At 38.6% G+C, this 72,089-nt stretch overlaps 2 protein-coding genes across 4 annotated transcripts; one reads left to right on the forward strand and one right to left on the reverse strand.

The window, feature by feature from the left end:
- Positions 1-3,395: 3,395 nt before the first annotated feature.
- Positions 3,396-20,623, reverse strand: LOC117398187 (uncharacterized). Its single transcript, XM_059016930.1, has 3 exons — positions 20,521-20,623; positions 19,875-19,935; positions 3,396-6,823 (listed from the first exon to the last, which is right to left on the reverse strand). Exon 3 carries the CDS (start codon positions 6,804-6,806, stop codon positions 4,746-4,748), a length of 2,061 nt encoding a protein of 686 aa, XP_058872913.1. The 5' UTR covers positions 6,807-6,823; positions 19,875-19,935; positions 20,521-20,623; the 3' UTR covers positions 3,396-4,745.
- Positions 20,624-41,130: 20,507 nt separating this feature from the next.
- LOC117398189 (uncharacterized) lies at positions 41,131-45,844 on the forward strand. Of its 3 annotated transcripts, XM_059016938.1 has the most exons (5): positions 41,131-41,263; positions 42,742-42,917; positions 43,290-43,379; positions 44,070-44,548; positions 44,758-45,844. In XM_059016938.1, the coding sequence occupies exons 2-5, from the start codon at positions 42,763-42,765 to the stop codon at positions 45,264-45,266; spliced, it is 1,233 nt and encodes a 410-aa protein (XP_058872921.1). In that variant the 5' UTR covers positions 41,131-41,263; positions 42,742-42,762; the 3' UTR covers positions 45,267-45,844. The 3 variants fall into 3 exon arrangements, with proteins under 3 accessions (XP_058872921.1, XP_058872919.1, XP_058872920.1); XM_059016936.1 differs by having other exon boundaries at positions 42,742-43,379; XM_059016937.1 differs by having other exon boundaries at positions 41,135-41,263; positions 42,727-43,379.
- The last annotated feature ends 26,245 nt before the right edge of the window (positions 45,845-72,089 follow it).

Genomic DNA, 72,089 nt, shown 5'->3' on the forward strand with positions numbered 1-72,089 from the left:
TTGTTATTAAATACAAAGGCTACGTTCAATATCGTTTCTCTTATTTAAAGAAGAACTGCATACACTAGAGGGATCCTATGTATTCGGCCGTATCCGAACCCTGCTCAAAGGTGCATCCCTTAAATGTATGCCACATTAAGGACAACTTATACACCATGCAAAGATACTAAATATATAAATATCAATATATTGGACATGCAATATTAGAAGGGGTTAATACCAAACAACTCCTCCCTGTAGCATGCAGGGGGCAATTGGAAACCATACAAATACACAAGGAAGCGCTGCATTGTACCTGGGCTCAAGGAATAACTCTTGTCTGTGGATCACACAGTCATAAGGAGGCACTCCAGGGAACCCTACCTACACTACAAGTTACACCTGCATGCTCGTTACATTATATTTATATACAATCTGATCAAAGCCTCTGCGTCAGCTTACACGCTTTCCCAAACTACTAGAGCTGCACTATCTGGACAGAATCACGTATAAAATTAGCACTTCAACATGTAAATAAAATTTTTAAAAAATTAAAATTAACTACGACTCACAAAACACGGGAGACAAAACAAAATGAAAGAAAACTAAAAAAAATATTAAACAAGAGACTTACTCGTTCGTTCTGCTCCGCTGTCTGACTCCCTGCTGCCAGTAACAGCACAACATCTTTCAAAGTAGATTCATTCCATCCTATATGTTTTTGAAAGGTAAAGCAGAACGTCACCACCGCCAAACCTTACCTGTTTACCGACAACCTGATCTCTCATTCATGATGCTATTTGGGACAGAGAATATTCAATGTTGACAGCTTTATTATGCCACTCTTAAAAATGGAAGTGGGCATATTATTAAAAATATTTCTTTATATATATACAGTGCCTTGCGAAAGTATTCGGCCCCCTTGAACTTTGCGACCTTTTGCCACATTTCAGGCTTCAAACATAAAGATATGAAACTGTAATTTTTTGTGAAGAATCAACAACAAGTGGGACACAATCATGAAGTGGAACGAAATTTATTGGATATTTCAAACTTTTTTAACAAATAAAAAACTGAAAAATTGGGCGTGCAAAATTATTCAGCCCCTTTACTTTCAGTGCAGCAAACTCTCTCCAGAAGTTCAGTGAGGATCTCTGAATGATCCAATGTTGACCTAAATGACTAATGATGATAAATAGAATCCACCTGTGTGTAATCAAGTCTCCGTATAAATGCACCTGCACTGTGAAAGTCTCAGAGGTCCGTTTAAAGCGCAGAGAGCATCATGAAGAACAAGGAACACACCAGGCAGGTCCGAGATACTGTTGTGGAGAAGTTTAAAGCCGGATTTGGATACAAAAAGATTTCCCAAGATTTAAACATCCCAAGGAGCACTGTGCAAGCGATAACATTGAAATGGAAGGAGTATCAGACCACTGCAAATCTACCAAGACCTGGCCGTCCCTCTAAACTTTCAGCTCATACAAGGAGAAGACTGATCAGAGATGCAGCCAAGAGGCCCATGATCACTATGGATGAACTGCAGAGATCTACAGCTGAGGTGGGAGACTCTGTCCATAGGACAACAATCAGTCGTATACTGCACAAATCTGGCCTTTATGGAAGAGTGGCAAGAAGAAAGCCATTTCTTAAAGATATCCATAAAAAGTGTTGTTTACAGTTTGCCACAAGCCACCTGGGAGACACACCAAACATGTGGAAGAAGGTGCTCTGGTCAGATGAAACCAAAATCGCACTTTTTGGCAACAATGCAAAACGTTATGTTTGGCGTAAAAGCAACACAGCTCATCACCCTGAACACACCATCCCCACTGTCAAACATGGTGGTGGCAGCATCATGGTTTGGGCCTGCTTTTCTTCAGCAGGGACAGGGAAGATGGTTAAAATTGATGGGAAGATGGATGGAGCCAAATACAGGACCACTCTGGAAGAAAACCTGATGGAGTCTGCAAAAGACCTGAGACTGGGACGGAGATTTGTCTTCCAACAAGACAATGATCCAAAACAAAGCAAAATCTACAATGGAATGGTTCACAAATAAACATATCCAGGTGTTAGAATGGCCAAGTCAAAGTCCAGACCTGAATCCAATCAAGAATCTGTGGAAAGAACTGAAAACTGCTGTTCACAAATGCTCTCCATCCAACCTCACTGAGCTCGAGCTGTTTTGCAAGGAGGAATGGGCAAAAATTTCAGTCTCTCGATGTGCAAAACTGATAGAGACATACCCCAAGCGACTTACAGCTGTAATCGCAGCAAAAGGTGGCGCTACAAAGTATTAACTTAAGGGGGCTGAATAATTTTGCACGCCCAATTTTTCAGTTTTTTATTTGTTAAAAAAGTTTGAAATATCCAATAAATTTCGTTCCACTTCATGATTGTGTCCCACTTGTTGTTGATTCTTCACAAAAAATTACAGTTTCATATCTTTATGTTTGAAGCCTGAAATGTGACAAAAGGTCGCAAAGTTCAAGGGGGCCGAATACTTTCGCAAGGCACTGTATATATATATATATTATAAAATTCAGGCACAATTCTGTCCCTGCCTGATAGAATTACAGAGCTACATAGCAGGTGGTATTATACTTGTTTTTCACACTTGGGGTTCAAGGGAGAATCTGCTTCAGGGCTTTTTAAAAATATTTCGAGCATATTTTAAAAGGGCAGGACTTCCGTTCAGGTTAGGTCTGATATAAACCACATATGTGGGGTAGACCCAAAAGTTTACAGAGAATTACATGACATTGAAACAGCAGCAGCGTATCAAAACAAAAAATGGTAATGTTGTATTTTAAATGTCATAAGTATTTAATTCATATGCAATTAATCTTGTGCTTACGTTTAATTATGCATCAATAAACAGTCAATAGATATGTTATGCATGCATGTGTCTATCATTAAACTGCAGTTTGAGCTCATTCAATTGAGGGGCAGTTCAAGTAAGAGCAGATAATGGCAGTAGTTACATCAGGGTCAGATATGACTGCTGAGTGTCGTAGACTAAAAACAGGCGCAATTAATAAATACTAGATAGAGTTAACAGTTAAGGCAAATTAAAGTGCAGGAGGATTTAAATACAGATATAATAAAGAACATTATTATTAGGTCACACAACACTGATTTACAATGCATATCCTAGAAACAGAAGAACAGGAGGCACCCAGTTTTCCTAGTGTAGAGTGTAGAGTTGCAGGTTTGTGTGAGGTGGTTTCAATGGATTGCTTTTTGTTGTGAGTTTCAAAGATAGGGGAGAGGTTTCTGTATTTTATTATTTCAATTAAGACACACAAATGATTACACACACACACACACACACACACACACAAACACAAACAGACCAATCAAAATCAAGATCCTGAGAAGAACAGGTGAGCAGTAATCACGCAACACTGAAGTATCTTTTAGGGATTTTTTAATCAGTTTTTAGAACACTACACAGATATAAAAGAATGAAATATCAAAACTGCACAGATCAGTACATCAATCTGTAAAACACTCAACCTTTAGTGTCAATCCCAACAGCATATAAACACCAGCTTTCATCAGTCATCTTATAATATTGCAGTTTGAGTAAATATGAGTCAATAAACATCAGAATATAATTCAGTGAATTCCAGTCAGCAGGATAACATATTACAGAATCATACTTGACTCTCAATGGGTTGTAAAAATGATACCTACTTAATTGGAACCACGGCAAATCAATTTAATACCCCCAACCTTTATTTATTCTTGAAGAAAACACCACAGCTTATTATATCCTCTATCAGGTCTTTGTATTACTTATACATTTTATCAAGCCTTACCCCTTTTGATCATAAAAAACAGCTAATGGCGACACCCTTTTACTTTGATCTTTAACGTGCATTTACTGTGTTTTCCACCCGGGTACAGTTGATAATCTTTTGATCTCTTTAGTTAAATTTCAGAAATACTATTTCAGTTGTAGAGTGGATATGATGGCAAACAAAGGTTCGCTACAAAGTCCAGGCTCTATTCTGTAGGCAGACGTCCTCTTAATGCAGAGCGGTCACTTTTCTTGATGTGGTTGGACAGCCTAGTCTCCTTTCCAGTGGTGCTCCTAGTTGCAGACATTCCTCTTTTCTTTATTTTTCGGAATCGCAAAATTATTTTTTTATTGGAGCGTTTTGCTGGATGCAGTTGCAGAGATGGGAGGTTAAATAGAGGTTGATAGGGAGACCCTAAAACTACTACTGACAAAGTTTTGAGATCAATCAGCAACTGGGAACTTGACAAGCTTAGGAGAGCCAGATGGTCTCATATATAAAACATAACATTTATATTCCAAAATTATTATTATTATTAATTTCTTAGCAGACGCTCTTATCCAGGGCGACTTACAATTGTTACAAGATATCACATTATTTTTCCATACAATTACCCATTTATACAGTTGTTTTTTTACTGGAGCAATCTAGGTAAAGTACCTTGCTCAAAGGTACAGCAACACTGTCCCCCACTGGGGATTGAACCCACGACCCTCCGTTCAAGAGTCCAGAGCCCTAACCACTACTCCACACTGCTGCCCAAAATATAACATTTAGTGAATATATGATTTGCTGTTGTGAAGAAGACCTGAATGCATGGCATAAAATAAAAAGTACAATTATAACTAAGCTATATAACTAATGTGTCAAGTATAACTAAGATGTATAATGGAAACTAATTCATGTGAATTAGAATGCCAAGCTTGTCTATATTTTGCACAGTTGAAAATACCCTCTTTATCCAAACTGATCCTCCTCTGCAGCAGTGATCTCCTTCATCCCTGTTTGGACGTTGTCTTTGATTTTCTTAATCTCTTCATCCGAAGCTGGGGGCAACACTGCCAGTAGCTCCTGATCAATCATATCAACTCTCTTCTTTGAGTCCCTTTCAAACTCCTCTTTCTTCTTCAACACAAGTTTATAGATTTCATTCTGTGCAGAGTCACAGTCATTTGCCAGTTTTGCACGCTCGCTTTCAAAGGTGGGGTTTTTGGGGTCTAAGGCCATGAGCTTCCCAAGGCTGCTGACTTGGTCCATGAGATACTTGCTGGAGACCTCTGTGTAGGTTCCTGAGATCATGTAGACCAGGTTGGCAATGTTAGAAGCATTGAAAGCCTGGGTGTAAATCATGTCTTTTATAAAGGCGTTGGAGGAATAGCCTTGTATACCTTGAATGTTATCAGCAGTAGAGATAAACCTCTTCAGAGACGTGTTGAGGCAGGTGTTGATTAAATTGGAGATCATCTGGAAGAACCGGACCATTTTTTCCCATTGCTCCTTCACCCGTCCCATTGCATCAAGGAACTTCACCAGCATCTTCACAGCTGTATTGAAGTCAATTTCCTTAATCTCGCAGCGTCTCATTGTGACCAGAATCTCTGACAGTTCCTTGTTGTTCTTCTCAAGGTTTTCCATACTTTTCTGGTACATCTCTTGGACTTTCTCCAGCTGGGCTCGGCTTTGCTCTATACGGAAACGGGCGTTGTCTGTTGCCATTTGGGCAGCACTTTTTTTGCCACCACTTTGTGTGTTTTGGGCCATTTGTGGTGGAGTGGCAGAAAAGCTTGAAGAATTTGTGAAAGCCTTGCTCTCGGAGTCAAGCTGCTCAGTCTGTGCTTTCAGGTTCTGGATCTTGGTAATGAGATCCTTCTCCTGTTCTGGTTTACAGTTGTTTTTGGGTGCGAATTCTGTCATGAGGTCACAGATAGACATGGCATCCTTACAAACCACTACTGACTTCTCTTTAGCCTGACAGTTTTCTTCACTTTTAAGTGAACTTTCAATGTTTTGGAGCTGCTTCTTCAACCAGGAGGATTTTGCAGAGCTTGTCTTTTGGTCATACACTTCACTCCATTTGATCTTGTCTTTGTCCACAAAGCTGTTGATCTGCTCTGCCAGTTTCAGGAGTTGCCCTGATTTGGAATAAACATTGTTAGCTGCAAAGGGGTTAGATTCTGCTGACTTCTGTCCAATAGAATCTTTTACTAAAGACACCATTTTGGAAGGTCCTGAAGATACTGCCAAAAAACCAGACACAGCTTCATTAACCGTATTTGTCAATCCTTCCACAAAGGTCATGCCTATCATTTCCCAACCATTGGGCATGGACTCCATCGCTGATGTGAACTGTTTATGGACTTCATCCAGTTGCTTGTCCATCTTACCAAAAATTTTTTCTGCCATTGCTTTGGCTTTCTCTGCCGACTCTTTCTTCAACTTTGCTTCCTCCAATTTCAACTGGACCTCCTTGACGTCTTCTTCGTAACACTGCTTTGAGTTCAAGCAGGCCTCTAATATTTCCTGGATGAGGAGAATAACATCAGTGAATTTCTTCTCTGTTGACTCTGCAAGCCTTGTGCACTCATCGGCGATTGTTCTTATGTTTTCAAGTTGACCTGGGAGTAACGCCTGGACGATTTGAATATTGTCTTGAAGAAGTGTCTTCACTGTCATTTTCATGTAGCTTGGTACATTTTTGGAGTAGAGTCGGATTTGGTCCATGTTCTTGTGGGCCTCGTTGAAGGTGATCCACCCTGAATTGCTGACCTGCATGAGACAGGCTCGGAACGAATCAGGGTATTTGATGTACTTGAACCCACCCTTTGGCGGATTTTTATTTATAGAGAAATCTGTATTGGAAGAAATAAAGATAAGCTCTCCTAAAATAGCTACAGAGAGTGGACCGGGCATCAGGTATTCTTCCCAGTTAGCGTAAGGTTTCATCAGCAGTTCAGTTTCTTTACTCACGGCTTCAGCCTTGGAAATCTTCAGAACGGCATTTTTCACTGTAATATCCATTTTTGAAGTTTTTATTTCTGTAATAGAGAACAGATCAATTTAGTATAAACCCCAAAAGCTCTGCAATAAAAATCCATCTCAAATAGTAATTTCCAGTTGTGCAAGTCTAAAAAAAAACATTAACATTTTTTGATCAAATTAGTTATAATTTTCATTTAGAATAATTATTTTTACCCTGTATATCTGTTGAAAAATACCAAATTCCAAATATTTGACAAAGAATAAAAAAGAGCATTTGTTATAAATCTCAAAGGTGTAGGTAAAGATAACTTTGAAAATATAAATCAATACATTCTAAATTATAATTATGAATAATCATGATTAGCGCTAACATTTTCTTACTGTAGAACAGTTTCGGACAATGTATTTCAGAGCATTACATTTAACACAGCGCTGCGGATGGGATAGAGTTGAATCTGCATTGGATTTTTAAGCTGTTCTGTAATCCTTTTTTTGGAATTGCCAATTATTTTATCCCCATTTTCTTCCCAGTTTGGAATATCTAAATGTTTTTAAGACCTTGTTTCCCCCGGCAACCCCCGCAGTGATTCGGGAGAGGCAAGGACAAGCGCACTCAAGCGTCCTCCGAAACGTGTGCTGTCAAGCCGCCTGTTTTCTTTCACACAGCAAGTCGACAGTGAAGCCAACCAGACCCATCGCGTCTGAGGACTGCACTAGATCCAGTGACAGCACATCTGGCTCACAGGAGCTCGGCCACCCACAGGCGTCGCTGGTGCATGGTGAGACAGGAATTACCCAGCCGACTTGAGCCCTCACCGCCCAGGTGGTGCTTGGTCAATTGTGCACCTGGAGTGGAGATGGCATAGCCCGGATTCGAACCAGCGACCTCCGGGCTATAGGGCACATCCTGAGTAAGTACTTAAGTTAAAATCAATCAAAATAACCCCCCTTTGCACAGCACTGAAGCCTCTTGCTCTTGACTTCCCTCAATCTCCCCACTGCTGACTCCCTTGAAATCAATCAACCTTAGAGAGTGGGGACATGCATGGAAGTACAAAATATATCTAGGTGTGGTTTGGGAGTGCACTCTAAAAAGTGCAGGTTCTTTGAGGGTTCCTTGAGGAAGCCATAGGGTTCTATTGCCGATTCTTTTTTTTCTCAGTAAGGGTTTGTTTGGGAACCTCTCATTCCTCAGTCTAATAACATACTGCAAAGGGCTCATTTTAGAATCCTTCAGATTAGGGATGCACCGAATCCAAGTTTTTGGGATTCAGCCGAATACCGAACCGAACACCAAATCTACAGAATCTGTCAAGAAAACTGAAGGAAACTGTTGACTGAAAAACAGACTGGCAGCTACTAACAAGGGACACACACATCTATAGTTTTGAGCCTTTTAGTTAATAGTATTTTTATTCGCGAATGGAAATATATCCCTGAATAAGATTTCAGTTAGAAACGTACACAATTTACCACTAGCCCCCTCCCCCACAACAGAAACATCAAAAGACAGAACAGTTTACCTTTACAAGAAAGGAGAGCTGCATCTTTGCCATAACCCAGTATTTTCTTTAATGACATTTCAACCTGTGTCGCCTGATCTGAGGGTAGGGTTGCCAACGGGCTCCAGAATCTCGGGACACTTTAAGGAAGTCAGGTTTTGTAAATCACCTCTAAACTGCAACGTATTCAGTAAAGTGAGTGTGAATTGTGCAAACTGTCGCTAAATTAATTGAATTGTTTTACTTAATTGTTACCAAAAGCACACACCTGCCTGTGAGGATCGTTTCCATCAATTATTCCTATACAGCAGCTGATTGGCTTTCTGAGTCTCTGACTGGGCAGGACCGTGTGAAGCAAGACATATTAAACAAATAAAAACTTTACCTGCTGTCACAAGGTTAAATGAAAGAGTGCAAAGTTATCTATAATAATGGTGTTGCACTATTTTGATAGAAATTGTTTACTGTATAAAAAAATAAACAAAGCAATTTGATTAATTGTTACAAGGCTCTCGGGATAGAATCGCCACCAAATTGAACAATTAAATAACTTAACTGCTCACACGTCGAATACACTGCAGTTTAGAGAGGTGAGTTAAAAAACCTAGTGTCCCGAGGTTCTGGAGCCTGTTGACAACACTATCTGAGAGCTGTGAGGAAGAAATTACTATAATGAGTGTCCTGAATCCCAGTGAAATAAAACCCACGTTGATTTAAATGCACCGTGTGTGTGACACATATCAAATAGGCTACGAAATAGTTTTAAAAATATTTGACCAGACTGCACCCAGCTACCTCCAGACCCTCATCTCTCCCTACACCCCCACTCGACCTCTCCGCTCCGCCTGCACTAGAAGACTAGCTCTACCTCCGCTACGCTCCCCTGCCTCCAGAGCCCGCTCCTTCTCCACCCTTGCTCCGCAGTGGTGGAATGACCTTCCTACAGATGTCAGGACTGCCCAGTCCCTGACCACATTCCGGCGCCTCCTTAAGACTCACCTCTTCAAACAGCACCTGTAGAACTCCTCTGTTTGTATCCTGGGACACTATCACCCTTCATTTAAATGTGCTTTATTTTGCTCTTATCTGCCCCCTATTTTACTGCATTTAATCCTGTACTTCAGAATACTGTAATCTGCCAAGTGTTTAACCTGTAGTATTTTGTATTTAATCATATCCTGATGTAACTATCACTATTTAATCATATCCTGATGTAACTATCACTATTATCTGCTGTATTATTGAATTGTGGTTTGTCACACTTGTACTTTGCTTGAACAAAAGTTATTGTATTTCTTGCTCTTATTGTATTACTTGTATTGTAACACTTGAAATGTATTTGCTTACGATTGTAAGTCGCCCTGGATAAGGGCGTCTGCTAAGAAATAAATAATAATAATAAATAATAATTTTAATAAAACACAGCAGTTCCCAAATAAATCAACTTGTATTGGCACATTACAATAACGTAATTTAATTTACTAAAGCATATTGTTCAACAACGTATTGCACATTTGACAGTTGTAAAGTTACAAAAATATATATACATTTCTGTGCACCGATTATTATAATTATTATTATTATTATTATTATTATTATTATTATTATTATTATTATTATTATTATTATTATTATTATTATTATTATTATTATTATTATTATTATCTCAGTATGATCTCTAGAACACGTTTGATAGACAAAGCACAAAAGTCTACAACAGTTTAACGTTACTATATATTACAGGTGTACTGCATAATTTTACTCAATGAAAAGTGTGATGTGACTGTGCTGTTGCATGCGAGGGAATGTTTGTATTCAGCAGCTGCATGACGTGTTTAGTGAGTGCGCCTCCAGTAATATGGAGTTGGTAGCTGCGACAGAGTTCATCAAACATCATGTTCTTGTTAAAAACAACAGTGACGTTCAATATCAGATTTGTGTCTTTTATTTAAATAAGAACTGCACACACTAAAATGGATGTGCGTCTGGGCAGATATACGATAACCCTGCTCAAAAAGTTGGTATTCGGGCCGAATCCAAAACCAAATCCTGGATTCGTTGCATCCCTACTTCAGATCAAGTAAATTGTGGTTTACAACATTGTTTATAAACTGCAATTTTCAATACATGTTTCATAGCTTACATGACAAATAAAAAGTCTGCAATAGAATAGGTAGGACCCCTGTAAAAAGGTTATTGGAAGCACCTTAAAGGATTCCTCCACAGTGGCAGCCCCAGGAACCCTGAAAGGTTCTTACTGGAGCCTTTACTTCTTACAGTGTGGAGAAGAACTGTCTGTTGTGCACATTTTTTCTCTAAATCACTTCTTTATACAAACAATAGTAAAATTATTTACTATTGTACAGTAGATTTTTTTTTTACAAAATAATGTATTATTATTATTATTATTATTATTATTATTATTATTATTAGGGTTAAATCACTGATTTAAATCACTTGATTCTTTTAAATCATTGATTTATCTTGTTTTTCTTTTACTACCTATTTTATATAGTTTTTCAAATATAAAAGCAGATCTATTATGTGTTTTAAAGGGGGGAAATATTAGGAGACCCTTAAACTTCTCTCAGCCCCAACCACACCTTATAAAAAAATAAATAAAGCAATTTGATTAATTGTTACGAGGCTCTCGGGATAGAATCGCCACCAAATTAAACAATTAAATAACTTAACTGCTCACACGTCGAATACACTGCAGTTTAGAGAGGTGAGTTAAAAAACCTAGTGTCCCAAGGTTCTGGAGCCTGTTGACAACACTATCTGAGAGCTATGAGGAAGAAATTACTATGATGAGTGACCTGAATCCCAGTGAAATAAAACCCACGTTGATTTAAATGCACCGTGTGCGTGACACATATCAAATAGGCTACGAAACAGTTTTAAAAATATTTGACCAGACTGCACCCAGCTACCTCCAGACCCTCATCTCTCCCTACACCCCCACTCGACCTCTCCGCTCCGCCTGCACTAGAAGACTAGCTCTACCTCTGCTACGCTCCCCTGCCTCCAGAGCCCACTCCTTCTCCACCCTTGCTCCGCAGTGGTGGAATGACCTTCCTACAGATGTCAGGACTGCCCAGTCCCTGACCATATTCCGGCGCCTCCTTAAGACTCTCCTCTTCAAACAGCACCTGTAGAACTCCTCTGTTTGTATCCTGGGACACTATCACCCTTCATTTAAATGTGCTTTATTTTGCTCTTATCTGCCCCCTATTTTACTGCATTTAATCCTGTACTTCAGAACACTGTAATCTGCCAAGTGTTTAACCTGTAGTATTTTGTATTTAATCATATCCTGATGTAACTATCACTATTTAATCATATCCTGATGTAACTATCACTATTATCTGCTGTATTATTGAATTGTGGTTTGTCACACTTGTACTTTGCTTGAACAAAAGTTATTGTATTTCTTGCTCTTATTGTATTACTTGTATTGTAACACTTGAAATGTATTTGCTTACGATTGTAAGTCGCCCTGGATAAGGGCGTCTGCTAAGAAATAAATAATAATAATAAATAATAATTTTAATAAAACACAGCAGTTCCCAAATAAATCAACTTGTATTGGCACATTACAATAACGTAATTTAATTTACTAAAGCATATTGTTCAACAACGTATTGCACATTTGACAGTTGTAAAGTTACAAAAATATATATACATTTCTGTGCACCGATTATTATTATTATTATTATTATTATTATTATTATTATTATTATTATTATTATTATTATTATTATCTCAGTATGATCTCTAGAACACGTTTGATAGACAAAGCACAAAAGTCTACAACAGTTTAACGTTACTATATATTACAGGTGTACTGCATAATTTTACTCCATGAAAAGTGTGATGTGACTGTGCTGTTGCATGCGAGGGAATGTTTGTATTCAGCAGCTGCATGACGTGTTTAGTGAGTGCGCCTCCAGTAATATGGAGTTGGTAGCTGCGACAGAGTTCATCAAACATCATGTTCTTGTTAAAAACAACAGTGACGTTCAATATCAGATTCGTGTCTTTTATTTAAATAAGAACTGCACACACTAAAATGGATGTGCGTCTGGGCAGATATACGATAACCCTGCTCAAAAAGTTGGTATTCGGGCCAAATCCAAAACCAAATCCTGGATTCGTTGCATCCCTACTTCAGGTCAAGTAAATTGTGGTTTATAACATTGTTTATAAACTGCAATTTTCAATACATGTTTCATAGCTTACATGACAAATAAAAAGTCTGCAATAGAATAGGTAGGACCCCTGTAAAAAGATTATTGGAAGCACCTTAAAGGATTCCTCCACAGTGGCAGCCCCAGGAACCCTGAAAGGTTCTTACTGGAGCCTTTACTTCTTACAGTGTGGAGAAGAACTGCCTGTTGTGCACATTTTTTCTCTAAATCACTTCTTTATACAAACAATAGTAAAATTATTTACTATTGTACAGTAGATTTTTTTTTACAAAATAATGTATTATTATTATTATTATTATTATTATTATTATTATTATTATTATTATTAGGGTTAAATCACTGATTTAAATCACTTGATTCTTTTAAATCATTGATTTATCTTGTTTTTCTTTTACTACCTATTTTATATAGTTTTTCAAATATAAAAGCAGATCTATAATGTGTTTTAAAGGGGGGAAATATTAGGAGACCCTTAAACTTCTCTCAGCCCCAACCACACCTTATAAAAAAATAAATAAAGCAATTTGATTAATTGTTACGAGGCTCTCGGGATAGAATCGCCACCAAATTAAACAATTAAATAACTTAACTGCTCACACGTCGAATACACTGCAGTTTAGAGAGGTGAGTTAAAAAACCTAGTGTCCCAAGGTTCTGGAGCCTGTTGACAACACTATCTGAGAGCTATGAGGAAGAAATTACTATGATGAGTGACCTGAATCCCAGTGAAATAAAACCCACGTTGATTTAAATGCACCGTGTGCGTGACACATATCAAATAGGCTACGAAACAGTTTTAAAAATATTTGACCAGACTGCACCCAGCTACCTCCAGACCCTCATCTCTCCCTACACCCCCACTCGACCTCTCCGCTCCGCCTGCACTAGAAGACTAGCTCTACCTCTGCTACGCTCCCCTGCCTCCAGAGCCCACTCCTTCTCCACCCTTGCTCCGCAGTGGTGGAATGACCTTCCTACAGATGTCAGGACTGCCCAGTCCCTGACCATATTCCGGCGCCTCCTTAAGACTCTCCTCTTCAAACAGCACCTGTAGAACTCCTCTGTTTGTATCCTGGGACACTATCACCCTTCATTTAAATGTGCTTTATTTTGCTCTTATCTGCCCCCTATTTTACTGCATTTAATCCTGTACTTCAGAATACTGTAATCTGCCAAGTGTTTAACCTGTAGTATTTTGTATTTAATCATATCCTGATGTAACTATCACTATTTAATCATATCCTGATGTAACTATCACTATTATCTGCTGTATTATTGAATTGTGGTTTGTCACACTTGTACTTTGCTTGAACAAAAGTTATTGTATTTCTTGCTCTTATTGTATTACTTGTATTGTAACACTTGAAATGTATTTGCTTACGATTGTAAGTCGCCCTGGATAAGGGCGTCTGCTAAGAAATAAATAATAATAATAAATAATAATTTTAATAAAACACAGCAGTTCCCAAATAAATCAACTTGTATTGGCACATTACAATAACGTAATTTAATTTACTAAAGCATATTGTTCAACAACGTATTGCACATTTGACAGTTGTAAAGTTACAAAAATATATATACATTTCTGTGCACCGATTATTATTATTATTATTATTATTATTATTATTATTATTATTATTATTATTATTATTATTATTATTATTATCTCAGTATGATCTCTAGAACACGTTTGATAGACAAAGCACAAAAGTCTACAACAGTTTAACGTTACTATATATTACAGGTGTACTGCATAATTTTACTCAATGAAAAGTGTGATGTGACTGTGCTGTTGCATGCGAGGGAATGTTTGTATTCAGCAGCTGCATGACGTGTTTAGTGAGTGCGCCTCCAGTAATATGGAGTTGGTAGCTGCGACAGAGTTCATCAAACATCATGTTCTTGTTAAAAACAACAGTGACGTTCAATATCAGATTTGTGTCTTTTATTTAAATAAGAACTGCACACACTAAAATGGATGTGCGTCTGGGCAGATATACGATAACCCTGCTCAAAAAGTTGGTATTCGGGCCGAATCCAAAACCAAATCCTGGATTCGTTGCATCCCTACTTCAGATCAAGTAAATTGTGGTTTATAACATTGTTTATAAACTGCAATTTTCAATACATGTTTCATAGCTTACATGACAAATAAAAAGTCTGCAATAGAATAGGTAGGACCCCTGTAAAAAGGTTATTGGAAGCATCTTAAAGGATTCCTCCACAGTGGCAGCCCCAGGAACCCTGAAAGGTTCTTACTGGAGCCTTTACTTCTTACAGTGTGGAGAAGAACTGCCTGTTGTGCACATTTTTTCTCTAAATCACTTCTTTATACAAACAATAGTAAAATTATTTACTATTGTACAGTAGATTTTTTTTTTACAAAATAATGTATTATTATTATTATTATTATTATTATTATTATTATTATTATTATTATTATTAGGGTTAAATCACTGATTTAAATCACTTGATTCTTTTAAATCATTGATTTATCTTGTTTTTCTTTTACTACCTATTTTATATAGTTTTTCAAATATAAAAGCAGATCTATAATGTGTTTTAAAGGGGGGAAATATTAGGAGACCCTTAAACTTCTCTCAGCCCCAACCACACCTTATAAAAAAATAAATAAAGCAATTTGATTAATTGTTACGAGGCTCTCGGGATAGAATCGCCACCAAATTAAACAATTAAATAACTTAACTGCTCACACGTCGAATACACTGCAGTTTAGAGAGGTGAGTTAAAAAACCTAGTGTCCCAAGGTTCTGGAGCCTGTTGACAACACTATCTGAGAGCTATGAGGAAGAAATTACTATGATGAGTGACCTGAATCCCAGTGAAATAAAACCCACGTTGATTTAAATGCACCGTGTGCGTGACACATATCAAATAGGCTACGAAACAGTTTTAAAAATATTTGACCAGACTGCACCCAGCTACCTCCAGACCCTCATCTCTCCCTACACCCCCACTCGACCTCTCCGCTCCGCCTGCACTAGAAGACTAGCTCTACCTCTGCTACGCTCCCCTGCCTCCAGAGCCCACTCCTTCTCCACCCTTGCTCCGCAGTGGTGGAATGACCTTCCTACAGATGTCAGGACTGCCCAGTCCCTGACCATATTCCGGCGCCTCCTTAAGACTCTCCTCTTCAAACAGCACCTGTAGAACTCCTCTGTTTGTATCCTGGGACACTATCACCCTTCATTTAAATGTGCTTTATTTTGCTCTTATCTGCCCCCTATTTTACTGCATTTAATCCTGTACTTCAGAATACTGTAATCTGCCAAGTGTTTAACCTGTAGTATTTTGTATTTAATCATATCCTGATGTAACTATCACTATTTAATCATATCCTGATGTAACTATCACTATTATCTGCTGTATTATTGAATTGTGGTTTGTCACACTTGTACTTTGCTTGAACAAAAGTTATTGTATTTCTTGCTCTTATTGTATTACTTGTATTGTAACACTTGAAATGTATTTGCTTACGATTGTAAGTCGCCCTGGATAAGGGCGTCTGCTAAGAAATAAATAATAATAATAAATAATAATTTTAATAAAACACAGCAGTTCCCAAATAAATCAACTTGTATTGGCACATTACAATAACGTAATTTAATTTACTAAAGCATATTGTTCAACAACGTATTGCACATTTGACAGTTGTAAAGTTACAAAAATATATATACATTTCTGTGCACCGATTATTATTATTATTATTATTATTATTATTATTATTATTATTATTATTATTATTATTATTATTATTATTATTATTATTATTATCTCAGTATGATCTCTAGAACACGTTTGATAGACAAAGCACAAAAGTCTACAACAGTTTAACGTTACTATATATTACAGGTGTACTGCATAATTTTACTCAATGAAAAGTGTGATGTGACTGTGCTGTTGCATGCGAGGGAATGTTTGTATTCAGCAGCTGCATGACGTGTTTAGTGAGTGCGCCTCCAGTAATATGGAGTTGGTAGCTGCGACAGAGTTCATCAAACATCATGTTCTTGTTAAAAACAACAGTGACGTTCAATATCAGATTTGTGTCTTTTATTTAAATAAGAACTGCACACACTAAAATGGATGTGCGTCTGGGCAGATATACGATAACCCTGCTCAAAAAGTTGGTATTCGGGCCGAATCCAAAACCAAATCCTGGATTCGTTGCATCCCTACTTCAGATCAAGTAAATTGTGGTTTATAACATTGTTTATAAACTGCAATTTTCAATACATGTTTCATAGCTTACATGACAAATAAAAAGTCTGCAATAGAATAGGTAGGACCCCTGTAAAAAGGTTATTGGAAGCATCTTAAAGGATTCCTCCACAGTGGCAGCCCCAGGAACCCTGAAAGGTTCTTACTGGAGCCTTTACTTCTTACAGTGTGGAGAAGAACTGCCTGTTGTGCACATTTTTTCTCTAAATCACTTCTTTATACAAACAATAGTAAAATTATTTACTATTGTACAGTAGATTTTTTTTTTACAAAATAATGTATTATTATTATTATTATTATTATTATTATTATTATTATTATTATTATTATTAGGGTTAAATCACTGATTTAAATCACTTGATTCTTTTAAATCATTGATTTATCTTGTTTTTCTTTTACTACCTATTTTATATAGTTTTTCAAATATAAAAGCAGATCTATAATGTGTTTTAAAGGGGGGAAATATTAGGAGACCCTTAAACTTCTCTCAGCCCCAACCACACCTTATAAAAAAATAAATAAAGCAATTTGATTAATTGTTACGAGGCTCTCGGGATAGAATCGCCACCAAATTAAACAATTAAATAACTTAACTGCTCACACGTCGAATACACTGCAGTTTAGAGAGGTGAGTTAAAAAACCTAGTGTCCCAAGGTTCTGGAGCCTGTTGACAACACTATCTGAGAGCTATGAGGAAGAAATTACTATGATGAGTGACCTGAATCCCAGTGAAATAAAACCCACGTTGATTTAAATGCACCGTGTGCGTGACACATATCAAATAGGCTACGAAACAGTTTTAAAAATATTTGACCAGACTGCACCCAGCTACCTCCAGACCCTCATCTCTCCCTACACCCCCACTCGACCTCTCCGCTCCGCCTGCACTAGAAGACTAGCTCTACCTCTGCTACGCTCCCCTGCCTCCAGAGCCCACTCCTTCTCCACCCTTGCTCCGCAGTGGTGGAATGACCTTCCTACAGATGTCAGGACTGCCCAGTCCCTGACCATATTCCGGCGCCTCCTTAAGACTCTCCTCTTCAAACAGCACCTGTAGAACTCCTCTGTTTGTATCCTGGGACACTATCACCCTTCATTTAAATGTGCTTTATTTTGCTCTTATCTGCCCCCTATTTTACTGCATTTAATCCTGTACTTCAGAATACTGTAATCTGCCAAGTGTTTAACCTGTAGTATTTTGTATTTAATCATATCCTGATGTAACTATCACTATTTAATCATATCCTGATGTAACTATCACTATTATCTGCTGTATTATTGAATTGTGGTTTGTCACACTTGTACTTTGCTTGAACAAAAGTTATTGTATTTCTTGCTCTTATTGTATTACTTGTATTGTAACACTTGAAATGTATTTGCTTACGATTGTAAGTCGCCCTGGATAAGGGCGTCTGCTAAGAAATAAATAATAATAATAAATAATAATTTTAATAAAACACAGCAGTTCCCAAATAAATCAACTTGTATTGGCACATTACAATAACGTAATTTAATTTACTAAAGCATATTGTTCAACAACGTATTGCACATTTGACAGTTGTAAAGTTACAAAAATATATATACATTTCTGTGCACCGATTATTATTATAATTATTATTATTATTATTATTATTATTATTATTATTATTATTATTATTATTATTATTATTATCTCAGTATGATCTCTAGAACACGTTTGATAGACAAAGCACAAAAGTCTACAACAGTTTAACGTTACTATATATTACAGGTGTACTGCATAATTTTACTCAATGAAAAGTGTGATGTGACTGTGCTGTTGCATGCGAGGGAATGTTTGTATTCAGCAGCTGCATGACGTGTTTAGTGAGTGCGCCTCCAGTAATATGGAGTTGGTAGCTGCGACAGAGTTCATCAAACATCATGTTCTTGTTAAAAACAACAGTGACGTTCAATACCAGATTCGTGTCTTTTATTTAAATAAGAACTGCACACACTAAAATGGATGTGCGTCTGGGCAGATATACGATAACCCTGCTCAAAAAGTTGGTATTCGGGCCGAATCCAAAACCAAATCCTGGATTCGTTGCATCCCTACTTCAGATCAAGTAAATTGTGGTTTATAACATTGTTTATAAACTGCAATTTTCAATACATGTTTCATAGCTTACATGACAAATAAAAAGTCTGCAATAGAATAGGTAGGACCCCTGTAAAAAGGTTATTGGAAGCACCTTAAAGGATTCCTCCACAGTGGCAGCCCCAGGAACCCTGAAAGGTTCTTACTGGAGCCTTTACTTCTTACAGTGTGGAGAAGAACTGCCTGTTGTGCACATTTTTTCTCTAAATCACTTCTTTATACAAACAATAGTAAAATTATTTACTATTGTACAGTAGATTTTTTTTTTACAAAATAATGTATTATTATTATTATTATTATTATTGTTATTATTATTATTATTATTATTATTAGGGTTAAATCACTGATTTAAATCACTTGATTCTTTTAAATCATTGATTTATCTTGTTTTTCTTTTACTACCTATTTTATATAGTTTTTCAAATATAAAAGCAGATCTATAATGTGTTTTAAAGGGGGGAAATATTAGGAGACCCTTAAACTTCTCTCAGCCCCAACCACACAGGCAGCAGAGAAATTGATGGGGCAGCAGTGTGGAGTAGTGTTTAGGGCTCCGGACTCTTGACTGGAGGGTCGTGGGTTTAATCCCAGCTAGGGGATACTGCTGCTGTACCCTTGAGCAAGGTACTTTACTTAGATTGCTCTAGTAAAAACCCAACTGTATAAATGGGTAATTGTATGTAAAAATAATGTGATATCTTGTAACAATTGTAAGTCGCCCTGGATAATGGCGTCGGCTAAGAAATAAATAATAACTGATGTTTGTTTCTAACACAAAATATTCATTACACATTTATTATCTTGTTTCAAATACAGGGTGTCAATCCTTATGTCTGCAAATGTAAGGCGTGTTTATGATTTATTGCACACAAAGTCGTATTAAAGTGATAATAATAATGCACACGAATCTCAAGTAAATACTCGAGTAATGTCATTTTCCATTCCAGCAGTAAGCAAGTCGCAAATAAAAGTCAAACAGTTTAAGAAGTTTCTATCAGAATGTAATTAACTGAAGTCACTCAACAACTGTACCTTAGCTTGAATGTCGACTCTGCTTGTTCAATTGCGAAACTCTCCGGGGTTTACTGTATTTCTGGAGTGAATAAACAACGAGACTACAAATGAATACATTATGTAGAAAAATAACAAGTTACCTACTAGTTGCTTTTTATATTCCACATTTCAAACATTTTTAATAAACGGCATTTTGCATTGATTTGGTTTAGTTTGCTTATCTGTTTTTTGTTTTATAATGTAATTGCAACTCGAGCGGGGGTCACGTGCACTAATAATACTTCATTAAGAATTTTAATACGGGGGTCCTTCAGTAGTTCTGGTGTTAAATGTTACCGAAGCATTACATTGTGAATGGAACATACAGGTACACGTGCACAAATACTATAACCCAGCTATTTGCATGTTATATATTAAACACATATACTATTTAACGTTACATTTTGTAACTATTGTTGCATGACAAGTATAAGCAAACTTGAACAGCCTATTTGTGAAGGACTTCTAAAAAACATTAAAAACAAACAAACAAACAAACAAACAAACAAAAAAAATACAGTATATACAAATATTTTAAGTTTTTTGCATTCAATGTTTTTAGACATTGTACATATTCGTCTACTTTCAATTAAAGATGAGATCAAAGATAGAAAAAGCAACTTACCTTTCAAGAAAGTGTCTCAACTGAAAACCTTAAGGCACGGTGTGCTGTTATATAGCAGTGCCTATGACGACATCAAGGAGTGTAGCCAATCAGAAACCGAACTGCCCTTCTCAACTCTTGAAATAGCTTATATATATATATATATATATATATATATATATATATATATATATATATATATATATATATATATATATATATATTATTATTATTTATTTCTTAGCAGACGCCCTTATCCAGGGCGACTTAATTGTTACAAGATATCACATTATACATTATTTCACATTATACAGATATCACATTATTTTTACATACAATTACCCATTTATACAGTTGGGGTTTTACTGGAGCAATTTAGGTAAAGTACCTTGCTCAAGGGTATAACAGCAGTGTCCCCCACTGGGGATTGAACCCACAACCCTCCGGTCAAGAGTATATATATATATATATATATATATATATATACACACAAAGTAATTTCTTGAGCTTCTTGTTTTTTTTAAAAAATAAAATCTTGTAAAAAGAACAAAGGCTTGTTTCTGCCAATTTACACAAGAGGGACATATTTATTTTTCTTGGTGTGAGAAACTGAACTTAATTCCAGCAGTAATTTCTTATGACAAGAAACAATTTCTTAAAGCAAGAGTCGTTGTGTAGAAATATTTTTGTTATGAGAAATATGATTTTCTTAGTACAAGATGTTTTCAGGGCTGATAAGTGTGAATAGACAATATTTTAAAGTGCAGCAACCAAAGCGTTAAAATCTATTTTCTTATGCAGTCCACTAAATAAGGTTACTCCTAGCCCTTGCATCAAGGCTAAGCCATTGAAAGTGGATTTGTATGGAAGTAGTTGTAAGCTTACTTAAGGTAAAGGTTTATGACTGAAACAGAGTTTTGATTTTACATTACACCCAAAAGGGGTCGATTTATTTTATTATTTTAACTTAAATTACTGTTTTGATCTTTTGGCGCATACGCTAACTGTTGTTATATATATATATATATATATATATATATATATATATATATATATATATATATATATATATATATATATATATATATATATTACAGTTTAGTAGTATTTGTATTTACTTTAAGAACTGTCCGACTGAGCGGACCTACTATCAGTTAATCTTTCTGCTGGTGCTAACATGTATGTATTGGCTCCAGGAAGTAATTGTATTCTTTCAATTGGGAATTATAAAATTACCTTTTTGCTAAGGACAGGGTTGTTACACCTGCTCACCCCAATTATTTCTGGTAAATAAACCTGCCAAGCTCACATGATAACTCGAGTAACTCGGAAAGTCATTGTAACTCCACTTTTTTAACCAACCCAAGTTGTCCATCAATGAGTTCTGGAAGAAGTCATTTCAGCTCGAGTGCACTCGAGTTGGCTGTCCATGGAAACAAGGTATTAGTTGTTTTATTATTATTATTATTTATTATTTATTTCTTAGCAGACGCCCTTATCCAGGGCGACTTACAATCGTAAGCAAATACATTTCAAGTGTTACAATACAAGTAATACAATAAGAGCAAGAAATACAATAACTTTTGTTCAAGCAAAGTACAAGTGTGACAAACCACAATTCAGTTTTATTCAGATACTTAAGAGTATTCAAATTGTTAACATTTTATTTTACCCAATAATCAGGTCATATTTGTTAAATATATTTGTTTGGCTGCTCATGTTTATTGACCACAAAAAAAAAACATTTCCTATCACTTTTATTACATTTTATTGTTTATGTATTTACCATATGTGCATTAATTTTGAGTCATTGTTTGTCCAATTTGGCACAATGGCTTGTGTGCATTTATTTAAAATCTGAAGCACAACTATACAACAATACTCAAAAATTAAACTGCCATGTTTTTCACTGGAAGGCAAGTTGGAACTTTGTAATAGATTAGGATCTCATGAAAAATCTTTCCCTCAGTCACATTCTTCAGAATCTTCATGTGTATAACACTATGTAACACAATTTTTGTTCCTGGGTAGTAAGTGTTATTTCCTAATTGCTTATGCCTCAAAAGTATAGAAAATGGCTATTATTCCCCACAAACTTTGCTTTTGTGACCAGGACAGTGATATTTTGAAATATACCTATTTCCAATGAGAAAACGGGCGAATTTGTGTCTTCGTTCACATAAAGTCAGAAAAAAACAACATATGAATCCAAATTAACATGTATTTATATTAAAGTAATACAAAAATGACTTAGATTTAGAAGTGAGTAGTTTTTCAAGATTTACGATTATACTGTAAATCACTTTCACGAATCAGCCCCCAAATGTAGTCTCCCATCATGTTCTCGTTATACTGTCCTTGGTAGCGGCGTTCAAAGTCCAGTATATCCTGGTGGAAGCGCTCGCCTTGCTCCTCCGAGTACGCTCCCATGTTCTCCTTGAATTTATCAAGATGAGCATCAAGGATATGGACTTTGAGGGACATCCTACAGCCCATTGTGCCGTAGTTCTTCACCAGAGTCTCAACCAGTTCCACATAGTTTTCGGCCTTGTGATTGCCCAGGAAGCCCCGAACCACTGCGACAAAGCCTTTCCAAGTTGCTTTCTCCTTACTAGTGAGCTTCTTGGGGAATTCATTGCACTCCAGGATCTTCTTTATCTGTGGTCCGACGAAGACACCGGCTTTGACCTTTGCCTCAGACAGAGGGAAGAAGTCTTGAAGGTACTTGAAGGCTGCCGACTCCTTATCTAGCGCTCTGACAAATTGTTTCATAAGGCCCAATTTGATGTGCAGTGGTGGCATCAGCACCTTCCGGGGGTCCACCAGTGACTCCCACTTGACGTTGTTCCTCCCCACAGAGAACGCGGTCCACTGTGGCAAGTCCCACCTGTGGTAGTGCGCCTTGGTGTCCCTGCTGTCCCAAAGGCAAAGATAGCAGGGAAACTTGGTAAAACCGCCTTGGAGACCCATCAGGAATGCCACCATTTTGAAGTCTCCTATGACCTTGATGCCATCTCAGAAAAATGCAGATATGTATCCACTTAGGCAGCTGGAACTAAACTGAACTGGTGGGCTTAAGGCCCCTGTATTTATACTACTATTTATATTACTGGAAAGTTCTAGAAAGTTCTAGAAGTTACTCCAAGTTTACTCAGCACTGAATCTATCTGGAATGTTCTGGAAAATAGGTAAATTTCAAAATATCACTGTCCTGGTCACAAAAGCAAAGTTTGTGGGGAATAATAGCCATTTTCTATACTTTTGAGGCATAAGCAATTAGGAAATAACACTTACTACCCAGGAACCAAAAAAAAAAAAATTTGTTACACTGTGTAATTAGCTGGGTCATTGTTTTGAGAGGTCATATAATTCAACTGTGACAAAGTGTGGGTCATTATCTTCACTTGTTCCAACTGGAGTTCAGATTCTTCATGAGATCCACAGATTATTGTTATTCTAAAGGGCAAAAAAGTGACTGAAGTCAGCTTTAACAAAATGTGGCTACTGCACACAGTTCTTTTTACAAATAATGTTATTATTTTTAGTTAGAGCAGAACCCTTTAAAGAGAAAATTGCTATCATGTCATTGTAATAGGTGCTTGATATCTGTTTTCCTGGATAGGCTTGAAAATGAAACAGTACCTATAAGGGCCAATCCTGGTAGACAGGTGAATACTGCATAAATAAAATAAACTGAATAAACTGGAGAACTCTGTATTTTACCCCATATAGAGGCACAATTTAATCTGAATATTTAACCTTTATTGGTGTTCAAATGTTCTGACTGCTGTTGGTGAAAATAAAATATATTTTCAAATATTGTTCACAATACACGTGTCTTATTACTGTAAAAATACTTTTAAAATGTTTACTTTTGATTGTAGGTGGGGATTTGTTATCCTCGGTGCAGTAGATGGTTTTTAAGGCCTTGTTCCATATTTGCATTGTGCCACAAACAATAACTCAAGCACAGTTCTACAGGCTTTCTCCAAAGCAGTGTCAGAATATGGGCTACCATCGCGCATGAGGTCACACCATGGTGGAGAAAACATACAGGTAGCCTTGCTTATGAACATCTTGAGAAGGCTCCAGCGTGGCAGCCACATACCTAGAGTATCTGTTCATAATCAGAGAATAGAAAGGCTTTGGAAAGATATGTTCCTAGAAGTTGTAGCCCGTGTACACAGAATTTTATGATTTAGAAGATATTGGTATATTAGAGGCAGATAATGATGTTCACAAAGCATGCTTGCAGTCTGTGTACCTTCCAGAAATTAATGAAAGATTACAGACATTTTGGATGGTAAACAATTTGAAGAACATTTAATATTACATTTACAAAGAGCTGGAGTGCAAACTACAGATATGTTTAGCATGACAGAAACTGAAGAGCATTCCAATCCACTTAATTTAACTACTCAGCAGCTCAATACCCTTAAAGAGGAAATCCAACTTAAAGGAGACTTTAGAGACAAATATTCATGTTCACACACTACATTTAGGACTTTCACCCTGCCACACTCACTGTTTATCCTGAGGTTTAAAACAAATATATGTCAATAAATACAAAAATACAAGAGTACAAATGCAAAAATTGATGAGTTTTCCTCATTAGCTATGGATTTGTGTTTGTATTATTCAGAGAACAGAAGTAAGGATGTTAAATGAAAGCTGTGACAGCAGGAAGCAATGCATCAGTGACCCAAGTGCAAGCTCAGAAGCAGGTAGATATGACCTCCACAGAAGAACAAATGACAGGATAGCTTCATAAATAATTATCTTATTTATATTTGTATTATCAAACCAATGGTCATTGTATCATACTGCTGTTCCCTAAAGAATGTGCTGCTATTGTATGCCCAGTGCCTAAGGTGTAGGAACCAGTTCATCTCGTGGTTGCAGCATGACATTAATGATCAGTATACTCTTATATTATGTATAATTGCGCCTGTTTTTGGTCCACTCCACTCAGCACTCATATCCCACCCTGATGTAACTACTGCAATTATCTGCTCTTACTTGAACTGCCCCTCAAATGAATGAGCTCAAACTGCAGTTTAATGATAGACACATGCATGCCCATACGGAAAGAACATATATTTTACATATATTAAAAGCAATATATGTTCAGCTTATATGCCTGTTATTTTTTTATGTTGCTTTTGTATGTGTATTTATATATGTTCATATATAAACCATATGTGGTTTTGGCACAAAATTGGCCCCTTTTTGTAGTATTTTCAATATAAGGATTTTATGTGTTTGTATATGTAACATACATTGCTCCCCATATATGTTATTTGTACTGCAAATATGTGTTTTTATAGTTTAAATATGCTTTTTTTATATAATTGTAATGTTTTTTTATATAATTTTAATTATTTTTTATACTTTAAATATGTGTCTTATACTTTGAATATGATTTATTTTACAAGTTATTCAAGTTGCTTTTTATATTTTAAATGTTTTTTAAATATTTTTAATGATTGTTTTATACTTTAAATATGCTTTTTTATAAGTTAAATATTCTCTTTTTATACTTTAAATATGTTTCTTATAGTTTAAATATGATTTTTTTATAAGTTAAATGCATGTATACTTTTTATACTTTACATGTACTGTTTTTTATAATGGAAATATACCCCTTCATTTCGTGAATGTTCTATACAAATCTACATATTTTCATATCCATGAACCAATGAAAAACGTGAAAACATTAAAATACACAACATTTATAAATATAGTTGTCGTCAAAGGTTTACATACCCCACACTGTAACCAGAAAATAGAATGCTACACTGACACTTCATATAAATATAATTCCTGGTATTTTTCCTCCATAGAAAAGAACACAAGATTTATACACAAAATGTTTGTTTATTTTCAACACTTATTCAAAAATAAGTAACATTTACATTACTTTATATAATGAGCTCATATGTAATATGCTTAGTTTAGAACTACTATTACATTACATATGACTTATTTCACTCGGCAGACTTTTTTTTAAAGGATAAATAGTTTTTTTGAAGAATAAATCACAATTTTAAAAGAAAACAGTTTTTGAGAATTCAGAATTCAGACCTTTACTCTTATAAAGAACGTTGACAGGACAGACAAGAAGCACAATGGTCCTATGCAGTTTTTGTAATATAACTTTGAAATACTGTGCTATTCAAAAGTATTACAACTTATTTTTTAAACAATACCCAAAAAGATAACAGCCAAAAAATTGCTTGTCTTAAAAAACAAACAAAAAAAAAAAGTTTTTACAGAAGCCCTGACACATCAATTTGTACAACACTCACTGAAAACCATGGTTGGGGTCAATTCCTGTTCTTCAATTCCAATTCCTCCTTCAAATCAATTCCAAATTACAATTCCTTTTTGCATTCACAGCATAGGCTTTATTGGAATTGAATTGAAAAGGGAATTAAAAATGGAATTGGAATTGACCCCAACCCTGTTGAAAACAAAACAAAAAATACAGATCTGGTCCTTCAAATCTTCACTCTGGTTTCATTCTGTGTCGTAGTTCATTTATCTTGCTGTTAATTGCACCACCAACTACACTCTTTGGGGTACAGGGAAACTTTTTCAAGGTAGCCCCTAAAAAACATTTATCACATAGATTTAACGACTTGAACATAGATATATAAAAATCTTTTAAAAAACGTACCACATATCTTTGAGAAGGGTTCATTAGTTACATTAGTACATTAGTTGCCACAGTAAATCAACAACATATGTGTGTGTGTATTTAAATGTTTTGGTGTATGCTCTTAAACTTGTCTTACACTACAGTTCATAGTAAAATCTGTACTTGGGGAAGCAGCTATGCAAAGGCAGTCTTTTCTCCATTAATATCTTGCTTAAGCATTGCATTGATGTGGCACAACTGGACTGAAATGTGAAGTATTTGCTCAAAAGTCAAATTTACATGAGACATTTTTGGATCTTGGCTGCGGCAGAAAATGCTATGCATTAGGAAGGTTCTTTCAGAACAGGAATTTTAAAATATGTTCTGATAATGCATTAAACATAGGATTAAGTCACATTTTCCCAGTTTCTCCTGAGTTGGGCCATCTTGTTGCAGTGGACAGTTGTGTTATACAGCAGAAATGTGTTTTTGTACATATACCTGGCCAAACTGTTGCTTTTGTTTGCAAACAGCCAAACCGTTTTGAACTGTGCAGATAGGTTTCTGCTAGTTTCAATTTGTGTCATTTCATGAAAATATGTTCAAACTGGAGATATAATAAAATATAATTATACATCTGATCAGAGGTGGAAATAAGACCCCTAATGCATACCTGTTTGGTCCATTTCAGGTTTTATTAACTGCAGGTCCTTGTATAAACTGTACTGAAGAAGCAGAAAAAACAAGAGTCTGCAGCTCATAAAACACAAAATGGCTCCAACTGCTGTGCAGTGGGAGTCTTATTTCCATCTTTGTCATCTAGATGAATGAAACAGTAACAATCCAAAATACAGTAACTGTTCACAATGCATAACCCAGGTATTTCTGCCACACCTGACAGGGTTACTATTTTTGTTGGGGTATAGAATGTTCTTTTTTTGCAAATGTGTTGCATTAAATTATGTGCAGCATTTTTTATTCTCAAGGATTGCTGTTATGTAACAATTGCAATGGGGGATGCAGTTTGTGGAGAAAGCAGCAGGGCTTCTTTTGTGTAGATGAAAATGTGAGTTACAAAAAGTCAGGTTTGAAAAAGTACTTGCTCTATAAACATGTCCAAAAATTGACAAATTAAAGAATAAACCAAATAACATATTTGAACAAAATTATATTAGGTTGTTTTAGTTTAGATAAATTAGCAGACATTTATAATTGGAGTTCCTTTTAAAATGTCATTATTTCATGTAAACATCTTGCATTAAAAAGTTAAACATATTGGTTTGTACTGTAATAGAATAATCGCAATGTAATAGAATAATCGCACAAAGAGTTCTAATCTAATGTGTTTGGGTGATCTCTGTGATTTATATAACCTGAATTATGATATTATATGAAGTTTGATGTTAACATGGTATTAAATTTACAATGTTGAACTAACATGCTGGAATGTGGCCAAGGAGCAGTAGCCTTGTCTAAAGAAGAGTGCATGAGTCAGCGACATGAAAATAGGACACTGTCTCAAATGATAGACATACAAAGAACACTTTGAGACAGTGATAATTCCTCTTTTCCCCCCAGTTACTCAGTTAATATTACCATATATGGATTGTTATTCATGTATTAGGGGAATCAACTTTGTGGGACCTGATAGACACCCCATAGCAACTAAAACTCAACCAATGAGAGAAGTTGGTAAACAACAGTGTCAAAGGTACCACAGGGTTGGTTCCAGTTGACTAAGGAAGATAAGAATTACCACAAGTCATGAACACTGTGCAAAAACTGATTACACCGTGTAACAAATGTTTTTTTTTTTTTTGTTCCTGGGTAGTAAGTGTTATTTTCTAATTGCTTATGCCTCAAAAGTATAGAAAATGGCTATTATTCCCCACAAACTTTGCTTTTGTGACCAGGACAGTGATATTTTGAAATTTACCTATTTTCCAGAACATTCCAGATAGATTCAGTGCTGAGTAAACTTGGAGTAACTTCTAGAACTTTCTAGAACTTTCCAGTAATATAAATAGTAGTACAAATACAGGGGCCTTAAGCCCACCAGTTCAGTTTAGTTCCAGCTGCCTAAGTGGATACATATCTGCATTTTTCTGAGGTCATAGGAGACTTCAAAATGGTGGCATTCCTGATGGGTCTCCAAGGCGGTTTTACCAAGTTTCCCTGCTATCTTTGCCTTTGGGACAGCAGGGACACCAAGGCGCACTACCACAGGTGGGACTGGCCACAGCGGACCGAGTTCTCTGTGGGGAGGAACAACGTCAAGTGGGAGCCACTGGTGGACCCCCGGAAGGTGCTGATGCCACCACTGCACATCAAATTGGGCCTTATGAAACAATTTGTCAGAGCTCTAGATAAGGAGTCGGCAGCCTTCAAGTACCTTCAAGACTTCTTCCCTAAGCTGTCTGAGGCAAAGGTCAAAGCCAGTGTCTTCGTCGGACCACAGATAAAGAAGATCCTGGAGTGCAATGAATTCCCCAAGAAGCTCACTAGTAAGGAGAAAGCGGCTTGGAACAGCTTTGTCGCAGTGGTTCGGGGCTTCCTGGGCAATCACAAGGCCGAAAACTATGTGGAGCTGGTTGAGACTCTGGTGAAGAACTACGGCACAATGGGCTGTAGGATGTCCCTCAAAGTCCATATCCTTGATGCTCATCTTGATAAATTCAAGGAGAACATGGGAGCGTACTCAGAGGAGCAAGGCGAGCGCTTCCACCAGGATATACTGGACTTTGAATGCCGCTACCAAGGACAGTATAACGAGAACATGATGGGAGACTACATTTGGGGGCTGATTCGTGAAAGTGATTTACAGTATAATTGTAAATCTCGAAAAACTACTCACTTCTAAATCTTTTGTAGTCATTTTTGTATTACTTTAGTATAAATACATGTTAATTTGGATCCATATGTTGTTTTTTTCTGACTTTATGTGAACGAAGACACAAATTTGCCCGTTTTCTCATTGGAAATAGGTAAATTTCAAAATATCACTGTCCTGGTCACAAAAGCAAAGTTTGTGGGGAATAATAGCCATTTTCTATACTTTTGAGGCATAAGCAATTAGGAAATAACACTTACTACCCAGGAACAAAAATTGTGTTACATAGTGTTATATAAGGAACTGTTTGACTCCATAGAGTTTTTCGAGTAAAAAAACAAACCGAACTAGTACATCACTACAGTAGTCAAGCTGGTTCGTAAAAATGCTTTCACCAAGCATAACTGAAACTGCCTCTACTAGTAAACACCAATGATTAAAGTACTTTTGAGGCTGAATTCCTTTAAGTACTGGAACACTATAAAAAATCAACCATGCATACCATTCATGGGCTTTCCAATATTTACGCAACGTTACTGAACGTGGCACCCAAGATATGTTACAAGGAGGTTTAATAGCTAGAAGTCTAAAATCTAGGTTGTCTATGTGAGCTGCCAAGTAATATCTTTCTGTGTGATACTGTGAATCCAACCATAGGGCCATCATTTGTCTCACTACACCTAGGAGCACACAATGCATGTAGTCTGGTACAAAGTTCTCCACAATATCAAATTTTGGTATGTTGTACAGAACACTTGGACCTTTCACACCACAGATTGGTTGTTGAGAGTCTAGTGCTTGTTCAGCACATTCAACTGTTTCTATGTAGTTCCTCAAAGTAGATTCTCTCCGATAAGGATATACACGGACAAATCCTCTACCTTTTGAAACAGTGACACCAGGATTTTTGCAAAATCCACACCCCTGGTACCCATTAAACTGCATCATATTGTGCATTAGAGGTCGAGCTACAGAATCACAGACTGCACAAGTTGTGTATATCTTTGATATACGGTCATTACCACTAAGTGGATCTACCCATTGAACTCATCTGACCATAAACTACGACACTCTTCTACAAAAGGCTCTAAATACACATTCATGTCAGGCTTGCACTTCCCAAACCACAAGGAAGCCATTAATATGTTCTTCAGTCTTTCAGTGGGCGTTAGCTCATTTAAAGAACACAACACTGGTGAAGAAGACTTGAAGACTGGCACTCCATCGCAATTAAAACTCAAAGATAATCGGTCAAGTGGTCCTTCTTGGCTGCCTTGATCAACTAACAACCGTTTATATAGTACTCCATCATGTTTATCTGAAAGCACATCAGTTTCACTGCAGACACTTCTTAAAAAACTGTTGTGCACAGCTGGGTCATTAAAAGATTCTGAAGTTGGTGTCTTAGCGGAATGTAAAAGAAAAAATTCCCTCTTTCAATACAATCTTTTGATGTCCATACTTCATCACAAACACTGCAAATTCCTCATGTAACACTGCTATCTAAATTGGAGCCACAGTTCTTACATATATAACAAACACGAATGACTTCTTTAACATCTGAAATCTGCTTCTCAAATAAGAATTTTGAAGTTGCAACCACATTTTCTTCACATATTACATTTATAACTTTCATAATGTCGGTTAAAGCTTCACTGGTTAATTGATGTTTAGCTTTCAGGGCAAGAAGTAGGAGTTGGTTCTGTTCAAGAGATGATTCTGTTCAAAGATATACACAACTTATGCAGTCTGTGATTCTGTAGCTCGACCTCTAATGCAAAATATGATGCAGTTTAATGGGTACCAGGGGTGTGGATTTTGCAAAAATCCTGGTGTCACTGTTTCAAAAGGTAGAGGATTTGTCCGTGTATATCCTTATCGGAGAGAATCTACTTTGAGGAACTACATAGAAACAGTTGAATGTGCTGCACAAGCACTAGACTCTCAACAACCAATCTGTGGTGTGAAAGGTCCAAGTGTTCTGTACAACATACCAAAATTTTGATATTGTGGAGAACTTTGTACCAGACTACATGCATTGTGTGCTCCTAGGTGTAGTGAGACAAATGATGGCCCTATGGTTGGATTCACAGTATCACACAGAAAGATATTACTTGGCAGCTCACATAGACAACCTAGATTTTAGACTTCTAGCTATTAAACCTCCTTGTAACATATCTCGGGTGCCACGTTCAGTAACGTTGCGTAAATATTGGAAAGCCCATGAATGGTATGCATGGTTGATTTTTTATAGTGTTCCAGTACTTAAAGGAATTCAGCCTCAAAAGTACTTTAATCATTGGTGTTTACTAGTAGAGGCAGTTTCAGTTATGCTTGGTGAAAGCATTTTTACGAACGAGCTTGACTACTGTAGTGATGTACTAGTTCGGTTTGTTTTTTTACTCGAAAAACTCTATGGAGTTCAGCATGTGAGCTACAATGTACATTTACTGTTACATCTGGTGAAAAGTGTCAAAGACTGGGGTCCATTATGGACACATTCAGCTTTTTTATATGAATCCTACAATGGCTGTTTACTCAAGATGATTAAAGGAACACAGGGAGTGCCTTTGCAAATTTGTAGGAAATTTCTGATTGAAAAGGCTTTGCCTTTGCATGCCACTGAAATGGCTGGGACACCTAAAGGGGAGTTACTCAACTACTTCATAGGCACAAACAGAAAGATTAAGTTTGCTGAGGAAATTGAAGGTGGAGCTGCTTTGGGACGATCTTGTCAGAGAGTTCTTAAAAGGGAGCATTATCTTGCACTGCACAGCTTTGTTAATGAAGTGGATCCAACAATAATTTCAACTTATTATGACAGAATTGTTATTGGAAAAGAAATTGTTCACACAAAACTATACAGAAAGGCAAAGAAGAGAAACAGCTATACTGTTATATTGAAAGATTCTTCTTTTTTCTCAATAGAAACATTTGTAATTTTGGATCTTGGCTGCGGCAGAAAATGCTATGCATTAGGAAGGTTCTTTCAGAACAGGAATTTTAAAATATGTTCTGATAATGCATTAAACATAGGATTAAGTCACATTTTCCCAGTTTCTCCTGAGTTGGGCCATCTTGTTGCAGTGGACAGTTGTGTTATACAGCAGAAATGTGTTTTTGTACATATACCTGGCCAAACTGTTGCTTTTGTTTGCAAACAGCCAAACCGTTTTGAACTGTGCAGATAGGTTTCTGCTAGTTTCAATTTGTGTCATTTCATGAAAATATGTTCAAACTGGAGATATAATAAAATATAATTATACATCTGATCAGAGGTGGAAATAAGACCCCTAATGCATACCTGTTTGGTCCATTTCAGGTTTTACTGACTGCAGGTCCTTGTATAAACTGTACTGAAGAAGCAGAAAAAACAAGAGTCTGCAGCTCATAAAACACAAAATGGATCCAACTGCTGTGCAGTGGGAGTCTTATTTCCATCTTTGTCATCTAGATGAATGAAACAGTAACAATCCAAAATACAGTAACTGTTCACAATGCATAACCCAGGTATTTCTGCCACACCTGACAGGGTTACTATTTTTGTTGGGGTATAGAATGTTCTTTTTTTGCAAATGTGTTGCAGTAAATTATGTGCAGCATTTTTTATTCTCAAGGATTACTGTTATGTAACAATTGCAATGGGGGATGCAGTTTGTGGAGAAAGCAGCAGGGCTTCTTTTGTGTAGATGAAAATGTGAGTTACAAAAAGTCAGGTTTGAAAAAGTACTTGCTCTATAAACATGTCCAAAAATTGACAAATTAAAGAATAAACCAAATAACATATTTGAACAAAATTATATTAGGTGGTTTTAGTTTAGATAAATTAGCAGACATTTATAATTGGAGTTCCTTTTAAAATGTCATTATTTCATGTAAACATCTTGCATTAAAAAGTTAAACATATTGGTTTGTACTTAATAGAATAATCGCAATGTAATAGAATAATAACACGAAGAGCTCTAATCTAATGTGTTTGGGTGATCTCTGTGATTTATATAACCTGAATTATGATATTATATGAAGTTTGATGTTAACATGGTATTAAATTTACAATGTTGAACTAACATGCTGGAATGTGGCCAAGGAGCAGTAGCCTTGTCTAAAGAAGAGTGCATGAGTCAGCGACATGAAAATAGGACACTGTCTCAAATGATAGACATACAAAGAACACTTTGAGACAGTGATAATTCCTCTTTTCCCCCCAGTTACTCAGTTAATATTACCATATATGGATTGTTATTCATGTATTAGGGGAATCAACTTTGTGGGACCTGATAGACACCCCATAGCAACTAAAACTCAACCAATGAGAGAAGTTGGTAAACAACAGTGTCAAAGATACCACAGGGTTGGTTCCAGTTGACTAAGGAAGATAAGAATTACCACAAGTCATGAACACTGTGCAAAAACTGATTACACCGTGTAACAAATGTTTTTTTTTTTTTTGTTCCTGGGTAGTAAGTGTTATTTTCTAATTGCTTATGCCTCAAAAGTATAGAAAATGGCTATTATTCCCCACAAACTTTGCTTTTGTGACCATCACAGTGATATTTTGAAATTTACCTATTTTCCAGAACATTCCAGACAGATTCAGTGCTGAGTAAACTTGGAGTAACTTCTAGAACTTTCTAGAACTTTCCAGTAATATAAATAGTAGTACAAATACAGGGGCCTTAAGCCCACCAGTTCAGTTTAGTTCCAGCTGCCTAAGTGGATACATATCTGCATTTTTCTGAGGTCATAGGAGACTTCAAAATGGTGGCATTCCTGATGGGTCTCCAAGGCGGTTTTACCAAGTTTCCCTGCTATCTTTGCCTTTGGGACAGCAGGGACACCAAGGCGCACTACCACAGGTGGGACTGGCCACAGCGGACCGAGTTCTCTGTGGGGAGGAACAACGTCAAGTGGGAGCCACTGGTGGACCCCCGGAAGGTGCTGATGCCACCACTGCACATCAAATTGGGCCTTATGAAACAATTTGTCAGAGCTCTAGATAAGGAGTCGGCAGCCTTCAAGTACCTTCAAGACTTCTTCCCTAAGCTGTCTGAGGCAAAGGTCAAAGCCAGTGTCTTCGTCGGACCACAGATAAAGAAGATCCTGGAGTGCAATGAATTCCCCAAGAAGCTCACTAGTAAGGAGAAAGCGGCTTGGAACAGCTTTGTCGCAGTGGTTCGGGGCTTCCTGGGCAATCACAAGGCCGAAAACTATGTGGAGCTGGTTGAGACTCTGGTGAAGAACTACGGCACAATGGGCTGTAGGATGTCCCTCAAAGTCCATATCCTTGATGCTCATCTTGATAAATTCAAGGAGAACATGGGAGCGTACTCAGAGGAGCAAGGCGAGCGCTTCCACCAGGATATACTGGACTTTGAATGCCGCTACCAAGGACAGTATAACGAGAACATGATGGGAGACTACATTTGGGGGCTGATTCGTGAAAGTGATTTACAGTATAATTGTAAATCTCGAAAAACTACTCACTTCTAAATCTTTTGTAGTCATTTTTGTATTACTTTAATATAAATACATGTTAATTTGGATTCATATGTTGTTTTTTTCTGACTTTATGTGAACGAAAAGACACAAATTTGCCCGTTTTCTCATTGGAAATAGGTAAATTTCAAAATATCACTGTCCTGGTCACAAAAGCAAAGTTTGTGGGGAATACTAGCCATTTTCTATACTTTTGAGGCATAAGCAATTAGGAAATAACACTTACTACCCAGGAACAAAAATTGTGTTACATAGTGTTATATAAGGAACTGTTTGACTCCATAGAGTTTTTCGAGTAAAAAAACAAACCGAACTAGTACATCACTACAGTAGTCAAGCTGGTTCGTAAAAATGCTTTCACCAAGCATAACTGAAACTGCCTCTACTAGTAAACACCAATGACTAAAGTACTTTTGAGGCTGAATTCCTTTAAGTACTGGAACACTATACAAAATCAACCATGCATACCATTCATGGGCTTTCCAATATTTACGCAACGTTACTGAACGTGGCACCCGAGATATGTTACAAGGAGGTTTAATAGATAGAAGTCTAAAATCTAGGTTGTCTATGTGAGCTGCCAAGTAATATCTTTCTGTGTGATACTGTGAATCCAACCATAGGGCCATCATTTGTCTCACTACACCTAGGAGCACACAATGCATGTAGTCTGGTACAAAGTTCTCCACAATATCAAAATTTTGGTATGTTGTACAGAACACTTGGACCTTTCACACCACAGATTGGTTGTTGAGAGTCTAGTGCTTGTTCTTATTAGGATCTAGGATCTTATTTCCATCTGATCAGAGGTGGAAATAAGACCCCTAATGCATACCTGTTTGGTCCATTTCAGGTTTTATTAACTGCAGGTCCTTGTATAAACTGTACTGAAGAAGCAGAAAAAACAAGAGTCTGCAGCTCATAAAACACAAAATGGCTCCAACTGCTGTGCAGTGGGAGTCTTATTTCCATCTTTGTCATCTAGATGAATGAAACAGTAACAATCCAAAATACAGTAACTGTTCACAAAGCATAACCCAGGTATTTCTGCCACACCTGACAGGGTTACTATTTTTGTTGGGGTATAGAATGTACTTTTTTTGCAAATGTGTTGCAGTAAATTATGTGCAGCATTTTTTATTCTCAAGGATTACTGTTATGTAACAATTGCAATGGGGGATGCAGTCTGTGGTGAAAGCAGCAGGGCTTCTTTTGTGTAGATGAAAATGTGAGTTACAAAAAGTCAGGTTTGAAAAAGTACTTGCTCTATAAACATGTCTAAAAATTGACAAATTAAAGAATAAACCAAATAACGTATTTGAACAGAGTTATATTAGGTGGTTTTAGTTTAGATAAATTAGCAGACATTTGTAATAGGAGTTAAAGACTAGAGTAAACAGGTTGAAAATATGCCCCAAAAGATTGGAGCAACTGATAGAAAATCTCATAGTTGAGGATTGATCTTTAGTAAAATGTTAAAATTAAATTATGTTGGTGTTAAGGTAGCTTAAATTGTGCCTTGTGTAACTAAGGTATCTTGTATCTTATGTAACCTGTATGTATTTGATATATGCTTTTTAGATTAGCAGATGTGATTTTACACGAGTTATGAAAATGTGGTGTGTGATAAAAATACTGATACTTTTATTTACTTAATAAACATCAAAAATATTGTAATGTTCTTATTTTCATTGTTTTTATTTGGAATAAGTGCAATAACTCACATTTTTGTAAATAAATGTGTAGAATATATTTATGGCATACAAATCAAGTTACATCATATTTTAAAACATATATGTTCACAGTTTGCTTTTTTTACATTAGGAATATATGTACATAAATATACGGATATGTGCTGCATATAGGTAACATATAAAACAGTATACAATGACTATATTTATAATATATTGAAAATATGTGTTCTTTCCATATGGGTGCATACATATCGATTGACTGTTTATTGATATGTAATTAAACGTAAGCACAAGGTTAATTGCATATGAATTAATTACATATTTATGACACTTACAATAAAACATTACCATTTTTTGTTTTGTTCCGCTGCTGCTGTTTCAATATATATATATATATATATATATATATATATATATATATATATATATATATATATATATATATATATATATATATATATTATTATAGGTGAATAAGCAACTACTGTAAAAAATAAATAAGAAATCAATAGATGCTGAAAGAATGGATCATGTAATTCTCTGTAAACTAACTTTTGGGTCTACCCCACATATGTGGTTTATATCACACCTAAGTCAATATAGTTTTATCATAAATAGTTTGTGTCGTGGGTCTGTCCTGAACTACATAGCTCAATTTTTAATGACTGCATTGATCAGTACTTTGAAAAGTTCCTATATGATTTGCACTGTCCCCTGAAAGGAAGTCCTGCCCTTTTAAAATATGCTCGAACTATTTTTACAAAGCCCTGAAGCAGATTCTCCCTTGAACCCCAAGTCTGAAAAACAAGTATCAACACATCGTACGTCCTCCAGATCCTCAAAGAATGCAGTATTGAAAATGAGTAGCCTGGGGCTTGAAGTTTTCTTTGTTTATTTTTCAGCTTTCTCTACCTCCCTTTAAACCATAATTAGCCTACTAGTTGTTAAGCCATAACTGCATACTGTATAACACAATTAAAATAAGCGCACAGAAAACAAACGCACTACCCGAACCTAACGCAATGGAAGTTAATGCGCTGAATTTGGCAATTAGACTGAGCCAGAATGACATGCAGGTTTAAACAGAATCAGGTGAGAACAATGCATGTCATTTGTTAACTCACTCAAGATTAGTATGGCAAGCCGAATGATCATTTAGAGATATCTCTAAATATTTAAAGATATCTCTAAATCATTTAGAGATATCTTTAAAAAAATGATTTACAGATATCTCTAAATTGAGCTTTAAATGAGATATTTTTAAACATGCTAATCTATGCAGAGTGATGCCATTTTAAATTGTAATATACATGTATGGTGTTATTGAGTATGCACACACCTGTTCTTGAAAATCACCTCAATGTTTTGTTTTTTTTAAGAATGCCACCCAAAATAACACACCTTTGAAAACATCATCAAAGACACAAGAAATAGTCGGATCCTGTTCGATTTCAGCTATGCACATCTCGACCGAAATCACAGTGGCTGAAAAAAGTTTAGAATCAACAGTGTTTTGTACTGCAACAAGTTGCAAACATGTTTCACATTGCAAGAGACATCAACCCAAAGAATACCCCATCAGTAAAAGACATTGAAGAAATGACCAAACGCTTTGTTGAAAAATATCCGTGTACTACAGATGAAAAAGAAGATGCAAATGGAAATAGCAATATAAGTCTTTGTAATTCAAAGTCTTGTTTAAAGCAGTTGTATTTATCTTACTATCAGATGATTTATGGTAAACTTGGGCCTACGCTTCATTATCTTGAACTGCCAACATGGTCTCACTGGCAAAATGTTGCTTCAGCAATTTCTTCAAAAGTGCCTTAAACTTTAAAACTGTGTCATCCCAGGAAGGGGTCTTCCGGCTGCTCTGATATAGAGAGCTCATCAATACCTACCCAATGGGCAGGCATATCCCATACATAATGTCATTGGTGGTCGTAGTTGAATTGAAAGGGAACTGTAACTGTTGTTGTAATGGAATACAATTTCAGTAAACAATTGCCCTTTAATTGTAATTGAAGTTTCAATTATAATTGAACCCAGGTCTGGTGCCTGTAAGCTATGTCACACTGTGTAAATGACATGGTCACTCTTGTTACACTTGTGTGCCATTTATAAGTTAGTCTAAAAAGACGCCCATGGAGATTAGAGCAGTATAGACCTGCCTTGGGGAGAATCTAAAAAGTACCTGGTTGGTATAGTTGGTTCCTAATCTTCTAATATGTATGTTAGAGAAAGGAGCCGTGGGACCTGGCTATGTATGTATGGTCTGAATACTACAACCAAACAAATAAATGTGCTGTGCTTGTACCAGACCTGGGCCAGAAATAGTTGTATTTGATATTTTATTTTTAAATACCAAACAACCAATAGTTGAAGTATTTAAATATATATGCTCAAATGAAGCAATTATTAATTTTAATATTCAAATATTGTTTGCAAATATATATATATATATATATATATATATATATATATATATATATATATATATATATATATATATATATAAAATAGTAAAATAGTTACTTTCTGGGTTCTGTCTTCAAATATTTTCAATTACTTGCAATATGTATTTAATTATTTTACATATACTTTTTACAAACCATATTTAAAATTATATTCATCCCTGGTCTGGTTTGTACCTCATTGATGCTCCTCTTCTGCGCTTTACAGCAGAAATGTTGACTTTTTTCATTCCTGTGTGGAAGCGAAGGTGGCTTACCCCCAAGCTAGTCTTTAGAAGCCATTAAAACAGGAGCCTCTTGCAATACAGTGGAATGTATAACAAGAAAGGTTTTTTTGGGAGAGACAGGAGTCGTTCTGTCCCAGAGTCTTTTGTCAGTGTTCTAGCACAAAAAGACACCCCTTCCTTATCTTGCCCTGAATCAGGTGGGAGAAAATACAAATCTCTTTAACATGAAGTCTGGGGCAGGTTCAAACCTGAACACCAGATGATATGTTACAGTTAAGTAGAGCCCTGCTGGAATACAGAAAATTCCAAGTATTGTTTTGCTCCGTTCCAAATGTGCTTAAGTGAAGAAAAAGTTCTCAAAAATACACCTTGCAACATTAATCTTTGAACCGCTGTTTTAATTGCATTTGGATCATTCCAGACACCACCTGATATGTGAGCGCAACAAACTCTTGCAGCAATGAATTATCCACCATTAGTAAAAAAAAAAAAAAAAAAAAAAACGAAGCAGTTATGTAAGAAATTTTAGGTGGTATTCAAATATACATTTGTATAAAAAAGATTGCCTAAACATATAGGTTTAAACAGTAGCCTAGTTTATTAAGAGTAGCTACTTATTTTGAATATTTAGCTAGTGTTGTATGTGAGAATATACAGTGTACATCTTAGTAGTAATATATATAAGTCATACGGCCCCATAGGAATTAGTATAGACTTATTATGCCCCCCCCCCCCCCAGAAGACAAACCAGACAGCTTCTCTGCATGTCAGTGGGTGATCAACGTTAGTCCTCAAGGAGTGTATTCTGGTTTTTGTAATAACCAACTGGTCACATAGAACAAGAGAATCACCCTATAAACCTCTGCATCAGATTTGAAATCAGATTTATTTGATTTAAATCGATTTTTTTTTTCAAATTATGGAAACATTTTAGAGGTAGGGGTTGATAATGTTCTTAGGGTGTTGCAAATAGTAATTTGTGAATAGTTACATACCAAAACACATCATTCAAAATTTAAATGAACACATAAATAAAGCAAATTATTTATCATGTGGCATCCTCTAAATGTGAGCTAAAATATGTTTTGCCTTCTTAAAAGGCTTTCAGGAGTTTCATCACAGCCACTATTACATATAAATTCTATTGAATTTATAATGCAGAGCTACATTTGTTAAGGGCTGGTGTAAAAGAGTTATGCTGATGCAATGCTGAAAGGGCTGGACATCATGAAGGAAGTTTCCAAATCAGGTTTGTGCAGGAGAGGAACCCTTTATAAGCTTCAGTCTGCCTGGACTCCTCTCACACAGAGACTGAGCTCCTGTCTGCATTGTCTGCACTTCAGAGAAACCAGCAGCTGTACAATCAAGACTCACTGCAAACTCCAGACTCATTAGCAATACAGGTAAGCTAACTTGCATTCTTATTATTTCTACCAGATTATGTTGCCTACTGTGATGTAGAATGCAAACTATACCAGATTTAGTTGCATGTGGCTTCATTTTGTACAGAGAGTTGGGGAAGTTAAAGCTGCTTCATACTTCAGAGTCTGACACAATTTCTGGTCTCAATCAGTCGTTGGTCTCCTCAGACCTTGTTTGACAGGTTGAAATTACATTACCATCTGCATACTTGCACCCTGTGTCTTTTTTTGGAAGTCGTACGTCTTTTTCTCATATGTTTGCAACCACTTTTGCACTTACGTACTACTAGTTACAGTTACAATGAGTTTCTTCTCAGGCACTGTTTTACAGTGAAATTGATTTACGCTTACAAAGTATTTTCTTAAGATCAAGCTTGTGCCTCATTTTCCTGATCATTTTATAGTAAGCTGATATAAAAAGTGCATTGGGGTGTTAGTTTTGACTTGCACTGATGAAGCGCTTTATGATGTCCATGTTATGCATTAGTGGTAGTCCTTTTTATCAATGTAACTTATTTTTTAACAAAATGTAATGTGTTGCCACATTTAGGAACCACAACAGTTACAAGTAAAAAGAAAATGTTATTAGATTACAGTAATGTGTCACTCCCCCAACATTACAAAATGTTTGTTATTTTGAAATCTGTAACACTCACATTAATTTGTGTTATCAACTTTTAAGTAGATTACTATTGCACATTTGTTGGATCATTGCTTAGGTACATTTTAAACAATTATCCCAGGTGTTAAATAATCTATTTGGGGAGCTTTAGTTAATTGAAATTTTGGATTACATCATACACATTTTCAGGGGGTTTTCTTTCTTTTTTTTAGCAAATAAAGCAATTTCAAAATACTGCAATACTCATTCTAAAGAAAATTCAGAATATGATATCTGAAATATGGAACTGTCTTGTAAATAATTAGTGAACTTTTAATTCATGTAAACGTTGTATTTGAAACAACTTTTCTTTATCCCCAGGTGTGTGTGTGTGTGTGTGTGTGTGTGTGTGTGTGTGTAATGTCCTCATTTGTGCAGTGTAGAATTTAGAAAAGTCAGTGCCCTGTAAACAATTCAACAACAGGGGCACACACAGCTTGATTAAAGGTATTTGCTGGTTTCCCATTTAGGAACCCTAGTTCAGTTTTAATTGAGAACCTTGAAGCCAGGGGTGCTGTGTTCAGTAGGGTCAACGTTTTCTACTGAACGTCCTGTTAGCCGAGAGGTCTTGTAATGTTTGTGAACAAAGTTTACGCTTTTGCTCAGGCCATATAATGTTTATAGGTATTGTATCTTGAATCGAGTGGATTATTTAAATAATTAATTGAAAATACCCCAACTAAAATTCTCTTAAAACCTTCAATATATTGAAGAGAAAAGGGGGGTAAAATAATTGACTGTTAACTCACCCAATTACCAAAATAAATAGCAGCAGAGTTTATAGTTATTTTTTCTGTAGGTTACCAAGTCCAGCTGAGGAATGGATCGCAAAGCTGCGTACGCTTCACTGGTGGAAGGGGTGCAACACTTTGACTTTACTGGAGAATCCACTCCTTGCAATCTGATAGCCACAGGAGATGATGCCTTCCCAGTTGCTGTGACTCCGAGTGGGGATGTCATGATCGCTGCCTCTCGGTATGGCAAGGGTCGGATGGTGGTCCTACCTCATGAAGTCTACATGATGATTCCTAGATTTACCAGATTCATTCAAAATGCAGTAAACTGGCTCAAACCATCACCAGATGCACTGGTTGGTCTCCACAGCAGCCTAGGGTATTCAGCCACTCAGCTCTCTAGCACAGGAACCAAGGTTAAGATCAATGACACTTATATTGAGGGAATGGGGGTTTACTGCATGAGTGCATATGATGACACCCAGGCTGCAGAGCTCCTCAGCTTTGTAAAGGAAGGGGGCGGCCTGCTCATTGGTGGTCATGCTTGGCACTGGTCTTATTCACATACAACTGAAAATGTGTTTTTCTCTTTTAATGGGAACAAAATTACCAGTGCGGCTGGCATTTATTTCACAACCGAATATGGACAGAGGATAGTCTGTCCTGTCCAGAGTGAAATACCAACAAGCTCACTGTCAGTTAGGTAAGTTCATTTTCTTTTTTCCTCATTATTAACTGAACAATTAAGCACTGGCTGATCTGTTTGTTACCTTTCTAGAGCTGTGAGGCTGAGATGATGGGACTTTTCACTTGTTCTCAATGCTGTAGTCCAGTGGTGGGGAACCCTGGTCCTGTAGGGCTGCTGTCCCTCTTGGTTTTCATTCCAATTGAGCTCTAAATTACTTAATTGGACCAATTATTAGCAAATACATGTCTAATTAGGTAATTTAGGGCACAGTTGGAACAAAAACCAAGAGGTACACCACCAGCCCTCCTGGAACATGGGTTCCCCACCACTGCTGTAATCACTTCTACTTTAGACACATTGCCAACACATTGAGAAATGCATTTACTGAGGCATAAGCTATAACCTATTGCAGTGGAAATGCATCCCATTTGCTGGTGCATGGTTCTTAGGCCTTCTCCACTTCTCCATTGCATTTAACAAAGTGTTTCTCACAGGCATGCAGTACAGCACAGGTCCATGGCCTGGTTCCTGAATAGAGGTATTTTAAGTAATCTAGTTCCATTTACATCCAATCACACTGAGAAAGCACAGAGAAGGTGCCAGGTGTTCTTCAAGCTAACCCTACTTTAGGTCAAGTCTTCAGCACACCCTTTACTAATCATTGCCATTAATTCTGTTATGTTTTACTTTTGTCTGTTCTTGCAGTGAAGAGTACAAAACAAAATTTCTGGAGTCAGTTTTCCTCTTTCTGAAACAAGGGGTCGGCTCGATTGATTCACTCACAACGTTTCTGCTGACTGCAGACAAAGACCACATGGAACAGGACTATAAGAAAATCAGGAGCATGATTGAAGAAGCTACCCAGAGCATGTCAAAAGCAGAGACAGTTTCCAAATATCAACTCGCAAAGGTTGATGAAAAATATTTGGTGTTAACTACAGAGAAGAGCAATCTAGAAAGGGAACAAACCAACAAGACAACAGAATTGAATAATCTGAAAACCAGCCTTGCATCTCACAATGAAAACTTGACGAAAAGTGGACATGCTTTGGAGGAGGCAAATCGACACAAACAAATTGCACAGCGAGACCTTGATATTGCCAGAGCAAAGTATCATCAAGAAGTAGAGAAAAGGAACATCGGAATTGGATTGATGTTCATGCCCTTTGCTGGGCCAATAATTGGTAAGTATTTGGCTTTGTAATTCTTTTCACCCAGACAGCTAGGATCTTTGTGACAAACACAACATGTTAACAAAGAGGTCTGTATTCCACCACCATTGTGTGGATACCATTATTGTTTGTCACAAATAGCAGGAGGCAGTGCTTTAGATATTGTGAACTGACTATGAAACAGCTTGTTAAAATGCATGTACTCTATCGCACCATTACAGGAGGCACCATGATTGGCATTTCTCAAACGGCCATGAACAATGCAGCGGATGTTACCAGGAATGCAGAAGCTGCTGTGTATAAGTGGAGAGATGAAGTCAACAACTATTCAAACAAAGTGGCCAGATACTGTGATCTCGTAAAAGGTAAGCAGAATGAAATCTCCAACACCAGAAGCCATTTGCAGGAGATTGATTGCACGCTGCAGCAGTTGTCCCAGAAGCGGACAGCCACTGCTGAAGTGCAGAAGAAGCTCCGAGATGCCACCCACTTCCTGAGCACCCTGGCTGGAAGAGTGCAGGTGGCCGAGGTGCAGACCAGGAGCGTTCTCTTTTTCGATCCTCTGATCACCATACTGGAGGACATATCTCAGCACATATACCAGCTCTCAGGGAACAAGAAATACCAACTTCTCTACCAGCAGGATATCAAACCCATGATAGACAGGCTGAAGGAAAACAATCCTAAACTCAAAGCTATCTGCAACACAGGCGATGGGCAGTTTTACTAAGAGCTTCCCCTGTACTGTTAGTGCTTTACGCTGTTTGCATTTCTCATTTAAGATGTCAAATCTAATTGATTATTTTTGTGGAAATTAGGCTTTTGTGAAAAGCGGAGTAACTTTGCAACTGTTAGCAGTGCAGGTTTATGTTATAAGTAGGGGTTCTGATTTTCGAGGGATTTTTTTTAATTGCGTAGAATTATTTAATGAAAAAAATAGTGAAATTAGGTTAGTTTTAAGGATGTCAAATTCCCAAATATTGTAATAAGTGGCTGTGTCTTGGTACTGATGTCATCTTGATCAATATGAATTGGTAAGGGGAATAACTTTTATACTTGGGATTGTAATCGGTGTGTGGATTTTGTTCTTGTTTGTTGCTGTGTCAATCTCAGTTGTCTCGATTCATATGATGTGTTCACATTAATTGAATCATTCTAGATGCCTGTCTTTATATTGAGCATTCATTCTGTGATCTTCTGAATGCCCTGAGGAAGGCTTGATTTGCCTTGCAGTTTGTCTCACCAAAGTTTTCTGAAATCTCAATGTTTGTTGTTCAGGATGTGAAATAAAGCAAATTGAATGACCAATACATGATTTATTGGCCTTTTTGCTTATTTATTTGTCTTTGTGGTGAAACAAACAGTACATTAAACACCTCTATTTGTTTGTTTTTTCAAAAGGTTTATCTGGGGAAGTGAATGAAATGTGTCTTTACTGATTGCTCCCAAAACTTTGGCTTGACAACCCATTTCCATACCCCCACCTTTCTGCTATCCAATCTATATAAAACATATGCCAGCCAGACAGAGGTAAAATACAACTCCCAAACCTAGTTTGCTTGATATGTCTGGATTTTAAAAAGCTGCAGTTACATCCCCTATAAAAATGTACCATGGTACTTGTACCACTGGATTTTGGAACAAGGTACCATATGATATGTTATCAGTGTGAAAGTACAGTACAATGGTACTGTATAATATACAGTATGTACATAACCTATGCCATCAATGTACAATGCTGTATTATACTTTTCAATTTCTAAGAAGTAGCATGGTATCTAATTGCAACGCTACACCATGTTACTATTTCTAGTACCATGGTATAGTGTAGCTATATACCATTGTACTGCGTTATAGTACCATACTAGGTCATTGTACATTGATGGCATTGGATACAATACCATTGTACTTTCACACTGATTGATCAGGTATTAAAACTGTCTTTGTCTTGATGTCAGACTCCCTGCCATGCACACACTGTCATGACCATGAGAGGATCAGGTATTCAAACTGTCTTTGTCTTGATGTCAGACTCCCTGCCATGCACACACTGTCATGACCATGAGAGGATCAGGTATTCAAACTGTCTTTGTCTTGATGTCAGACTCCCTGCCATGCACACACTGTCATGACCATGAGAGGATCAGGTATTCAAACTGTCTTTGTCTTGATGTCAGACTCCCTGCCATGCACACACTGTCATGACCATGAGAGGATCAGGTATTCAAACTGTCTTTGTCTTGATGTCAGACTCCCTGCCATGCACACACTGTCATGACCATGAGAGGATCAGGTATTCAAACTGTCTTTGTCTTGATGTCAGACTCCCTGCCATGCACACACTGTCATGACCATGAGAGGATCAGGTATTCAAACTGTCTTTCTGTTGAAGAGGAACACATTAATGCCAATATTATATCAGAAGGATCTATTGAATTAAAAATAAGATTTGATATTAAATATGACTGGCAAGCAAAAAATAAAATGCAAGATCTTAGCAAAAATGTACAAATATATTTTTAATTTTAGTGAAATAAAAAGATAGAACAAATAAAAATAAAATGCTGTTATCGAACAACAGTAATACCACAAATAACAAATATATATATATATATGTTATTATTGTTATTATTATTTAGCAGACGCCTTTATCCAAGGCGACTTACAGAGACTAGGGTGTGTGAACTATGCATCAGCTGCAGAGTCACTTACAACTATGTCTCACCCGAGAGACGGAGCACAAGGAGGTGAAGTGACTTGCTCAGGGTTACACAATGAGTCAGTGGCTGAGGTGGGATTTGAACCAGAGACCTCCTGGTTACAAGCCCTTTTCTTTAACCACTGGACCACACAGCCTCATATATATATATATATATAAAGCAAGGTTTCACCTCAACCACCATGTCGCTTCCTTGTGTTGAGGGATGAAGAGGTAATGGATTTGCGATAATACATTAAATTATTATTATTATTATTATTATTATTATTATTATTATTATTATTATTATTATTAATAATAATCACAAGGTTGACTATAGTTTTTTTAAGGTACTTTTGACTTTTCTGTATATACAACTCCAAAGTTAATACACAGGATAGAACTCTCACAAAACAGCTAGTTGCTTTTTCAAAGAGCTGGTGGGGAAAATGTTGCCTTTTTCTTCCCTCTCGATATAATGCCAGTCAATGATGTCATATTTTACCAAACTGCAACAAAATAAAACATGTGGGAGAGACCAGTACAACATCACACAGAGAATTGTGAGGGTCTGGAACCAACTCCCCAGTAATGTTGTTGAAGCTGACACCCTGGGATCCTTCAAGAAGCTGCTTGATGAGATTCTGGGATCAATAAGCTACTAACAACCAAATGAGCAAGATGGGCTGAATGGCCTCCTCTCGTTTGTAAACTTTCTTATGTTCTTATGTTCTTATTACAGCAAACACAAAATCACCTATTAATATAAAAAATAATAAAATAAAAGGGCACACCTTGAATGACTTGTAGTTTTAGAAAAGATCAAATGAGAAAATACAGAAATAAAAAGAGAAAAAAACGGTACACGCTACGCGGAGTGGAGAAATAGCAGCGCCCGCTCCTCCTACATTCCTAAACATGGACAGCATTTCAGGCACCGCTGCGCTTAAAAAATGGCCTCATGCTGCCATCTTGTGGTCATTTAATAGAACTGCTGGTTCCAGCAAACCAACATTTCTTTTTAAAATCTGGACAGCTCAGCAGCCCTTTGAAATGACTCGGATTAACCTGACCCCTCTGTTCCAATATAAAGACATTTCTGAAACATTGTTAAAACACACCAAACAATCATATTGAATCCTTCTATAGGTTTCGATTTTCTTGAATTGCTTCTTAAAATCAACTTCACTGGTTTCAATATTCCACATACTAAATTCTGTTCACACTAAACCGTAGAATTAGCACTGAACACAACATTGTTATATTAGCTTGACAAGTGTACATTGTACACACACACACACACATACACAATTACTTTTTTTTAACTAATCAGATTAGGTATGTGTATATAAAGGATTTCCCCCACACTTTTGTAATCTGCTTTCATATTTTTCATGCTTTATTTTATGTATGTATTTACTGTCTATTTTTTAATGTCCACTGTTGTCTGTGGCTAATTTATTACAGTGAAGTTGTTACATTGTAATGTTTTATAGTAGATTGTATTTTGCTGCTTGATAAACCTTGGAAAAAGTCATCTGCTAAATGTCTGCAATAATAATAATATTAATAATAATAATCCTAAATTACACTTAATGTGTTCAATGCAACAATGGGCCTGTACTGTCAAAAACATTCTTTCCAAGTATGGAAATCTTTCAGTAGACTAGCACGGTGTGACCCTCTGCGGGATTTGTCTACATATGCTACACTCCTACCTCTGACAGCTGACATTTAATATCAGGGTCTGTTATATCCTCGATTGCAGCATGCACGTTGTCTGGACCTAACGCTACTGCCTGGAACAACACTGGGGCAAAGAAATGTGGAGATGGTCCTCCACGTACGATGCTCATAGCAATCAACTGTCCTGCATAGAAATAGCTGTTTTTCAAAGCTACCAGAAAGAAAAAAAATCAATATTACTTATGAAGCAAATGTATTTTGAAGGATTGCATGTTATAGTTGGCTATGGGGTAACATAATGCCAGTGATTTCAATGGAAATGGTCGTTAATAACAGCATTATCATGTAATTTCATTTGTTATGTATAATATATTTGTTTCTGTCATGCAAACAACATTCTACCAAAGCAGCTTCTGAAAAACGCTTTAATTTTCAGAAATAGTGCTGGTTAATTACATTTGCTTTGCATCATGCGCGGCTCCAGAGAAACAATTGTATCTAATGTCATCACACGTCCTTCTGTTCTCTTTTGAAAAATACATACTGTGAACATTTGGCACACCATATCTGCTACTGGATTTTTATAATTTAGTTTTCAGCACATGAAATGAAATTGATTTATACACTTACACTCTGCATGGCATGAGAGAGTACTTTGATTTTTGTGGGCCATCAAACATAGGGCTGTTTCTTAGATGTTGCAGCACTAGTCTGAAAAACACCCTCATTGGCCCTCCCAAATCCACTGCTCCTTCCGAAACACCAGCATCATCTATGAATTTCACATCAACGAAAAGTTTGGCCTCCTCATGGCTCTTACAGCACCATCCCACTCATTTCTTCTGTTTAAGTTGAAGCGAATGACTTCTTCATTGATTCCAACTCTCAGAGATTGTAGGATATCTTCCACACTAAAATATAGGAAAAGATGAAATTCGAGGAATTAAGTAACAATCAATAAATCACATCACATACGTTAGAGAGGTTTCTTAAAATCAAGGGAGGGGGAGTATTAAAATGACCACATTTTTGCATGTGGATGGTCAATTGGAGAAAGAGTAATGTTTCATGTGAATACACATCAAACACAGCTATTACTAAAGATAAAATCCGACCTCTGCCATCCCATAATCTGGCACAACACAAAGTGTTTACTCTCCTATGGGTGGTGGTCATTGTGTTACAATGTTACATTCACAGAACATGGTGGTGTTCCTAAATATCATGACAAAGAATTCTATGACAAAAAGTTATTTAATTGATTGAATTCTAAACATGCATTTAAAATATACAGTCACCAAGCAAATATTAATTTAGTTGTATGAAGACATCTGTTCCTCAAGACTCAATGAATAAGGCTTGCAACACTTACTGAACAGCTGCATGCAAGCTTTCCTTTAGCAATTCCTCTAGAGCTCTATTCAGCTGCTCTTCTTCAGAACCACTGAATACATGGTCTTCACTGACAAGGTCCACAGAGTCTCTAAGAAACAAAAGAATAAATAAGAAATTCAGCCCACTATAACACTGATAGCATTGGAAGCTCCATTCTTACTTTCCTTCTGCAGTAATAGTCCTTTGATAGTAAAAGTCTTTTACATTACATCAATGTGAGACATTGTGTTGTGCACAACAGAAATTACTGTCACAGAAACAAACATCGTACTCAATATTAATGTTAAAAAATAAAAATATTTTAATTATATAAAAATGACAATTACTCACGAGTACTCCACATTGAAAACATTACCTACCTGTACAGTCCACTACAAGAAGCATGGTGCTTGCTGTAATAATTTTGAACATGGGATGTGTTGTCATGTCATGACATAGATAGTTGAGTCTCTTCAGATATCTCCATAACGACATCATCTTCCAAATCAGTGTCATCAGGCTGTCTGAAAACAGTTAACAAAGACATACATGCGTTGAATGTCAAAACATATTTACCACAGATACAAGTCAACCACTATGTTGTAAAAAGAAATGAGCAATTTAAATTACAAATACACCAGAAAAATAGATGACCTTCCACAGTTTTCAATGTGTTCTGAAAGGCATTGCATAGGGATATCTTTTTCACACCTCTTGCACTTCTGCATGACCACCTCTTGACACTACAACAAACAAACACACATTTATTTTTAACATGCTTCATTTTTATAGTATGTGTTACATGTGCATTTACACCTTAACCCAGTGATCTCCAGTCCTGATCGTCGAGGGCCATAGTCCAGCAGGTTTAATGCAATAGATATTGCTCAAAAAGAGACGGCAAGAGCGTGCCAGTGAAGAAATATGTTGAGAGTTGGAAAGGGAGGAATCAAAGGTGACACCAAGGTTTGGGCAGAGGAGGAAGGGGAAAGGGTGATAGAATCAAGGGAAATTCAGATAGAAAGGTCTGTAGAGGGAGGCGAAGAAGAAGGAATATAGAGGAGATCAGATTTTGACAACTGTTCTTACCTCTTCAGCCTCACGCTTCGCAATGCTCTCCAGGTTTTTCTGAAGTGGTCGAATATAGGCCATTGCCTGGTTCAGGCCACTCTCAGTTCTCTCTCAGAAACAGAGTTTCACATAGTTCAGAAAATCCTCCATTTTTGTCTGCAAATGTTATTTTTTTCCTACCAAGGCCTGAATTCTGTAAACCAATGTGGTCTTCTCCATTGGGCACAGTTTGAACATTGGTCTCTGCTAAGCAAAAGAAATCATGTGTCCGGGTTTCACTGTGTGTAGTTTTCCGTTTACACTTTCCAGTGTTCTGGAACATCTTTTGCCCCCTTGCCCGATCACATGGCTGAAACAGCTGCACAAGATTTCTTTGAATGTGGTCATTTCTAGCTACAGTGCAGGCAATCCTGCCTGAATCGACTGTAGGGGTTCCCTGTTGTACTTCAGCTAGTGAGGTTTGCATGTTGTTAAACAAACCGCTAAAAGAACTGGGTGAACACATCCCAGTACCAGTCTGTGATCCTGAGCCAGCAGTGGCTGTGCTTTCTGACTCTCTCTTCAAAATCCTTGCAGCTTCTTGTGCAGAATGTGACCAATTTATCCAATGACCTTCTATGAACTGGTCAGATTCTGCACATAATGAACTACTTGAACGCACCCTTAAAGTCTCCCTTTCACAGCTGCCCGGTTCAGCGCAGTTAATTCAGAAGCGGTTCTGTAATTACAAATATTAAGGAAGCGCATTGCTACCTTACAAAAATAAATAAATAATAATAATAATAATAAAACACATATTTACATGAAACGAAAATATCACGTATATACATGACAACAAGAAAAACGTAATTATTATTATTATTATTATTATTATTATTATTATTATTATTATTATTATTATTTATTAGCCGACTCACTTGCCCATCATTGTTAGCTGGGTTACTATCCAATCTATTACTGACACCTTGTGGTCATGATTCGCCACTGCACGTCATTAATGTTGCTTAACATTCAATTTCTGCAAGTGTGTCACATGATACTTATGCAGGTTGATCCGTGCCTAAATTAAGATGCACTTCCGCAATGGTATTCTGCTTGCTGATCATGATCATGATTATGATCATGTTATTCTGCTTGCTGATTGTGATTATGCAACATGGTATTCTGCGTGCGGATCATTAACATGAAGACCGTATTCGTTTACCAGGGTTGCCATGGAAACTGTGGACCCACAATCCTCCTGGTGCATCGCTCACGTTACAGATGCCGGATAGACCTGAATTAAGGCAAGTTCGAGTTTTTTTTTCCGAGTTTTCTTTTTATATTCGTTTGTTATTGTATAAGAATTAATACTCGATCACATGTGCTCATAACATATAGAGACCACATTTGTCACTGTTTTTTTGTTTTTGTTTTCTAGTATATAGTGTATATAACAGTGGTTGGTGGGGATTGGTACCTGTATTTAAAAGTAAGTATTGGAAAATCGTGATGGGTTTTTGATTATTCTTACAGTAGGTACAGTATTCTGGTCGAATTAAGAGACAGACGTGTATCAAGGCAAGTTATCTATTTTATTTTAATTTTTTTTGGCTGGGGAAGTGGATGAAAATGAATATTTCAAGAATGAATTTCCCCTCGTCTACTGCAGCGACCTGTATGAGCTGTTGCATCAGTAGCTTTATTATACAGTTGTACCGGTTGACTTAAGATTTGTATTTTATTGTACCAATGTACCTATCATTTGTATTAATTACTTGCTAGATGTACAGGTATTTAGAGTTAAGTTTTTTTTTAAAATTTATTTTAAAGCTGATCAATACTTGGAGTAGCACAAGGGAGTAATGTGTGTTTGTTTGTTGTAGTGTCAAGAGGTGGTCATGCAGAAGTGCAAGAGGTGTGAAAAAGATATCCCTATGCAATGCCTTTCAGAACACATTGAAAACTGTGGAAGGTCATCTGTTTTTCTGGTGTATTTGTAATTTAAATTGCTCATTTCTTTTTACAACATAGTGGTTGACTTGTATCTGTGGTAAATATGTTTTGACATTCAACGCATGTATGTCTTTGTTAACTGTTTTCAGACAGCCTGATGACACTGATTTGGAAGATGATGTCGTTATGGAGATATCTGAAGAGACTCAACTATCTATGTCATGACATGACAACACATCCCATGTTCAAAATTATTACAGCAAGCACCATGCTTCTTGTAGTGGACTGTACAGGTATGTAATGTTTTCAATGTGGAGTACTCGTGAGTAATTGTCATTTTTATATAATTAAAATATTTTTTATTTTTTAACATTAATATTGAGTACGATGTTTGTTTCCGTGCCAGTAATTTCTGTTGTGCACAACACAATGTCTCACATTGATGTAATTTAAAAGACTTTTACTATCAAAGGACTATTACTGCAGAAGGAAAGTAAGAATGGAGCTTCCAGTGCTATCAGTGTTATAGTGGGCTGAATTTCTTATTTATTCTTTTGTTTCTTAGAGACTATGTGGACCTTGTCAGTGCGCCTCACCCCTCCTGTCACCCCTCGCCCCTCCTCTCACCCCTCGCCTAACCCCTCCTCTCACCCCTCCTCTCACGCCTCGCCTCACCCCGGGTCAGTGTGGCACAGCCTGTCTGCTCTTCTGAACAAACACTTCAGCCCTGCCGACGCAGTGATAGTCTGGAGCAGCAACACAAGGTAACCTGAACACAATAAACACACACACTGCTATATACACACACACACACACACACACACACACACACACAGACACACAGTGAGAGTCTGGAGCAGCAACACAAGGTAACCTGAACACAATAAACACTGCTACACACACAATCCTAGCTGCAGCACATGCACAATGTTATACAGACACACACAGACACAGCTGTACAGTGACACAGAGACGCACACACAATCACAGCTGCAGCACACACACTCTGAAATGCAGGTGTAGAGCAGCGTGTAGTTGTGACTCTGTGTCTCTCCCTCTGCCTCTCTCTCAGGATTACGAGCGGAGGCTGCGCTTGTTGAGCCTGGATGATATGGAGCGGCTGGCGACCCGCATGCTTCACCCCGAGGCTGGGGAGTGCATGGAGCTGTCCTTCCTGGACTGAGGAATACTGCTGCTGCCCTCTCCACCTCTCCCCTCTCCCCCCTCTTCTCCTCCCCCTCTCCCCTCTCTCTCCTCTCCTCTTTACTCTCTCCTCCCCCTCTCCTCTCCTCTCCTTACTTTGTTTAAAAGAATAGAAGCACACCCAGTGAGCAAGGCATTGAGCAGCCCCACATCCCGCTTCACTATTAGCAGCACCTAGTGCAGTGTGAAAAGATGAATTAACCCGTTCTAGTGCTAGATTGTACATGTACACAAACAACTGTACCTACAAAATGCCCATCTGTTACACTAGTTTTGTGGTTGTTTTAGACCACACACCAAAACAATACAAGCAGATGCGTTACCAAAATAAACAGTGCTGTATAAACTACAGAAACTCGATGCTGAATGGTTTTATAGTCTGTTACGTCAGAATTGTGTTTAATGCATAAGCAGTTGCTTTGCAGACTCAACAAAGACTGCAGTCCTCGTTTAACCACTGTGCAATCAGCCCTTAGTCGCTGTGATGTTGTTGTTCATGGAATTTGAGCGTGCGTACCGGCAATGCGTAGTAATTGGAAAAGTGTAATACAAAAGAATTAAAAACGGGCTCATCCGGGATTTGAACCGGGGAACCTCTCGCACCCGAAACTATGCTACCCAGCTCCTGGTCCAGGCCCTGGTACTCTCCCGCCTAGACTACTGCAACTCCCTCCTGGCTGGCCTCCCTGCGTCCGCCACCCGTCCGCTCCAGCTCATCCAGAACTCTGCTGCCCGCCTGGTGTTCTCTCTGCCTCGCTTCGCCCACGCTACTCCACTACTCCGCTCGCTCCACTGGCTCCCGATCACCGCTCGCATCCAGTTCAAGACTCTTGTACTCGCCTACAGATGCCTTGACCAGACTGCACCCAGCTACCTCCAGACCCTCATCTCTCCCTACACCCCCACTCGACCTCTCCGCTCCGCCTGCACTAGAAGACTGGCTCTACCTCCGCTACACTCCCCTGCCTCCAGAGCCCGCTCCTTCTCCACCCTTGCTCCGCAGTGGTGGAATGACCTTCCTACAGATGTCAGGACTGCCCAGTCCCTGACCACATTCCGGCGCCTCCTTAAGACTCACCTCTTCAAAGAGCACCTGTAGAACTCCTCTGTTTGTATCCTGGGACACTATCACCCTTCATTCAAATGTGCTTTATTTTGCTCTTATCTGCCCCCTATTTTACTGCATTTAGTCCTGTACTTCAGAATACTGTAATCTGCCAAGTGTTTAACCTGTAGTACTTTGTATTTAATCACATCCTGATGTAACTATCACTATTTAATCATATCCTGATGTAACTATCACTATTATCTGCTGTATTATTGAATTGTGGCTTGTCACACTTGAACAAAAATGATTGTATTTCTTGCTCTTATTTTATTACTTGTATTGTAACACTTGAATGTATTTTGTATTTGCTTGCGATTGTAAGTCGCCCTGGATAAGGGCGTCTGCTAAGAAATAAATAATAATAGACCAACGAGCCAGTGTCTGCCACTGTTTTGGTCCCCCGAGTTTCCAAAGAAGTGCAGACCTAGCTGTTCTGTTAGATGGGAGACGTTTTTCTATTGGGTGTACCTGTCGAGAGCACTGTAATTTTGCCGTGTCTCCGAGCTGTGTGCTGTTGCCTGTTTGGGCCGTCTGACTTCTTTAACTGGCGGCTAGCATTTCTATGGGCATCGAGAAGCGGTCGCTATAAATGAGGAAAGTAGTTTAGGTGGGATTTCGTTTTGATATGTTAGGAATGGATCAGTTAGTCAGCATGTACTTCAAAAAAATAAATAGAAAAAAAGGAGGCTGGGTTTCGTTGTTTTGCAAAGGATGCACTGCAACGTCCGCTCACAGAAGCAGTCCCACTACTGGTGCGACACGGGGGTTTTGACCTGCTCCGTTCCCGACCTGGGCCGGTTCACCCCTCCTTAGACGACCTGGCATTCACGAGCTCCCCCAGATATGCCATGTCGATGCCGTGCTAAGTGCGGACTCCCGATCGGCACAGCCAGTTGCAGCACAGAGCTCCCGTGCTCAAGCGATCCGCCAGCCTCAACCTGCCCCTGTAGCTGGGATTACAGACACACGCCACGGCGCCCGGCGTGAGCGAGAGCGACTAGAAGGCAATTCAAACCCCCTTGTCTGAAATGAGAGCGAGAGTACTCGTGCAGTTCACTGACGTGGCAGCTTTTAATGCCGATTGCATTAAAAGCATTGCCGGGTCCTGCTGTAGCGGTAAAACACTGTGACCAGATGAATGAATTGAAAAAGTGTTACGTGAAACACATGTGAATCCTAGTTTTCGTGCTGCGAATTTAAAAAAAAAAAGCAGCACTATAAGAATGCCAAAAAATAAAGGTGGTTGCGTTGGCGAGTATTAAGCCCCCCTCCTCTGAGGTGTCAGCTGCATTCCGCGCCGGCAGACGGAACGGGACTCTGGTCATGCTGCGCTTATTTTGCTGCCAGAGACTGTATCACACACGCGTCGGCCGCCGGCTAAAACCGACAGCTGGCTCGTTGGTCTAGGGGTATGATTCTCGCTTTGGGTGCGAGAGGTCCTGGGTTCAAATCCAGGTTGAACCAGTTTTTTTTTTTTTATTAATTGTTTTGTACTATACTGTTTTCGATCCGTAAACCGACATTACCCTGGACAAGTGAGTCGGCTAATAAATAATAACAATAATAATAATTACGTTTTTCTTGTTGTCACGTATATACGTGATATTTTTGAACACGTAGTTACGTCATAATTTAATTTCTCGTAAATACGTGTTACTTTGTCACGTATATACGTGACATTTTTGAACACGTAGTTACGTCATAATTTAATTTCTCGTAAATACGTGTTACTTTGTCACGTATATACGTGACATTTTTGAGTGCAGAATCTGACCAGTTCATAGAAGGTCATTGGATAAATTGGTCACATTCTGCACAAGATCTGCGCAGAATTATCTCCGTGAACGCACGCTGACACTGTATTCACTTCAATGCGCAAGCGCAGCTGTAACACGCGAGAGCGACGCTGGGAAATGCAGTCTTTCGATGTCACTTCAATGCGCAAGCGCAGCTCTAAGACGAGAGAGCGACGCTGGGAAATGCAGTCTTTCGATTTCACTTCAATGCGCAAGCGCAGGTGTAAAAAGAGAGAGCGACGCTGGGAAATGCAGTCTTTCGATTTCACTTCAATGCGCAAGCGCAGCTGTAACACGAGAGAGCGACGCTGGGAAATGCAGTCTTTCGATTTCACTTCAATGCGCAAGCGCAGGTGTAAAAAGAGAGAGCGACGCTGAGAAATGCAGACTTTCTATATTCACTTCAGTGTGCATGTCCCGAGGGAACATCAATTAAATGCAGGTCCCCTGTTCCCCGCGGTGCACGAGTGTTATGTGGCCGCGCTGGAGTTCCACGAGCTCGGGGTGAACACCTGCTCATCCCCGCGGAGCTGCACGGGGGTTCGCCTGGGTTCCGTGTCTCGAGGGAACATGCTTGCTGATCATGATCATGATTATGATCATGTGTGATAGCAGAAATAGACTAATCATACTAAGAGTTTTAATGTGATAGCAGAAATAGACTAATCATACTAAGAGTTTTAATGTGATAGCAGAATGATAGACTAATCATACTAAGAGTTTTAATTCACTGTGTTTTGATTATTAAGAGTTTTAATTCAATGTGTTTTGATGATTTCTGTGACTTGTATAACCTGAATAATGATATTATATGAAGTTTGGTGTTAACAAAATATTAAATTTACAGATGTTGAACTAACACACTGGAATATTGCCAAGGGTCAGCAGCCCTGTTTTCCGAGAAGTGCATGAGTCAGCGACATGAGAAAAAGGACACTGTCTCAAAAGATAATATTTTGGGACAGCGATAATTCCTCTTTTCTCATCAGTCACTTAGTATTCTCATGTTCGGGGAATCAACCTTGTGGGACCTCACAAACACTCTCTCCCTAGCAACTAGAAAAATCAACCAATCAGAGAGGTCGGTAGACAACAGAAACAAGAAAACCACAAGGTTGGTTTGAGCTGAATAAGGGAGATAAGAATTACCACAAGTCATGAACTCTGTGCAAAAACTGATTATATAAGGAACTGTTTGACTAAGTGTATTTTTGAGCTTTCTTTGCGGTTGCTTGCAGAGTCTGTGTTACTTTGTTGAATGCTCCAGTCTGCAGACTAATAAAATGTGAGTTGCTCCGACTTGTCTCTGTCTCAATCGTTCTCTCAGTACGGGACCGGTGCCTGCTCGGTTGTATGCAGAAAATTCCACCACATATATGGCGACGAGGAGGGGATCCTAAACTCCGTCCGCTGATCGTCCCGGGAAACGGAGTAAATCACCGGTGAGACCTAATCCTTAAACTTGGGTCAGGACGCCCGCAACTGAGAGGGTTGGCGGAGTCCGCTCCAAATCTGGCTGGGGGCGTCAGTGAGGCGGATAAAGGATCCCGAACAAAACAGCCCTGCTGAGGCGGTGAGTAGAGACAATCTGGACCAGCGATTTGATTAGGAAATACCCCAGAGAACTACAAGGCTGACCCCGTGTGAAACACGGGAGACCAAGTAGTCAGGGCAGGCCCCCCAGAGAACTACAAGGCTGACCCTGTGCGATACACAGGAGACCAAGTAGTCAGGGCAGACCCCAGAGAACTACAAGGCTGACCCTGTGAGCAGAGCAGTTTACGGAAACTGTTGCTGGCGCTACACAGGAGACCAAGTAGTCGGAGCACTGTGAGGCTGTGATCACTAACCCCCACGACGGTGAGACAGATTATGAGAGAACTGTCATAGCACTGCACGGGATGCGCAGGTTGTGATCTAACGTAGAAAGCCACAGTGGCTTGTACTAGTACAGGGAAAGGAACCAAATTGAATAGACGTCTTACTGTGAGTTGTGAATAACTTGTTGTGTATTGTGAAGTAATCTCGTGTAATCTCTTTCTTTTCTTTCTTTTTTCTCTCTTTCTCTCTCCTGTGGCCACGCTCGAGCATTTGTGTGTGTGGCTGTTGGGTATATGTCAGGATATAACGTAGTAAAGTGTAAGAAGAATACGTATAGTATAGAGAATATTTGGCAGAGGACTGAGGTCCAGGTGTTTAAGTGTATACTGTATAAACTAACCATAGGAAAAAGTTCATGTCAGTGGACTGGACGAATAGTAGATTCATTTCCTAAAAAAAAATATTACAGTAAGTGTGCAATTTGTGTTAAAATTGGAGGGTTTACAGTTTGGCAAAACAATATAAAATTAGAAAGTGCGTGTCTGAAAATAGTAGGATCTGTAGGTGAGATAATGGGTGCGGCAAAGAGTAGGGCGACCAATGTCGACTGTAAAAGTCTGACAGGATGTCAGAAAAAATTACATGACAGATGGGGATCAGGTCCCCTGGGACAGAGTGACTTATGGTACGCTAAATCCAGCTTCCCCTTGGGAGGAACATTGAGTGTAACTAAGTTAGCCACTTGCAAGAATGAGTTACAACAGTGGGAGAAACGAAAGAAAAAGAGAAAGGGGAGGATAGATTGGGAGAGCTTTAGGAAATGGGAGAGGATGGCGGAGGAAGAGTTAGAAAAACAGGAGAAAGGGAAAAAGGAGCTTATGATGCAGACAGTGCAGGATAAGAAAACAAGTAGGAACAAGAAGCTAGAACGCCTGGCACCCCCTCCCTATTGCAGCCACACTTCCCCCTCTGCACCGCCCCTGCCTGAACACCGAGAAGAGAGTGAGAGTGAGTCTGAGGAATCAAGTAGTACTGTGACGACCAGTTCCAGATCAGAAGGCGAATCCTCAACTCCGACCAGCCCCAGCAAGGAGGAAGAGAAACCGTCACCAATCAAGACAAGATCAAAAGAAAAGAAGAAGGAAAAAAAAGAGGTCGAGGCGTTTCCTTTAGTAACCTATCCTAACCCACAGCCCAGACCACCACAAGGAGATGGAGGGGCAGGGAACTGGACCCCAACTATTTCTGTACAAAGAGACTGGGATGTGGGGGAAATGAAGGAAATAGCAAAAGACTTGCCAGACCATCGCAAAGACTCTGGTCAGTTTGAAACCCAGGTACAGGCACTGGTTCAAATGTACCGACCTAGCGCAGCTGAAATAGGGCAGGTGTTGCGCCGCAAACTGGGATTGGACTGGCCGGCTGTTAGCGGGACTTTTGATACAAGATTGTTGTACCCAGATGGCCCTAATGACGGGGCATATGATCGACAATTAAAAGAACTGTTAGAGCGGATCATAAAAAAATGGCCCGTATTACCAGACTGGACTATGATACATAATTGCAAACAAGGGAACGACGAATCATGGGATGATTACTATGCCCGCTTGTTAAAATGTTATCGAGATCACAGTGGACTAAAACCAACAGATGCCCACTTTAATGAAATGCTGAAAACTGTTATCATGAATGGTATTAAACCCGATCTCAGAGGATCTGTAGCCCAGTCCTGTATTGGCTGGGAAACAAGAGAGTTGGAACACCTTTTAACGCACATCGTGCATCAAAACCGACAACAACTGGCAAAAGTACAGAAAAAGAAAGAAGAAAAAGAAAAGGAACAGAAGAAACTACAAGGAGTGCAATTACAGTACTATCAAGCACAAGCAGGCGGACAAAGAGGAAGAGGGGCGGGCAGACGAGGAGGTGGAAAGGGACAGCAGCCATGGCAAGGTAGGGGCCCAGTGGGTCAAGGTTACAATAACGGTGAATGTTTTACTTGTGGAAAGTTAGGACATAGGGCAAGAGATTGCCCTCAGGGGACTGAGGGAAACAAACAGAATTGACATAAGGCAGGAACGGCAGGGAGACAATTACAGGATAGCCAAACACAGTTAATATGCCCTTTAATGTTTAAAAAACAGACAAGCCCAGAAGTAGTATTAGAAGTAGAAGGTAAAGAAATAACCTTTTTGATAGATACAGGAGCTGCAAGATCAGTAATAAAAAAGGAAGATGCACCGCATTTGGCATTGTCTGACGACTCTGTACTAACAATAGGAGCCTCAGGCCAAGCTAATAGGGAAGTGCTCACGAAGCCAGTCAATGTCAAATGCAATAAAAAGGTTGTGACGCATTCATTCATATGCTCTCAATTATGTCCAGTGAACCTGTGTGGTAGAGATTTACTGACAGCCCTCTGCATAAAGATAGAGTGTAACCCAGGAGGTATTATTGTTGACATACCTATAATGTACACAGATTGCACTCACCAATCTGATTGGCTTTATGCATGGGATTTGTTGCCAGGGAAGCGAACTGCACAGCTAGAACAGCTCACTGTTGAGATATGGGGACACGAGCCAGAGAGAATGCCTGCGTCACGAATGCACTGTACTGCACTCTATTCAAATGGACAAAGGGATTTTGAATTTGAAAATACGTGGTTTGAAACCACTGAAACCACCCCAGCATATGTAGAATATTTAGAAACGCAATATCTATATTGGTCGGAAGATTTTGCCGCACTCTCAATTATCTTAACCTCAGAGCAACAAAAGGTGTATGAAGTAAAAACAGGCGCTCCACATGTATCACTTGCAAAGCGACCTGGGTGTGCATGGAAGGATTTGGGTCCCTGGGTGCTCAAACTGTCGCAGCTGGGGGACTGGGTCACGGTGCCAAAAGGCGAGTTTTCCCCATCTGGGCAAGCATACCGGATGTTAAAAAGGGGGACTTGGGTTTGTCACCGGGTGATGCTTGAATTATCGGCTGCTCCAGATCCTCAACACCTAATGATGATGGGTGAGGGGGGTGAGCCGGACTGGTTGAAGGACATCCCCCAACAGCTGTGGCCCACCAGCAAGAATGATTTTGGCCTCATAAAAGACTGTGAGCCCCTGGTGGTTAAACCAAAAAGCACCCATCGACCCAAACAAAAACAATATCCTCTAGGGAGGGAAGCCATTGATGGCATTCGACCTCTACATGAGGAATTAGTAAAAAGGGGGGCTATAGTACCCGCAACCGGAGCCCGTTGCAACTCGCCAATCCTCCCAGTTAGAAAGGCAAATGGGGAGTGGCGATTTGTACAGGATTTACGTCTAATTAATTTGGCAGTACACCAAAGAACCCCTATCGTACCTAACCCGATCACTTGTCTCTCTGGTGTTCCGCCGTCTGCCAAATGGTTTTCTGTGATTGATTTAGCAAATGCATTTTATAGTGTTCCAATTGAAAAAGGGTCACAAGAGTGGTTTGCGTTTGTATTTGAAGGCAAACAGTGGACTTGGACTCGAATGCCACAGGGCTATACAGAATCACCGGCCGTGTTTAGTGCAGCGATGCAGGCAAATTTAGCAGGATTCATACCCCCCCGAGGGGGTACGTTAATACAGTACGTCGATGATTTACTGCTGTGTTCTGAATCCGTTGAAGCAAGCGAGATCGATACTAGGGCTTTGTTGTGTTTTCTTGCAAGAGAGGGGCACAAAGTTAACAGGCAAAAGCTGCAGCTCTGTAAAAGAGAGGTAACTTATCTGGGCCATCTGCTGTCTGCTGAGGGGAAGTCCCTGTGTAAAGACAGAGTTGAGGCAATACTAAAGATACCGCAGCCGGTTACCAAGAAACAAATGATGACGTTTCTGGGGATGACTGGGTATTGCAGGGCTTGGATACTTGACTATGCCACTAAGGCACAGCCTTTGCAGGATTTGATACATACTAACCAAATGAAAATGACTGACACAATTACTTGGACTACTGACAGTTTACAGGCATTTGAAGAACTGAAACAAGGACTGACTGCAAACCCCTGCCTAGGGATCCCTAACCACGAAAAACCCTTTAACTTGTATGTGTCTGAAAAGGACGGATTTATGTCAGCTGTGCTCACTCAGAGACATGGGGATAAACAGCGACCGGTGGGGTATTATTCAAAGCGCATGGATTCTGTGGTTAGAGGCAAGGTTGCCTGCATTCGAGCTGTGGCTGCTGCGTCGGAAGCGGTTAGCTGTTGTGTAGATTTAGTGCAAATGTCAGAATTGATAGTGCAGGTCCCCCATGCGGTCTCCGCTCTATTAAATCAATGCAAAACCGCACATTTAACTCCAGCCCGGCTCCTACACTATCAAAACGTGTTACTAACTATGCCAAATGTAACCATTCAAAGGTGTACCAATCTAAATCCTGCCACATTATTGCCAAATAGTGACGATGGGGAACCTCATGATTGTCAGCAAATAATAGAAATCGCGTGCACACCAAGACCAGATCTAAGAGATGAGCCTTTAGAGAACCCTGACCTTGTTCTCTATGTTGATGGATCTGCACAGCGGAATAACAAGGGAGAAGGGCTGGTGGCCTACGCAGTGGTAACTGACAGTTGTACTATAGAAGCAAAAAGGTTGCCCTCCCATTGGTCTGCTCAGGCCGCTGAACTAGTGGCACTCACCAGGGCGTGCCTCCTCTCTGAAGAACAGACAGTGACTATCTACACTGACAGCCGTTATGCCTTTGGAGTCGTACATGATTATGGGGCCTTGTGGAAACTACGGGACTTCCTTACAGCCTCAGGCAAGCCGATTAACAATGGTGAATTGGTAAAAAACCTCCTGGAAGCTATACAACGACCTAGGGAAATAGCCGTGGTAAAATGCGCAGCGCACACTAACTCCACTGACATTGTTTCCCTAGGAAACGCACGGGCAGATGCCGCAGCAAAGGCTGCTGCACAATCTGGCGATCCGGGCGAATCTGTGTATCTGTGTAACTCATCTGTTGTTGATCAGCCTTTCTCTTTACAGGATATTATAGATCTCCAGGCTTCGGCAGATGAGAAGGAGAAAAGAAAGTGGAAGAAGGAGGGGGGTAGAATAGAGGCCGGGCTCTGGCTGGGGCCAAACGGGAAGCCTATACTACCCAGAGCCTGTTATCCCCTAATGTGTAAATGGGCACACGGCCTTGACCACGTGTCAAAAGGAGGGGTGGTAAATTATGTATATAAATTCTGGTATTGTTTGGGGTTTACTGCTTTTGCTGAACAGTACTGTTCGAAGTGTGTAATATGTATGCAAAACAACATGGGGAAAGGGACTGGTGTCCCCATGGCAGCCCATCCAAAACCTAGTCAGCTTTTTGATCACGTGATGATGGATTTTATTGAATTGACACCCTGGCAAGGGAAGAAGTATTGTCTGGTTCTCATTGATATGTTCTCAAGGTGGGTGGAGGCATTCCCTGTAAAACATGCTTCTGCTCTAGCAGTAGCTCGTGTGTTGATCAAAGAAATAATACCTCGCTACGGGGTACCAATGAAGTTGAGCTCAGACAACGGCTCACATTTTGTGAACGAAATCATTGATTGCCTCGGGGACTCCTTCCACATTGACTTAAAGAGACACTGTGCCTACCGTCCACAAAGCGGGGGCGCTGTAGAGAGAGCTAACCAAACATTAAAAAGCAAGCTAACTAAACTTTGTGCTGAAACTGGGTTGGCCTGGGGCACCATTCTCCCTCTGGCTTTGATGTACATGAGGGGACGCTCTCATGCTGCACATGGTCTGAGTCCACATGAGGTTTTGACAGGAAGAGTAATGTGTATGCCTAATCACTTACCTCTTACCAGGCATCAGCTGACGCTCCAGGGATGTGACGACGAAATGGTAAATTACTGTGTTGCGCTTAACAATGTGCTTAAGGATTTCTTCTTTAGGGTGCGAGCTGCCCTGCCGGATCCAGCTGAAGGACCCGGACACAGCATTCGCCCCGGGGACTGGGTAGTGATCAAGGACCTCCGGAGAAGGTACTGGCACCAACAGCGCTGGGGAGGCCCGTTCCAGGTGCTACTAACAACACCAACGGCAGTCAAGGTTGCAGAAAGACCAACGTGGATACACGCCAGCCATTGCAGGAAGGTACCCCACGATCCTGAGGATGTACCGGCTATTGGAGCCCCGACCACACAGACCGTGGCCCTGGAATGATTGGGGTTTTCGACTCATGACTGTGTCTTTGCTCAGTGGCATTCTGTGTGTACTCCTTATTTTCATGATAACTGAACTCCCGGGAGACAGTAGCCACAGTATTAACGGTAATGATAGCCAACCTGGGATGAACAGAACAAAAAGGACACTCCATGTTTGGAGCAATGAACATGGCAGGAAACATGCCGACAATGGGTGGTGGGCTATGCTTAATCACTCTGTACGGAACACGTTGAACATTACTGAACCCTGTTATGTATGCTCCATTATGTCTCACTCAGCGGAGGAGCCTTTTCTCTTATATCCTGTGGAAGTCCCAACCAGTGTATTGGGCCCTGCTATGGCCGTCGTAACTGTTACTGCAGAAGGAGGATCAGACCGCGATAATTGTAAATTGATTGTGCATAGCATAACCTCATCCTGCCTCTCCTCCGGTTCCGATAACTCAAAAAGCCTATTGTCTATGTTCGACCCCACACTTGATACAAGTTGCTATGACAACAGTAGTCTCTTGATACATATTAGTTGGTGTGATAAATTGATAAGTAGAAAGACACCACAGCCCACTCCAATGGCCCAAGTGATGCCAAGAACTGCTCCCTTCACCAACAGAACGCTCTGCTGGTGTAGGGGGAACACAGCTGAAGGTAGATATATGGGTTTGTCAAACTGTGTAACTTACGTACATTACGTAAAACAGTCAACCACTGATCTCCTAAAGAAAACGAAGATGAGTGATTCCCTTCAAATTGGTGATACTTTAATACAAGCCTATCCCATAAAATTGGGCCCTGGTGAGAATGGGGCAGGAACGTTCATGAATCACTATTGGGTATGTGGACAGGCGGTTTATCTTAGCCTGCCAAAGCATTGGTTCGGGTGTTGTGCTTTCGTAACCCTCAATACCACTATGAAAGTGTTCAAGGTGAATGAATCACATAAGGTACACAAAAGAGTTAAGCGGAGTCAGTTTTTCTCCCCCAACGATGTTCCTCTTGATTCTCGCAGATCTGGAAAAGGGGATAAACTAGCGGGGGCATTATTCCCATGGTTTGGGGTGAGTCAAAATGCGCATGAAATTGATAAAGTAGCGTATGAGCTAGAAACATTGACTAACCTAACTACTGAAGGTTTCCAGATAATGCAGCCTGAGATAAGAGCCATCAGAATTATGGTAATGCAAAATCGAATGGTATTGGATATGTTGTTAGCAGAACAGGGGGGAGTCTGCCACCTAGTGGGGGAACACTGTTGCACATACATACCAGACGGAGATACAAATTTAACCGAAGTAGTACAGCATTTGTCTACACTCCGGGAACGTTTGGTCAATGAGCATGCTCATGATACTGGTTGGGACCCGTTCTCCTGGATCCAATCTATATTTGGGTTCTGGGGAACAAACCTGTTTCACTGGATAATATATGGGCTGGTTGTGATAATTGCATTAATAATATTAATCACTTGTGTGAAAAAGCTTTGTACTAAAATTTTGGATAATGCTCTAACTATGCCATTGCTTACTACTGAGAACTTGCGTAATGAAGATAATGACCCTTTCAGGGACATGGATGATGATGTTGTATAATTATTCTATCTAACAATAGTTGTAATAATATTTACAAAAGGAGGGGATGTGATAGCAGAAATAGACTAATCATACTAAGAGTTTTAATGTGATAGCAGAAATAGACTAATCATACTAAGAGTTTTAATGTGATAGCAGAATGATAGACTAATCATACTAAGAGTTTTAATGTGATAGCAGAATGATAGACTAATCATACTAAGAGTTTTAATTCACTGTGTTTTGATTATTAAGAGTTTTAATTCAATGTGTTTTGATGATTTCTGTGACTTGTATAACCTGAATAATGATATTATATGAAGTTTGGTGTTAACAAAATATTAAAATTACAAATGTTGAACTAACACACTGGAATATTGCCAAGGGTCAGCGGCCCTGTTTTCCGAGAAGTGCATGAGTCAGCGACATGAGAAAAAGGACACTGTCTCAAAAGATAATATTTTGGGACAGCGATAATTCCTCTTTTCTCATCAGTCACTTAGTATTCTCATGTTCGGGGAATCAACCTTGTGGGACCTCACAAACACTCTCTCCCTAGCAACTAGAAAAAATCAACCAATCAGAGAGGTCGGTAGACAACAGTAACAAGAAAACCACAGGGTTGGTTTGAGCTGAATAAGGGAGATAAGAATTACCACAAGTCATGAACTCTGTGCAAAAACTGATTATATAAGGAACTGTTTGACTAAGTGTATTTTTGAGCTTTCTTTGCGGTTGCTTGCAGAGTCTGTGTTACTTTGTTGAATGCTCCAGTCTGCAGACTAATAAATGTGAGTTGCTCCGACTTGTCTCTGTCTCAATCGTTCTCTCGGTACGGGACCGGTGCCTGCTCGGTTGTATGCAGAAAATTCCACCACAGCAGTAAATAATTACATTTGAGGGAATTCAACTAAGAGCAGTTCATCTTAAATTTTGTTTATAAGAGTAAATTCCATTAAGTTGTAAGTATAATAAATGGATAAGAACGATTTCATATAAGAGCAGTTACAAACAACGTGAATATGGATAGCTTTAAGAGTAAAATAAAAGTACAAAACACAGAAAATAGGTATAATTAAGAGCAGTAGTGGAATACGTCAAAGTGTGGAGCAGTTCAGTGCAAGTATAAGATGATGCAAGTACTGATACAATTGGGTGCCATGCAGTCCAGTATAGTGGAGAGTTGTGAGGTTTAGTAGAAGAACAGCTTGGCAATGGAGGTTGTTCATAACTGTGAAAATTATTTTTTTCTTTGACACAGATCCTGGAGAGAGAAATGCTCTCCCTCATGCTGAGGAAGGGTCGAAGGCAGAATCAGTTCCCATTCAAGAGGAGCTCTTTGACCAGGAATGGTGCAGGAGTCCAAAGCAGGCTCCAGAGCTGACATCTATTGAAGGGGAGGAGGAGAAACCTGGACTGGATCCTGTCCACGTTAATGAAGAGATCCCTGGAATTGAGTCGGTCATCATTAAAGAAGAGGTTCTTGAACTTGAATCTGACCCCATTGAAGAGGGGGGTTCTGACCACTTTGAAAGACGGCAGCAAATTCAAACTGGACAAAAACTGTATCGCTGCCCTGATTGTGGGAAGCGTTTCAGTACGTCAACGGAGCTGAAAAGACACCACCGAATTCACACCGGAGAGAAGCCGTATCATTGTAATGCATGTGGAATGAGTTTCAGTACTTCAGGAGATCTGAAAAGACACCAGCGAATTCACACAGGAGAGAAGCCGTATCGCTGCACTGAATGTGGGAAGAGTTTCACTCAGCTTGGAACGCTGACATTACACCTGCGAATTCACACCGGAGAGAAACCATACGGCTGCACTGCATGTGGGAAGAGTTTCAAACAGTTACAACACCTTAAAAAACACCTGCAGATTCACATGAGAGAGAGACTGTGACCTGTTTTCTGAAACGTCCCTGAATGAGTGTGAACTGGATGTGCTGGATAGTTTAGAGGACAAATGTTGAATGTGACTTGGAGCCACCTAATACTACTGTCTGGAAGAAGTGTCGGACTGTCCGTTCAGGACTGTGGAGTTTATATTGAAAATCAGAAGTATATAATCATTAGCTCTTCACACATAGTTTAACAATTTTATTAAAACGTTATGCATTTACTACCAATGCAGAGAGTATGGCAACATTTAAAATTTCGGCAGTAATAACTGTGAAGACTGAGTACAACATTTAGTGACAGGACAGACAGGCACGGTGCGGCACGTGAGGCATTTTGACCCTGTATCGCTGCCATTGCTTTCATATGGTGTTGGACAGATTATAAACTGTAGACTACAGAGCTGCCCAAGCACCCTGAAGTGTTTGATCCCTCCCATATTTCATACAAGGACAGGCAAGTCAGTATTTTATACATCGTTCCTGCCTTTTTTATTATTTCTGTAGTTCACTACTATTTTTACTAAATAACTGGCTGTAAAAGGATATATTTTCTAACACCTCAGTAGTAGGGTATTCGCTGTGAGCAACATATTGTACATTTCTTTGCTCAGCTCAGATCTCTCATTTCATACACCTGCTTATAGGTGAGAGAAACACAATGTTGAAAAACAAACCAGTGCTTTTATTTAGTAGGTTATAAATTTTGCATCACGCCCTATAGAATTAATATTGTTACTGACACATTGAAATTACATTTCGCTTTGTATTTTCCCAGAAATTGAAAAAATGTGACATTGTTAAAACTAAAATGAAATACTGTACTACTATTGCAATTTCCAGTAGTTTCTTAGATTGCATGATGTTAAATAAAATATTGAAATTATGTTCATATAAGGGTTTTTTTTGTTGTCATTATTAATATTCTTTTAGGTGATGCAAAACTTTTGGCCATATATGTGAATTATATTCGGGTACATAGTAACTGGTAACTGTACTGTACCGCGTACTGCATACCGCTCCTGTGAGTCTGGGTGCAGACTAGTAATACCGCACTGTTAAAATGCTGCACCCTTCTGCCTCGGGCTTTATCAGTTACCAAATGCAGAAACCACAACATTCGTCCAAGTTAAAGGAAGAATACAAATCTCACCCAGCTGTTACACATTGGTAGCACATGCCTTTTTTCCAAGAGTATGTGATGGGGGATAAAACGGGGTAACAGACCCAGCCCTGAACACCACAACTGGAAGTGGCAGAGCCTCTTCACCCTGCCTAATGGAGTGTAGGTGGAGTGACACTGTGTGCTGGAGGGTGAGTGAACACTACCTGCAATTGTGTGAGTGCCTCTCTGAGTACAGGCCCATACCATTGGACTGAATCCATGAAGAATTCTCTTTTGGTCAACAGACCTGTAAAGACACCAGCAGATTTGTACAAGAGAGAAATTGCATTGCTGTAATGAAGGAGGGAAGTGTTTCATTCAGTCAGGAACATTGACAGGCCACCAGCATATTCACACAGGAGAGAGATGGTATCCTTGCACTGGATGTAGGAAGGGTTTCTTGGGGTCTGGAGGGCTGAAATACAGTGGAATCCCACTATAGAGAAGCCGTGGTGCTGCAATGAATCCAGAGAAAGCACGCAGGCCAGCCACATGGTAGGAACCTGCTGGTGCAGTCTAATGTAGAGCAATTCAAACCAGCTTCTTTGTGTGATGAGCAGTAATCTAATTACAAGAAGGATGGCCTCTTGTGAAGACTGGATATCTTTGTCAGGTGCATGATAGTCTGTGCCAGACTTCTGCCCTGTGTCTTAAAGGCTAGACACCTGATTTTGCATAGAGCTTTGTTAAAAAGTGATTTTCTTTTTCCCCACATTCCAGGTCAGGATAGGCAGAGCTCTTCATGAGAATGGTGTTTCTGTCTCTACGTGAATGTATCATGACTAATGGACCACTCATTAAGCTTTAAACATTGTTTAAGGAATTCAGCTATAAGAAGCCAGCAGCAGTCTAGTCTCAGTAATATGAAGGTCATTTAATTCATGAAAAAGGAATTGTAAATCTGTCAGATTCTTTCATTGTATGACGAAAATAGAAAGCTAGCATACATCGCTGAAAAGAAAGCGCAGTTTAATAATATTCTAGTAGATGTGTAGTATGGTGTCAACGGTTTTGTTTATCTGTTTTATATATATATATATATATATATATATATATATATAGACAATTTACAGTGAAATCTCAGATTAAACCTTGTACTCCCTAAACAGAGTTTACAGTCTTTATAAATGTGTAGTGTGAGTGACAGCAGGCTTTGCTACCGGCTCTGTTAATGATAGGCGAAGATGCAGGTCTACAGAACATCACAGTTTAGGCCATTAAAAAAGGGCTCTGCTTTGTGTATCATAGCTATGAAAACCAATCCATTAACCATGCACGAGAGTCTTTAGAGAATCTATCCGTACAATTATGGAAGACCTCATATCTCAGCAATAGCAAATTACATTGACCTCTCAGCTGGTATATTGCGCTCATGTGTGTTATAGGCCACATGCTTTGACATACAGTTTGTAAAGCAGTTATATTCTGTGGTCATGTCAATAAACTTCCATTGCAAGTGGTGTTCTTTAGAAATGAACTGTTTCGGTGCCACATGTAATCCCTGGACATGTTTACAAATGAATTAAAATGATAAAACACACCTTAGGTAGTGATCATGTGTAGTTTTCAGAAGTTTTGATTTCCTGAACAAGGTGGGTGGCTGATCTACCAGTAAGTTTACTTTCACTGCTGTTCTTATCTAGTTAATGCATCCTGTGAATACACTGGGTTTCTCCATCCCACACACTTTCATCAACAGCATGAAAACTAGCTGCTAATTAGGATTCTGTGGACAAAAAGGTAATGTCATGGAAATACAGTGTCACCTGATCTGAGTGTAGGGTTGCCAACAGGCTCCAGAATCTCGGGACACTTTAAGGAAGTCAGGTTTTGTAAATCACCTCTAAACTGCAACGTATTCAGTAAAGTGAGTGTGAATTGTGCGAGCTGTTGCTAAATTAATTGAATTGTTTTACTTAATTGTTACCAAAAACACACACCTGCCTGCGAGGATCGTTTCCATCAATCATTCCTATACAGCAGCTGATTGGCTTTCTGAGTCTCTGACTGGGCAGGACCGTGTGAA

Source organism: Acipenser ruthenus, chromosome 54 (genome assembly GCF_902713425.1).
Source record: "Acipenser ruthenus chromosome 54, fAciRut3.2 maternal haplotype, whole genome shotgun sequence".
Classification (NCBI taxonomy): Eukaryota; Metazoa; Chordata; class Actinopteri; order Acipenseriformes; family Acipenseridae; genus Acipenser; species Acipenser ruthenus.

What these genes read in the sequence shown, in the direction of transcription:
- LOC117398187 (XM_059016930.1), bottom strand. Translation starts at nt 6,806, where the DNA reads ATGGATATTACAGTGAAAAATGCCGTTCTGAAGATTTCCAAGGCTGAA.
- LOC117398189 (XM_059016936.1), top strand. Translation starts at nt 42,763, where the DNA reads ATGGATCGCAAAGCTGCGTACGCTTCACTGGTGGAAGGGGTGCAACAC. An exon ending in ACAAGCTCACTGTCAGTTAG is followed by an intron (nt 43,380 to 44,069) that starts GTAAGTTCATTT and finishes CTGTTCTTGCAG; the next exon opens with TGAAGAGTACAAAACAAAAT. An exon ending in CTTTGCTGGGCCAATAATTG is followed by an intron (nt 44,549 to 44,757) that starts GTAAGTATTTGG and finishes GCACCATTACAG; the next exon opens with GAGGCACCATGATTGGCATT.